Raw genomic sequence first — 72089 nt, forward strand, 5'->3', positions numbered from 1 at the left:
AGAAGGCTTAAGTGCATTGCTGGAATTCTATCCGTGTTGCTTTTTAGGAGCGCGGACCGTCTGTGTTTACTGGCTTGGTTTGCAGCGGCACGGCCCGTGGTGTCTCTTTCCTCCAGCACAAGTGTGGGCATGTTCTCGTATCAAACCTATCTGTTTCTTACCATGTGTTATCTGCAGGTCAGAAACCCCCTGAGCCCGGCCCCCCAACCCTCCTGCCACATTCCTCTATCCGCTTTCCTTTTAAATACCTAAAGAATTCCCAGGAGGCCTGTAGCGCACAGAAAAGCCTTTCTCCAACAGTCAGCAATGTCTGTGGTCAAGCGCTTGCAGTGACAAAAGAGACTGCCCAGTCTGTCTGTCATCCCGTCTGTCATCCTGTCTGGAGTGCGCCCGTCACCGACCCTCTAACCATGCCGCCACAGCTTTGGTACAATCCTGGGTTGTCAGTGTAGTGCCTGCCCGCCTATACGCCGAGGGACAAACGGATGGTAGAGGGGCGTAAGAGGATGGGGACAGAGGGACAGAGGAGGAGACAGCAGTGGGCTTCAGCCACTCCCCCCCCCGTAGTCTAAGGTTAGTTCATGCTGAGCCATAACTCCTCGCTCCCATGATGCTTTGCAGCACTCTGTTTCCTGGACTGCATAATGAATGTGCACGGCTTCCATTAGCGTTGAAAGCTCAGATTATTTCACAGGGGCCTGACTATTACTCATGCTCAGGGAATCAGGGACTCGGCGGTGGGGGGGGTCCGTGGGCATAAATTAATTGACCCCTGTTTATGCGTGATAAAGATATCTGTATGTTGTTTGAACATATGTGCATTCATATGGGATTACTATAATTAAATAAAAAAGTGTGGGAATCAGACAATAAGGTTTTGTGGTGCAGGTGTCAATGCCTGCCTGTGACCCGGAACTGGGATGTTTGCCATCTGTTCAAGGAACCCACAAAGTGATTCTCTCTTCCCAGAACGCTCCAAGTTGACTGCAGTAAACATTTAATTGAGAATACAGCCTCACAATGAATAATCCAGAGATAGCTAAACGTGTAACCCCTTACCTTTGCCAATGTCATGATCAATGCAGTCTCAAGGCTTTTAGCAATGACTGGCCACTTGCTCTTTGCTAATGAATGAGTCACTGTTACTGAATGCTGTATTACTCTCAGCGACAGAAGAAGAAGCGGGAGGTTCGGCTTATTGATTTGCTGTACTCCTCGTCTTCATCTGGTTTCCATGCGGCAGAAGTTAAAAAGAGAGTGGTGGGGGGGTGGGGGGGTGTTGATCCAGCAGAGGACCAGCCCATTGGAATGCCACACATGGGAGATCGTATGCCAGTAGGGGTGGTGGAAGGAGATGCACTGCAGAGCTACTTGATTACAGAGTCAGAGTTCAATCTCTTAGGTTCCACCCTTTGACCTGCTGCACCAAACCCCCAATGACATCGGTTAATATATGAACTCTGTTCACTTCACCTCCTGCTAACGGGCATATTGACTGAAGCCTCCTCAGGGCTCTGTGGGAATGCTTTCCTTAAAGTTGATTAAAGCCAGAGCTTAAGGACAGCTGATCCTTAATACCAAAGTCATGACGTTTAAAGCCTCGGTGTATTTTTTTTTATTCTAGATGAAATGCTCTGTTTGATATTGTTGCGTCTCTTTGTGAATGTTGCTAATGTTGCGAGTGTCGGTTTATGATGCGCATGACGCTGTATAATTGGACTAACTACACCGAAAACAAATCCCAATGACTGTCATATGGCAATAAAGCATTGCATTGAGCTGTGCTGTAAAAAATACAGCAGCCTTCCTCGGGAAGTTGGCTCGGGAGTGGAGGCTTGATCATTTACGACTCTGGCCTTGTGGAACGAGCCTCTTCAATATAGGTCTTGATGTTGAATGTATTTCACTTCCTACTGCTTCACGGGTGCCTGGAATCTCTAATGCGGCATGTAGATGCTCGCCACTTTTAGATTTGTGTCCCTCGGGATAGGTTTGTATCACTGTTGTCAGCGCATAAATTATGCCGTTTAAGCAGGAACGATCACTGCTATTAACAACAAAGCAGGCCCAATTGAATAATTGAATGACTCATTGCTGTTGAGCAAAGCGCCTGCCCTCACCCAGATCTGGGAATATAAATAACATAATGAGATCAGAGTGGTTGGTTGTGGTGCTGCTTTCCACTCCTATATTTCTGCCCGACAGATACTTGCTTTGGATATTTTTTTATTCAACTTTGAATGCTTAGAATGGCAAATCAATATGTTAACTAATGGAAGAGGGAATGATGACATGCACTTTAGGATAAATCCTAGAATGTGATGGGCAAGGGTACAGAGGGATGTGGAAGGATGAGGGGGGGGGGGCTTCAGCTTCAAAGACTTCTCATTTCTCCTTTCAAATATATTTTATGAATTTAGAGGCTCTGGCTCCCTCTAGCGAAAACACGGAGTAGAACCAGAGATTGAACAAACTAAATGGGAGCACTATACATTATACATATATTTTTTTAAATTCCTTGACTTTACAAATTTATGATTTAGTTTTCATTATTATATCTGTAAACATTCAAGCCTTCTGGAACGTTTTTAATTCGATCATCTTTATTGTAAATTTGGTTTGGACTAATTTATGAGGACCAAAAATTACTTTGGAATTAACGTGTTTTGAATCATCTGAGGAAAAGACAGGAGGCGGAGCTAGAAGTGGCCGAGATGGAGATGCTGAGGTTCTCCTTGTGAGTGACCAGGTTGGATTGGATTAGAAATGAGACAATAAGAGGGACAGTGGAGGTTAAACATTTTGGAGATAAGGTCAGAGAGACCAGACATGAGATACATGGATGTAGTTAGGGATGACATGAGAGCGGCTGGTGTTGAGGACAATGCAAAGGACAGAGTGAAGTGGAGAAGGTTGGTTTGCTGTGGCGACGCCTGACGGGACAAGCCAGAAGGAGAAGAAGAAGTAGAGCATGTTATGAGTCAAGATGGGATCTTAAAAGGAAAAGGAAAAGATAGGTGATTATGTGAGGTGTGTGTATTTCCAGATGTGGCCACAAGAGAGTGCTGTAGAGCTTCGACTTAAAGATGTGCATATTGTTGAATGGACATTTTCACTATATCTTATTACACACTTGAATTATTAGCTACAATTCAAGTGCTAATACATTCAACAGGACATCATGTGAAGCAGTGCTTTAATAAAACATACATAAGAAATAATGCCTGACTGTTTTGACAAATTGGTCTAAAAACACAATAATTTATCTCTAAGTACGTAAATACATAGACAAAAAAATATTCTTATTTCTTATAAGATATAAAATCCGTTTTGTTTGGGGGGTCGCCAATGTTGTTTACGTCGCAAGGCATTATGGGTGTGACGTAATTTGGTTGTAGCGCCCGTGCTACATTGTTTGGTATGACAGTGATCTTTCATCATCGATCAGCTCCTCCGTTCAGCCTTTTCAGTCGGAACCACAGCATCTGCAACGACGTGAGAACATTAAGGGAGAAGCAAGAGATGAAAATGGAGATTATAATCAACGGGAGAACGTTTTGTTCTCTGCGTCGCCATGCCGCCAGAGAGAGAGAGCGAGAAAGCAGCAAGCCAAGACAGACTCCGGCAACTTCCCTGAATATAAGCTATTGTAGAGTTATTAATTCAAGGGCAGATGTGAATGCCAGCCTGCATCCACTGTCACTCTGATGCATCTGGAGAAACAAACCCACTCCCCAAACTCAAACCTCATGAATGCAGACCACAGATCAATGCCTCACAGGGTGGAGCGCCATGTCCACACCCTAAAGACTGGCATGCTGCATAATGAGCTCGATTTTCATTACTGTTTTTTTTTCTGTCCATGTTAAGCTTCATTAAAAGGGGTCTGTTCTATGAAACTGTGAATTCCTTCTGTCAAGTGTTCCATTCGTTACACAAAACGTGGCGCTTACATCAACCGGAGCGTGTTGAGCTCACCGGGCTGCTGAGAGGAGAAACAAAATGAAGACAGCTCACTGAGGAAAACCCAAAGTGGTAAAGTTGAAGAGGAGCGGGATAATTGGACCCGAGGTGCTGTAAAAGGGTTTCCTGCGAATGGGCTTATTTTCTTTTGGTTGTTTTCCCCTTTAAAATAAAGTGTTTCCATTTTAGGTCTTTTACACTGACCTCACTCAGACTCCCCCACCTCCTCTAAAGCTCTCTGACAGAGTCACTTTCAACACACCATCCCTGCCTTGCTGCTCGGCTGCAAATGCTGACAAAGGAGATTAAAGATGACTAAAACAGAAACCTGGTTGCCATGGTGCCAAAACAAACTCCTCCATGTGAGACGCTCGCCGGGCACGTTGCCTGAGGATATTCTGTGGCACAAATTACACAGAAAGGACACTTGTTGCGTCATTTGTTGTTGTTTGTGATGATAAATAAAAATCAAGGGAAGGGAATGTAAGTCTCTGGTAAAGAGAAGCAGGCAGGCTGTGTCAGAGACCTGGTGGAAAGTCTCCTCAAGCCTCCTGGATATCACACTTTCCCTCTTGTGTGTCCTTTTAAGGTTTCCATTATAAGACGGACATATTTATGGTTCAGCTGTCCAAGCAGACAGCACTACCCATGATGCTGTCAGCATTCACACGAACACCAGCCCTGGTCATTATGCTCCCAACAGTTTCACTTTCAGAGCTTGGTGGTTATGTGTATAGAGACCCTGTTATAGACCTGACTCTGCCGCCTGTAGCTTCTCTATAAACATGAATAGTGTACGCACCATTTATGATCCACAGATCCATTTAAACGATTGTATAAAACAAATCCCAGTCACAGTATTGATATAAGGAGACCTTTGTAGCGCAATCAATCTCTAATTGATTTTTAGGGAGAGATAGCTTTTGTTCTTGTTCTTCTTTTTTAAGCTTTTAAATATCCATTGAACTGTTGAAGACCAAAGGAATAAGGGAATAATGTCGTCCAAATGTTGATTTTACAATGGATTTTGCTGATGATTTCCATGGAACGCCAGTTTAACTTTGATGAAGTTGGTCCTCATTAATACAAGTTATTCCTGTTAAGCATTTTTTTAATTGCTGGGATTGTATTGTCAATACAATACATACAATACATCATTGTATTGTCCTGGTAACAGTCAGGCTGAGCTAAAAAGCACCCGTGTGTCTCACCTGTGAAGCAGACGGTCCAGTTTCCATGGGGTGAGGCCATTAACCACTGGAAGTGTGTACACACTGTGCTCTCTGAAATGAAGTGAGATAAATGTGATGCCACGATGACATTCCGTCCTGTTAAAACCACATGGCGCTCCTTTTGTCTGACAGCATGAGGCCTCTGCAACCTCAGACGCAACACACACACACACACACACACACACACGACAACACCATTTATAATGAACATATTAGGCACCATCTTTGGACCTTTACTTACTTTAATAGAAATGCCTTTGCACAACAAATTGTGTGGGCAACAGTGGACGTCATTAAGTGTAATGACTACCAGGTAATTTGCTGGGGCCACTCTGCTCCTGCCTCATGTGCTGGTAGCCTGGTAGTGAGATTTTACTGTGGGCTGCAGGCAGGAGGCCCGTTGTCTCCGGCCAGTCTTTAACACTATGGTGCCAACCATGAAGCTTTAATACTGCAGCCCCCCAAATGAACATGATCAGTGTGTCCTGTTTACCTTCAGGAGAACGTTTATACAGCAAACGATGAACGATGGGACCAGCAGCGCCCTGGCACGTGGACCAAAGTGAGGCGTACTAGAATCAGGAAGGGAAAGCAGATGCTAATAAAACCAATTCATGGGCATGTTATTGTGTAACTGAGTTTTATAAATGGTGATGAAGCTACACTGTGGTGTCGCTTGTTTGTGATTATGTTTGTATCCACTGGAAACCAAAGTCTTTGCAAGTTTGATAAGTGGAATATTTCAGAAAAACTGAACATATCACAGATGTGCAACAACCAAGAGTTTGCATGAGGTCAAAGTAATAACTAAACAAATAAAATCTTAAAAACTGCAGCAGCTCTCTAAGATGCTAATAACCAGAAGAAAACTAAACCAATATGATATTAATTCTAAAAACTAGAAATCTGACACTTCTTTCTGTAATTCACACAAATGTTTTGTTTTTTTAATTACCGGTAAGTATATAACTACGAGACTTCAACATGGTGGACAGTTTCTGGCTATAACAGGAAGTGGACATAATGTGATTATGATGAATTTGAATTTGAATTGACTTGACCAGGATCCTGCCACTCTCATGCCGGAGGCATTGACACCATTCCATTAAAGTGTGTTTACATCAGTGTTATATCTCCATGGGAACGACAGACCATCTGCATCTAGAATCGGCATCAACTTATTCCCCAGCTGCTTCTCAGAAACAGACTCTGACTGGACTCCACCCTGGCTGCAGAGACCATTGGTACGAGGGTACCAATGGCCTCCATAGGCCTGTCTAAAGTACTGTCTACACCATTTACAATATATAAGAAATTTATTTTTCTTACCCCCCCCATTTTGTTATTAAATTAAAATCACAATTGAAAATTGTAACAAATTACCATTTATTATTTTCATGGAACCCTAACACCCTGGTGAACACATATGTTGGTACATTTAAAGCGTGTACATCAGCACTTTTTCACACTAAGCTACTCTGTGTTCTTCTGACAAAGCCGACTGCAGCTGAAGATACTGAACCTGTGCCCACATTAACCTGACAGTCTTGGATTGCACATTATAAACCATTAGGCATCTGGACAAACAGTACAGAGGTGGTGAAATGTGGACAGAGAGCACCGCAAGGCAGACAATATTTCCTTACCCCAGTCTACTCCATGATTATTATACTTTTTCCTGGTCTCAATTCTGATGCTTCTTTTTTCCTCACAGTCCGTTGGGTTCAGTTTGTTTTTCAATTTCCCTTTACCAAACAGACGGACAGACGCAGACTGGAAAACCCAAAACTCATGCGTTCCTTCTATGGTAATAATAAGCCTATCATTTTTGGAAACTGTTTGAGCTTCTCTTGCGTTTGACTTGTTGGTTGCTTTTTCCCTTTTATTTAATTGTTATAACAGCTTTTGTTTCTATACAGAAACTCAAAGCGCTCTTATATTATGCAATAACTCCAAACTTGGTGGTGGTAAGCTACTAGCCACAGCTGCCCTGGGGCAGACTGACAGAAGATGAATGAATAAGTCATTCATTCATTAATTTTCTAACCCTAACAGGGTCTTGGGTAGTGCAGAAGCCTATCCCAGGAGTCTACGGGCGAGAGGCGGGGTCCACCCTGGACAAGCCGCCTGTTCCTCACATGGCCACACATAGACAGACAATTATTCTGTCTATGTCAGCCTTTCCACAGGAAGGAGAGAAAAGGGTTATTGTTTGTTAAAATAACAGAAATATGTTTCACTACTGAGTTCAGTAAGAAAAGAGCAGTTGAGTTAATAAATAATTAAATTAAAATAAGGAAGAAAGAGAAAAAAAATAGAAAATAAAAAAAGGGAAAAAATACAAATAAAAATAAAGCAAAATGTCCAGGTTTATTGTGGATGTTTTGTATTCAGATAAAAATGTTTACAGCCATGCCTATTGATATGTGGGGAGGGTTTTCACTAAAGATGGGAGGTGTTGGATAAAGCGGAACTAAAATATGTGTAATCATGTTCCCACGGGGTATGCAACAGAGGAGCGGGAAATAAAAAGACAAGTTGAGCTGATACCCAGGTTATCTGTGTTTTTCCCACTACATGTTAAGCCAGCTATAGCTAACGTAACACCTTTTAATTAAAGGTCCCATATTACACCCTTTTCCCACAAGTTAATGCAGTTCCCAAACACTTATATGAAAAATCTGTGCCAGTCTTTGGTCAAAATAGCAAACAGATGCTGCAGGACAGCATCCATCATTTCTGTCTCAAACCTCTCTGCCAGAAACACTAAACCCGGAAGCAAAAGTACGTTCATAGCAAGCACGCACCCTACCATGGTAGCGTTTTTAGCAGAATAAAGCATTTTCGCCAGAACATTACCACAAAAAGTAAAGTTTATCCACTCTGCTCTTCTTCTTCGACTCATGCAGGAGACGGAGGGAGGGCATTGATGTGTGGAGCGCAATCAGGGGGAGACACACAAAACGTGTGTTTGACAACGTAATTAGGTAATTCACAAGCAGCAACTGGTCATCTGAGCGGAGCGAAGCGAATTTTAGGGAGAACACAGCAAGTGGAACTCCTTGCAAGGCTGGGCTGAAACATGAAGCCAAAGACAAGTGAGAGAGAAAAGAGAGAAAATGAGACAGGGAAAAGTGTGTGTGTATATGTGAGAGAGGGAGAGAGAGAGAGAGGGAGAATGGAGGTAGGGGGAGGGAAGACTGGAGGAGAGCGAAGGTGATGCCAGCTGAGTTCAGAAAGTAAACAGAGTTCCAGACTCCAGCATGCTGTCAGGATGGCGAATAAATTTGGGGCAAACCCACCAGGACACCCACACCATCCCTGAAACCAGCACTTTTGTCCCTGGAATGGAGGGCTGGCTCCTCTTCCTCCCTCTCTTTATCCTTATCACTTTACCCCAAGGAACAGCCTGGCCCTACGGTAAGAGTCATACCGGTAAAGACTTTGCCTCTTCGTTCTGTCTCTGTGTTTGGCACAGCCTCTTAGCTCGTGTTCTTTGTTCTCAAAAGTCCGGCATCAGCACTCTCTCCATCTCCTCCTCCCTTTTTTATTCTCTAAGAGCACAACAACAGAAGAAGCCGCTGGGAATGAGAACCACAGAGATGTATATTTCTACCCTTATTTCAGAGACGGCAAATTAGAAACAATACTTAAATTTTGAGCAGTCTTACGCCTCTCTATACAACTCTTGTTCTCGATAAAGACTTGTCATGTTCAAGTGTGTGTCTTATCCGAGCGGGGCTCTGTGATTTCCACACTTCTACTCATTGCAGTTCTTCTGTGTGAAGTAAACATTAGATGGGTTTGTGCTGTTAAATAAAAAGTAGTAACAGATGGATATGGCCACAAATTCCTTGGGGTAAAATAAAACAATTATCGTCTCAATATGGCTCGATATGGCTGTTGGATCTTGAGAACTTGTCTTTAGCTGTCTTTGATTCTCTTTCGTGCCATGCATATGTGTTCTCCCTGAGACTGACATCATCTCTGCGTGTTTACCCTCAGTATCCGCTTGAATTTGCTGCAGGAAGACATGAGTCATGTTTGAGTCAGTCACTCCGGCTGTGGTAATGAGTCTACCAAACACAATCTCCAGGACTCCGAGCCAAGCTTCTGACCTTTGCCCGATTTCTTTCAGCAAGGTTACCATAAAGTAAAATAAGTCTTTAATTTCTGTCGATGGATGAATCAAAGATTTCAGCAATTGTTTCGTGTTAAGTAAGGAGATCTACCGTAGAGACTTCTCTTATCTGATGACCTCAAGTCTTTCACGGTACAGCTTGTTATTCACACAGCGTCAGCTGATGATAGATATTGAGAAATCCAGGGCAAATTCTTTAAAAAGAAAAAAGAAAATAGCAGAGCAGACATGTCCACGTTCATATTCTGGCTTAAGAGACCTGCCTGTTTGTTAGTTACACACCCGAATCCTGAGCTGTTCTGTTCCTTTGGCCCACTTTCCCTACTTTGTTTGACGTTGGTACACAGAGATGCTGGTACAACCACTGGGTAGTGTTCTGTATGAAACAAACTTTAAGTAAGATTGCAAATGGAAATCTAGGCATGGAATATATAGTTACAAGAGGAAACTGTGGCCTGTGATTGAGCATTTGAAAAAATGTGTGTCCATGTCAAAGTTCATTCCAAGTTTACCAGCTAAAGTACGAAAACAAATGTGCTCAATGCAGATTTTAGTTAGATTTTTATGTTGGTTTGTGCACATACCACTTAACCAAACTGATTAATAGGGTAGACATAGCGTTTCATAGCGTTTATGGAAAGTTTAAAGCAACCTCGAGGATGACCACAGGGATCAGACTTGCGCTTGGACATGCAAAGCCGACAAAGCTCTCCTGGGGGGTTTCCCCTGTTCCATGACAATGAAATCACTCCAACCTTAAAATACCAGACAGTTGCTTTGGGCAGTCGTTTAAGTCATTATTCTGGTATACACACAGCACATACACTCCCAGCTGCTGTAAAAAAAAAAAGTTTTTTCCATGATACATCAGAAAGAAAGAAGCACCGTTTGTCAGGAGGAAACAATTCATTCCATCGTGGACATATACTGCAATCAGCAGTGAACATCTCTGACCAAGTCATGTGGTGCATGCTATGCAAAGTAGCATTGTCAAACAACAACAAATACAGATATATTGCTGTCTGCATTATTATATTCTGCTAGCGGTAGATGAGAATATATGCTACAATCATTTGGGTGAAATGCGGGCAAAGTTGTCATTTCAGAAGATTTGACTGCTTTTTTTTTTATATGCCTCAATTTAAAGAAGAGTCCTACTAAAAATACATGGTCAAGTTAATCGTAGTTAAATATAATCAGAGCTAATAGAACAACTGTGAACAATAGTGATCCTCTCACTCACTCAGTCTTCCTGACCTGATGCTTGGATTATACGTTTGTGTCTGGTTAATTCTGAAGTATTTGGACTTTGCCTGGTGGATAAACAGGCCCGAGTCAGCTCTGACTACTGACAGCTGCATCCAATCCTTTGATTGTTTTTCCTTGTCATATTATTTATCCCGGTTGGACCATCTTCCATCCTATTCCTAATGGGACTGTAATTTTTTTCTCTTTCTATGCTTCGCTTTGCAGTTTGTAGCTGATGATCACTGGATGATAGTAGCTTCACGTTTATCATATAGACAAGAGATCCGTCTTTCACCATGAAAGTGGGGAAAGATACATTATATCCCACATGTTGATGCGGAACAGAGATATGGTATATTTTAAAAAGATGACTCAGCGCCGATAAAGCTATTGAACTTATATTAACGTTTTCTTTGGACTCTGCTCAAGCGTTCTTTTTTTCCATTGGGCCTTTAAGCTTTTCTTGAAGTCAAAAATAGCTTAGCTGATAAGATTTCTGGCAAGTGATCAAGAAGCCTGGACAATAACTCAATAGAGCACACAGGATGCATGGCTGCGTTGATATCATTAGGATGAGTTTAATTCTTAAAGTTATCTTACATCAACAAAATAAAAAAAATGAAAAGGCCAAGGTTCTCCTCAGGTTTCATTCTGAGTGGCAGTGGGAGTCCCCCCTCAGGAGAGGATCACTTGTGATGAGGTGGGATGGGTTTACAATAGCTGAAAATAGAAAATTGAAAGCCATTTTAAACACACCACTGTATAATCATAATGCACTAAATGCATGCAGTTCATCTTACCTTTATTTGTGAAGGAAGTCCATTTGCCTTTGCTGCTCACAGTTTTCCTTCACCTTAGCATCGGCGTCGCTCTCCCAACATTTATTTTTGAAAATACCTGCGTGGTTTCCTGTGTGAGTCTTTAGGTAGAAAAGCATCAGGGACACAAAATGGTTGGGCATCTACTGCAGTCGACTGCAGGGTGGGAGGAGGACTCAGATAAAATGATGCATCTGCAGAGAGATTTGGCTCTCCTGTTTCAGTTTGGACTTCCATTGTGGCATAATTGCAACCATCGTGGTTGCTCGATGCACTGGCTTCCAGTCGAAATAAACGTCTACATTTATTGGGTAAAAACAAACAGATGTGTCATATTTACTCTGTCCTTGATTAATCATTTTCTGATTAATGATTCTTTCTCTTTTGACTGTGTTATTTGATGCACTATATGGATTAGAGACTTGTGGTCCTTTAATGAGAAGCTTGCATCCATGTTAGAGTGGAAATAACCAGAGGGTCCGTAAATATACAAACACTAAACCGTCTCAAATCCTTGAGGGCCGGCTTCTGTTGACCATAACCTACATCTGTTCTCATTTCCACACGAGGACAATTATTACAGTCGTCATATTTTCTCAACGTTTGAGTTCATTTTCCCTTTTATTTCTCCACACTATGAAATGATATTCATGCAAACACATTTCCTTACTTGCCTGCTGGCTTTTTGCTTTTTGCTGGTCTTGAATTATGTGCCTTTTTCTTTCAGATTACAGGTATTTGTACAACCACTGCCCCAGCCCAGAGTGGAGTGTAATGTGCAGAGGCTGCTGCGAGTATGATGTGATCCGCTGTAAATGCCCCCTGCAGGGAACTCCTGTTGGATACGCTGTGCCCTGCTGTCGCAATGCCATCAATGAGTGTGATCCCTGCATCATCCATCCAGGTTGAACCTTTGCAAATATTGTTGTCTATTAGCTGCACAGTGGTTTCTGTCACGGCATCGCAAACAGGGTGTGGCAGAGCGAATTTGCTTCCTGGGCCATCTTCAGTCTCTTCACTGGAAGAATCCTCTTAAATGAATTCCAGACTTTGATATGAGAACTAAATGAGTGGAAATCATTGCTCCTAAACACACAGGATGTAGGAATTGTAGGCATGTAATCACCTGGGGATGTCAGCACTCATGCTCCATGGCACACACACACACATGTAAACTGTTACATTCTTCTAGTTATTGTCCTGCATATCATCAGCTTTTAGAAGTAAGTCACATGAATGCACTTCTTTTTATGGGCAAGTAAACATCTGTCACCCAAACATGAAGTTTCACTCCTAATAGATAAAAAAAAAGAAAAGAAGAAAAGAAAAAGAAAAGTGCTGTGAGCACCGATGTGTGGAATCATAAATACCCAGGTGTACACCCCCAGCTCTTTTGTTTTTAAAATGCATACCTGTACTCATCAGATGTGGCTCTTCACTCCCCACGGACAGAGCGCGCCCCTCAAGTGAAAATCCATCTTCCGAGGAAGCAATTCCATGGGTTTTTTTCTCCTCGTGTCTATTTCAGGAAGCTGCGATATGTTTGTACTTTCTGTTGCAGAATGAAACGAGCTTTAATGAGCTTAGCAGAGTTGATTTTATGGAAACAAGGCAAAGGTTAGGTGAAGTTGAACAACACAGTTCAAGCAGTTTGGCTTCCGCAAATATAACCAATAACAGCAAACTATTCTAAAAGAGTAGAGTTTGAATCGTTTGTCATCCTGCTTTACCAGAGCTGTAGTGACATTTCTTTGTTTTCAGGTTGCAGCATATTTGAGAACTGTAAGCAATGTAACAACGGCACTTGGGCCCCCCGGGATGACTTTTTCATTCGTGGCAGATTCTGCACAGAGTGTCGACCTGGCTGGTCCGGTGGGGATTGCATGAGTAAGTATCAAGAAGATTCTACAAGGCATTGCAATCAATTATTTGAGCAGAATGAATCCTAGACTATAGGTTCTGTCCTTGTCCTATGCAAGGCTGAATGGCCGCCTCATGTCCAGGGGCATTCATGAGGCACTGAATGACCAATCAAAGAATTCCTACAGTAGCAGCTTTCACAATGTGTAAATCTTCTGTCACAGCCAAAACAAATATAACATTTCAAAGCAGAAACTGTCAAATCCACAGTGTGCGTTGTGTTTGTTCTTCTTCATGCTGTTGAGCACAGAAATTATGGTTTTCAAATGTCCTTCGGAAACTCAAATGCAGCTGCATTTTGGAAGACACATCAGCATTTATACCTAAAGTATAATTTCTGAATTTCTCACTTAATGCAAGTTGCTGCAACACATGCAAAAATGGAATTCCTTGCTACACGTGTGTTTATTCTAGAGTGTGGTGGGGTGATCCGAAAACAGCAAGGCCACCTGTTGCTGGAAAGTTACCCGAACAACGCTCGATGTGAGTGGACGATACAGGTGGACCGTCCCTTCACCGTAGAGCTGAGGTAAAAGCATATCCATATGGTTACATCAGGAAGGTCAGCACTGACCTTTACTGTTCATTTTTCCCCAATCCCAAAGCATGATGGGTAAAAATCTCACGCAAGATTGTTTGTCTTTTCCATCACCGGCAATTTCAAGCAAAGCTAAGATTGTACAACCATACAAAGGTCTGCTAAGTTGCTAGGTTACGGCTACAAATCATTGGTACTGTTAATATGAGTAAATTGTCAGTTATATCTGGCCTGAATCATGCGTTTTATTTTATGTTTCCCTTGTCCATCTGTAATAGCTATTACTGCTGGACTGCCCATGTCAAGTTTCCACTTAATGCTTCTGCAATATGTAATCGAAGTCACAGATGAAGTCAACTGCAACGTTTGGAAAGCAAAGCTTTTTTTTTTTTCCAAGAAGGCCATTCGCTTTCAGTCCAGTGATAACTCTCGACTGCTGTCATTTTCTCCATGACACATACAGTATGGCACTTTGCAGGCGAGTCTATGTGCAGGGTGTGGGAGAACGAAAGCTCCACACACTTTGATACAGGCTCAGCATTCAGTGCATATACAGTAATGGTTTACTGTGCATTTAAAAGTACTTCATGACTCCAACTATTCCACTACACACAGCATTAACGGAACTGTGATGTTTTCACAGATTGCTCAATCCATTCTGTGAGGACAAACACTAATAAATAGATGACTAACATGCACGTCATATTTGGAAGCTTTACAAAATCAATCCAACAAAATCCTTAAAAAAAACAAAACAAACCTGAGCCCACAGATACAAGATTAATGGAAGAATGCATGTCTGTGCCTGCGAGGTGGATTTACTGAATGGGCTTTCCCATATTTCTGTATCTACCGTGACTTGCAGGGAACTCGTATCACAGGCAACATATCCCAACTTGGCATTGACTGTTGACAGCTGCTGCGGTCTAACATTTAGCATGTCTGAATGTCTTTATTTTAGGCTGCCATGACCCAAGGGTCTGCGATAAAGGGTATAATTAGAAGACTCGGGTGCGAGTCAGTGTCTCGCATGAGGTTCATCAGTCCTTCGTGTCCACAGAGATTAGTTGTGAAATAGCCTCCATCCTAAGCCAACTGGCAAGTCCTCTCAATGTCACACTCTGCCTGTGACTGAACCAAACAGCTCAGAAAATGAAATGGCATGTCCAAAAAATATATATATATATCAAATTTAGAAAGGCCCTCAAGCCGCTCTGTTTGGACTGACTAAATGTATTAAAAGCCTTTTAAAATGTGCTGGTCTGAACTTGTCCTCTGCTAATGGAACTTTCTCTGGAACCTCTCCAGACTACTGTAGTTCATGACACAAACTGCGTAGGTAGGTTGTTAAAATGCTAGCTGTGGAGCAAATCATGTGACAATCTGTTGTCCAGGGCTCTGGGCATATTCTAATGTACGCCTGCTATTATTTTTTAATTTGTATTATATAAATGTGACAATGATAATAACTCCTATAAACATGAATAGCTTATTATTGATCCACATTGCTGTGGTGTTATATATATAGCCTAACAGAGCCTAATTGTCAGACGCCTGATCGTAAAAATCAAAAGGTTCACGTTCATTTACTCACTGGATGACACAGCAAACCTTTCCCTGAAGTAGAAAATCAATATTATGACCAGATTTATTTTCAACAGTGGACTAATATGTGGTTAATATAATTCCTGGCAAATGCAAAACAGTTTGTCCTGCTTTGTTTCATTTCAAACACTCAGGTCAAGACATCGTCTCAGTCGTACGTGGCCAATAAATTAAACAGGAAATATCAGGCAGCCAAATAAGATGGGATGTAATGTTTCATCACCATAACAACAACAACAGACCAGGAATAGTTCTTAACAAGGGATGCTGAATAAACTTTCAAATTGGAGGGTGTCCCATCATGCACATAAAATATTTTTGTTGCTCTCCTGTCTGGTCCACAGCAGTACATTTATAAGTCGAGCTCCAAGCCCCGCCCCCTGCTTCTGTGTAAAGATGCGTTTGATTGGCTTTATAAGACATTCAATCTTTAACCCAGTTACCGTGATACAGAGCTGATCTGAGCTCATTCTGTTCCAGCTGTAATATGATAAATAGGTAAATAATAATAATATCCAGCCTGACTGCCTCTGGTGTTCTAATGTTTGTCAAAACAACACACACACTCGCATGCACACAAACAATCTAAACTTTAAACTGTGGCATGAACTACTAGAACCTCTTTAACAAAGTAACCGGTAAAACCAGTGCTGATCATCCCGAGTAGCTGGTCACGTATTTAGTATAATTACTAAATTCATTATTTGTTTGCTGGCTTCGCATTTTAAAGCATCAGCATGATGTCAGCTGAGCGGCCCTGCCAGGGAATGCAGGTGCTCTCATAAAATCCAACAAACAGAAACCTTTATCAGGCCTAAAGTGTTTAAATATGCAGCAAGAGCAGCAAAAATCAATTCCATGGACTTCCTGATTTATTGATTTATATTCTGACAGGTTCGTGATGCTGAGCCTGGAGTTTCACCACTCTTGTCGCTATGATTACGTGGAGGTCCGAGACGGTGACAGCATCAGCTCGCGTGTCATCGCTCGATTCTGTGGGAACAGCAGCCCTGCCCCGATTCAGAGCTCCGGCAGCAGGCTGCATGTTCTCTTTGTGTCTGATGGCTACAAGAATTTTGACGGATTCTTCGCCACTTTCCAGGAGAAATCAGGCAGGTCAACTAACCAGTGTCATTAAAGTGCTGCTAACTATTTAGGAACTTGATGACATGATGATTTCCCAGCCCATAAATTCAAATCCTTTATGCCAACCATTGTCAATACGTGCACTGCACCGTCTCGTCTTGTGCCGTAATGTCATGCACGATGTTTACAGCCTGCAGCTCCTCGCCTTGCCTGCATGATGGGACTTGCATCCTGGACAGCTCTTACACTTACCACTGTGCCTGTCTGGGTGGCTACACAGGCAAGAGGTGTGAACATGGTAGGTCTGCAACTTAAGTGAATCATGATGATACTTTTAAATTGCTGTTTGTTTTCGGGAGGAAAAGGGAGCAGGTGAAGAAAAACTACTTGATCGCTCTGACTGCAGGAAAAACTAAATCAGCATTTATGACTCAGATGACCTGAGTTTTTATTTTCCTCTATCGAGGCATCTCAAATACGTATCAGAGTCTATTGACATTTATAAAATCATAGTGATCCAATCAGACACACCGAGTTGCAATGAAAGGATCATGAGCTGACTTTGCCTTGTGGAAAGCAGTGATTCACCGTCAAGAGGGAGAGCTCTGCGGTTTGGAGCAGGCTCAGGCCAGCTGTCTTCCAGCTGTCCTGCCCCATCTACAGTCTTAGCTAATCAGCTTTTTCTTGAAATGTGAAAAATTCCAGCAGATGTGCTGCTAATGCAAATTGAATGAAGCCACAGAGATTTTGAAGGATAAGGGGGGGAAAACTGACAGAGCAACGCAATGGGGAAGAATGAAAGAATCAAAGCTTGGTCATCTTTGGTAAAAAAGGTTTGGTAAAAAAAACAAATCCTGTATTTACAGGCTACTGAATGTCAAGTTAAATATATGTTACAATTTCACTCAAACACACCATCAGAACTCCATTCCATTAAGTGGGGGGTGCTCCTCGGTCGGGGTGTGGGTGGCCTTCAAGGTCGTTCAATTATGGGCGTCTGAATGCAAACCTTTGTTTTTATATCCAATATAACTCCCTTAAGATCCTGCAATAATATCAGATTTCCTGAACCCCACTTTTTCCAGGTCTAAATTTATTCCATAACGGTAATGGTGAAACAATCCGACTGTTCGACACAAACCAACTTTTCCACTGGTTGACATAGCAGTAAAAAAAAAAAAAGCAGGAGTTTCATTCCTCCATGCGTGAAGTCATCTGTATTCCCCATGAAAAATCCTCAGCTGTTAATTTCAATAGAAAAGGAGATGGAATAATGATGATCTCTGACTTTCTGTAGAGGAAAGACTTCTGGCCCAGAGTCAGATGGAGAATTTTAAGCAATGAACCTGCCATCCAGCCATATTGTAGGCCTGTTATAACCAAGCTGTCATCTGCTGTAATCCAGAGTTAAAACTCATTCTGCATTGAATTATCTTGCCACATTATTGTATAAATCAAGATAGTGGAATTCTCTCTCTTTCTTCGGGACAGTTTAATCTATTGTGTCTGTGTGTTTCATCTTAATATTCCACCCTAATATCTCAGTACTTATCCCATTAGGGATGTAGACCGATTCTGGCATGGCAGACCGCAGCAGCAGTTTCTTTCCCCACACAGACAGATGCCATATGGCAAAAAGGCCCAGATTATAGGAAGGCTCTCTGGTTTGAAACTATAAAACCTTGGTTGCTACATGTCATGGATCTGACCCAACTTAAAGTGAACACAAAAACAAACCGCCTGCGGGAGAGTGCTGTAATGGTTTTGTGGTTGGCACAGCATTTATTTGTTAGGAGAGAACCAGACTCTGCAGGGTGCTTTTAGTTTGCCTATTGATGCTACACTTCTATATGCTATACGTACTGCAAAATCCACAATGGAACATTTTACAGTTTGACAAATGCTCTTTTATTGCATCTACTATTTTATTCATTTCTAGGAGCTTTTTACTCACTGGTAAACTAATTGTACATTTACAGGCAAAACTACTCATTAGTGAGCCTCCGTTGTTGCAGGCTATGCTTTTAAACGCCTTTTTGTGAGTTTCAGCGCTGACAGTTTGGGCTTGTGAGCCACCTTGCCTGACCTGCAAACACCAGAAGGCAAAACTAACTGCCTGTTTCCACTTTGCAGGTCAAAGTGTGTGTTTCTGTTACAGCAGAAATGCTTTCTAAACACTCACTAGTGACAATCAGCCATGTGTCCATGAATAAAAACCGCCTGTATTTCCCCTCAGCGGTGGGATGTCATCGGCCTCCAGTGCCCTCTCATGGATCAACGATGGGCTTGTTCCATCACTCGGGGGCACGCATCACTTTTCGTTGCGACACCGGCTTTCAGCTGCGGGGCGTTCATTCAGCCATCTGTCTGAGTGATGGCAAATGGAGCGCGCCTGCCCCAGAGTGTGGTAAGATAATGATATGAACTGATTATTTTTCCCTGCCAAATAATTAGGAGTCACGATCTGGAAGGTTGAAATGGGCATCATTTGGAAGCCATGCGCGCAAATTCCTGAAATGATGCAGATTTCAGATTCAGACTTTCTTTTCTCTAGTGCCACTGGCAAGAGTATGTTCTTTACCACCAAAGCCAACACACGGGGACCACTTCCTGGTTTATGGACCCAACGATGTCCTTATTGCTCTGCAGTACCTGTGCTACCAGCCCTATGAACTCAGCGGGAACTCCCAGAGAACCTGCCTGCCTAACCGCACCTGGAGTGGAACTCACCCTGCATGCACCAGAGGTCAGCCGAGGCGTTATGAGCAATTGGGATACGATTAATTAGTCAGCGGAAGTAGTGCGAAAAGACATTAAGTTAATTCAACTGAATTTCTTTCAGAATAATAGATCAGAAAATTAATATATACCAAGGGCCATCCAGCCTGATGAGCTGCAATTCTCAGTCTACTGCTGACTGACGATTCAGCAATAACCTTTCATTATCTTTCATTTCATTCCACAGTGAATAATACCATCGCTGAAGCCGATATGGACAAAGGCAAGGAAAGAAGCACAGAAACAGATATATATGGATCCAAAGATACCATCAAGACCAGTGACAAAGGTCGGGAGAATACGGTTGGAGAAAAAGAAAGTGTCGGAGGGGAAGATATAAACTCTGGGCACAACAGCACCACAGCATTTGATAGCGAAGATAAATATAGTGTTGTTCCAGAGAAAACTACATCTGAGGGTGGGAATGAAGAAGAGCCAGAGGAAAGAACTACTGGGCCGGAGAGAAGCACCACAGACAGCAAAGATAACAGCCTGAATACAGTCGAAAAGAAAGAACAGCTACCCGAGAAAAGACCAGGCAGTCAAGACACCATCGTGGAGACAGGAAAGACAGATGCCACCAAAACTGTTAGGGTGAAAGACAAGGGACAAGAAGGGAAAGAAAAAAAAGAGGAACAGGTGAATGGAAAAGGAAATCCAGATAAAGTTGGCCCTAATGATACCGAGATGAGCGTGGCCATAACTGAGGGCGAAAACACACTGGAGACATTTGAACTGGAAATAGCAAAAAATCGCACAGTTATATTTGATTCTACAGAAACTAAGAAAGAAAATCTTAACGTGGGCTCTCAGGAGCCAGCGAAGATCACTCCCACAAGATCCACCGTTACACACGACACCGTCGACAGAGCAGGGGGTGGGGACAGTGGGGCATCACTTGAGAGACACACAATTAAAGGGGAAAAAACGAAGGGGGATTCCACCGCGGGAGAAAAGGAGGTGAAAGAGAATGAGGAAGAATCCAACCAAAGCTTGTCGGGTAAGAGACTCATGGAGAAGCTAGTCATAAATAGTTTCCCTGCCTCCTCAAACTTCATCCTCACCGACATTCTGTTACCCCACTTGTAGAGAAAAGCTGTCCCTCCATCCCTCGCCTCTATCACGGCTACCACCGTTTGGTGCCGGGCTTGGAGCCTGTGACGGCCGAGTTCTTCTGCAACCACTCTTATGCCCTCAGCGGCGACGCACGGCGCGCCTGTCGAGCAGACGGCGCCTGGAGTGGGAAACAGCCTTTCTGCGTCAGAGGTACCATCGTGTGCTGAAAGGTTCTGCTGTTCAACTTCTGATGGACGTGTTGGCTGGTTAGGATGTAATGGCAAAAAAAAAAAAAAAATTCTAAATGACATCACTGCAAGCTGTGATACGTAAAATCCGGATTCATTTTTGAGTGACGTGCATGTTCTTAACTTCTAATTGTTTGTGTTGTTGTTGTTGTTTTTTAGCATGTCGGGAGATCAAAGTTTCAGACCTGGTCAGACAAAGAGTCCTGCCCCCTCAGACACAGTCCAGGCATGTTCCCCTGTGCATTACCTTGTCATTGTAAAAGGGTTGGTTACTGCGCTACTTTTTTCACACTTACCTTAAAGGGCACATCTGTATACCTCTGGCCTCTCCCTCTCACCTTAGGAAGACACCTGTGCACAAGCTGTATTCCACCGGGCTCGGGCGATACCTCCAGTCCGACGGCCCCACTAAAGCCCCTTCGTCAGTGCTTTCCCACTTGCCCCAGGGCTTTCACCACCTCTACACACATATAGAATATGAGTGCGCGTCTCCGTTTTACCAGCATTTCGGCAGTTCTCGTCGCACTTGCCTGAAGACTGGGAAGTGGAGCGGGCGTCATGTGTCTTGTTCACCAGGTGAGGGCAGCAGAGGACCGCCATGATTTGTCTAACGACCGATACGCCAACCTGTCAGCAGTAGTAAAAATGTGATTCAGGATTATTACACGATCAAAGGGACACAGTGTCTTAAAGTATGGACAACATCTTTCCACCGGCTCTTCATCATTTCTCCAGCTCATCGCATCACTGCTCAGATATAGTTGCATTTAGGTTCCCACATTTCATGAGATTTGTATTTATTTATTTCAGGCTATTGAAAAAAATACAGCCCCTTTTTTATTTTGGCAATCCATCTTTGATATTGAAAGCTTGTAAAAAAACAATAAAAAAAAAAACAATCCCAAAACAAACAGCTTTGAGGGTAAATAAAAAATTAAAAGAAAACACCCAGTGTGTTGACACAATCTCAGTCTTCCATTCTCTCCCGGTCTTTTTTCTGACCCCGTTGTGTTCTCATCTTGTCACCCTCTTCTCCGGCAGTATGTGGGAAGCATCCGACCTTTGACCCTGAGAGACCGACAGAGTCTCACTGGCCTTGGCTGGCAGCCATCTACCGCCGCTCCACCAACAGCACTGAGACAAAGGTGACCAAGGCAGAGACTCTCAAAAAGGGAAATGCAAAAGGAGCTGGCGACTACAAGCAGGTCTCTGCTTGGCAGCTGGTCTGCAGCGGGGCTCTGGTCAACCAAAGAAGTGTGGTTGTTGCAGCCCACTGTGTGACCGGACTGGGAAAGGTGCATCCCTTGGATCCAGCCGAGATCAAGGTGGTGGTGGGGAAGCAGTACCGTGATGACCACAGGGAAAGTAAAGGTCTTCAACACCTGAGGGTAAGCGTTTGCAGATATCGCTTTCTCATGACCGTTTGTAAGCACACGAACAGTGGGTCCATCTTTTGTTTTGTTTTTTTCGCCATTAGGTGGCTGCTATTGCTGTTCATGCAAACTATGACCCACATATCCTCGACTCTGATGTGGCCGTGGTCAAGTTGCTGGACAAAGCCAGGATTGGGGCGAAGGTCCTGCCCCTCTGTCTTTCAGATAGTCAGGAAGAAGAGGTGATCTCTGGACAAGGGCTTGTGACAGGATGGTCTCCGTTGCCCGATTTGAGTTTAGGTCCTATTGAGAAGGCGCGGGTTGGGCTTGTTCAACTTGCTCATGTAGTCCCGTGTGAGCAGCAGTACGCTCGCAATGGCGTGCCAGTCAGCGTCACAGACAATATGCTCTGTGCCAGCCACAAACCTGACTACGGACCCTCAAACATATGTCCCTCTGACACTGGGGGGATCCTTGTGCTCCCTCCCCACTCTGAAGCCAGCAACGGCGAGACGAAGGGGCCGAGCAAAGGGCTGTGGAGACTGTTGGGATTAGTGAGCTTTGGCTACGACCACGGGGAGTGTGACCCTGAACTCTACACTGTCTATGTACATGCAGCCAATTTCAAAGGCTGGATAGAGAGCAATATGAAATAAAATTGTCTGTCTCATTTAAATGCAGTCCCCTCCCTTAACTTTTTGTTGTGGTCTTTTACGCACAAGGGTATTTTTTTTTTCTTTCTCTAAATGCAGAAGCACTGGAAACTCTGGACAGCACAGTGCTCTAACTGAAGGGGGTGCTAAAACATTAGATGTACGACCCTCCATCCGGGTACTCCAGTGTTCAGATCCCTGAAGCTGACGTTGTAGACTTGAAAATAACCATTTCAGGCCACAGGCTGCTGGCGTCTTGCATTTGTACTCATTGGTATGTATATATATTTGTGTTGTACTGTATTATTCTATTAAGATGTACATATTTGTAATGAACAAAAAATCATGACACTTTCAATTAAAGAAAACAGGATGTAAAAGCCTGTCTGAGTGCTGTTCATCATCAAAGTCTCTAAATGTCTAAATATATTCCGCTATACAAAAAACAATCTATTGAATGAATGTGAAAGCAGCATTTTATATTTGATTTATGAATCACAGAGTGTGCTTGCTTGTGCTAAAATGAATCCAGGTCAGATCTGCAGCATTTTCACAACTAGAACTGGAGCATGTTATTCACAGATAAAGTCCATCTTTTGTGCTCAAATTAAATAATTACTCACGTTCTGATCTTTTTTCATTATTCTGATATGGGTTTGCAATTTGTAGTTAAAATATTCGAAATGGGGTGGGGGTAATAAAAAAAAAAAGCATTATTACTTTATATTCCAGAGAATCTATGCATTGAGATTGATGGCAAATTAATTCCTAATGTAAAGATAATGAGAATTACATTTACTATCTGCTTGTGTGAGTAAATCAAGGGTGAACCATAGTGATGAGAATATGAGAGACTATGACCAAGAGGAATTTAGCATTATTGTAGTTCTTTAAAGACGTATGCCTCAGACAGGACGATATGTTCATCTGTTACATGCCTCTAGATATATATAAACTAGATTTTTTTTGATGGTTAAGATTTTCCTTCTTTATATCATTTCAAACATTTAACATAACACTATATAGCATTCCCATACCTTAAAGTTTGGCAGTTGTTTTGAAACCATTAAAAAAAAGATTTTCAGTAGTAGCAAATATTTCTTGCTCCCAGTTCGAACTGATCAATGCAAATTATTTAGTTTAGATAGGGCAAAAGCCCAAATCTATTTGAGAAGAGGAAAGTATCCCAGATAATGACATTAGCAGATCATCTTCGCTGTCAATTTCCTGGCTTCTTTCTTCCTCCTCTGTGCCACTGGTGAAGATATAACCTGAAGTCTCTATTACTGGACGAATAATGTGCAGTGCGATTGTTTCTGGCCCACAGGTGTGATTCTACAGGCGCCTATAGAGGTTGCCATGGAAGCTACCATGAGTTGTTTGTATGTGCAGGAGTCTGTGTATGTCTATTTAATAATACCTGCATTTGTGGGTATTGAAAAGGTGGTAATGTGCTTGAAATAACTTATCATCATCATCATCATTATACAAACACTTATTTATTGTGTGCTCTTACATTCTAATTGTAGTATTACGTATTCATATTCTCTGGGAACATCAAGGATGTAAATGTTCCTCAATATCTCAGTTGATTATTGACCAATGTTTATGGAATTTGACAGTGATGTAGGGTGGGGACCTTTATCTCACTAACAAATTTAATCAAGATCTCATCCAGAATGCAACAAATACACAAACTCTGATTCACCTTTACTTTTCATGGTTGGTGTATAAATATGCCAAGAACAATTTAGAACTTTATGATGATGATGATGATCAAAAGCTGTCGGCATCTAAATCAGCCTCCATGACTGACCCGCTCTAGGAGCTTAAAAGCTTCGGCTGGGATGAGTTCCTCTTGATTGGTGGATGAAGGCAGGAAAGGACGACACCAATCAGCAGGCTGTGATGCTGCCGGCGAAGCCCACGCCCCCTTCGGCTGGACTACTCACACCTTCTATAATTTGCACAAGTAATTTATACAAAACATAGACAGTTAAAACATAGAACGAGAGGCTCCTTAAATTACTTTCCAAAACTCTTTGTCAAAAGTTACCTGACAAGATTGTTGTTGTTATTGTTGAAAAAAGAATCCAGCAATTTATAAATACCTCATGTTATTATGATACCACTATTGCAATGAAAGACAGGACTATGCATTTTTTTCCACTGCAGAGTAAAAGCAATGTATCAAAGACTTTCTTTCTGTCTGTCATCCATTTAGTGAAGTTAAACAACAGCTTTTTTTTAATTCCCATCTTTCCCAGAGAGTCCTGTAGACTTGGACTGAGAGACAATCTGTTCACAGGCCCTGGTGAGCTCACAGGGCATCGTCCATAGAAATGTGGGCAACACTTAACCATGTCCGGACTGTTGTGGGAATTGAGATGTGACCCAGAGCAAAGTACCTGAATAACGATGAGAAAATTCTACCATGAGAACTCCATGGAAAGGTAGAGAGGGGCAAAATACTTGACATCAAGTTTACACAGAATGTTTAGGTTTTATTCAAGTCTCCAATTAGGTTGATGGACACTCTATACTTTGTTCTCAATGTGAGGAAGACAAACTGAACATAGCCCTTTTGTTAGTATAGTGGTTGATTAAGAAGTGGGATTGCCGTGATGCTGTCTGGTGTCCTAAATCATTTTCATCTAAAGGATTCACCTGATGATAGTCTATATTTACTTGTTGGTCTTGTTCATTCTGAAAAAAAAAAAAGGTCACAAAACGTTGTCATGACTTCTGTCAACACTTAAGTTTATTTTGTAATTCTATTCATTTTTAGAGTTTCCTCCACAATAGTATCTCATAATATTAGAACCTTCTTCACCTGCACTGCCTCACTCACCTGCAGCACATCTCCCAATCAGCCTCCACCCTACATGTACTCTGCTTAGCCCTTACAAAGTTATAACCAAAGAGGGAGGGAACAGAAATATGCAGTAGATGAATATTTGTTCCAATTACATTGTCTTTGTTTGGCTGTGTATTTATACATTTTTACCATTCACCAACACCAAAGCCTGTGTTGTTCACAAAGCCCATCTTTCAAATGTGCAAGTCTTGGCACACGGTTCAATACTTTCATTGACCTCCTCACAAGACGGGTGGTTTGAAAAAGCGTTAGCATATGGAGAAGGAGGTGGAGTATTTGGTGCAACATGGGTTGGTGGAGCCATCATACTCAGGCTTGGCTTCTCCATGTCTGTTGGTAGATGGATAGATCAAAGTTTGCTGCTCAGATTGTTCAGGTGTCCAGAGAAAACTACAGAATCCAAAGTAGTTTTAGCATGTGTACATATTTAACATCAATTTTTTTTGTCAATTCTGATGCTAAGAAAGGACTGACTTGAGATCAAGTAATATTCCAGATTTACTTTTATAATGATAATGTTTTGTGGGTCAGGTTGAAATTGTGACTGGTCAGATGTGGTGTGTGGACCAATCATCGTTTCGTCCTTTGACCTTTTGACTGGACAGAGGAAGTGTCATTTCCACCGGAGCAACACTGTAGATAGTATGCCCCCCCCCCCCAAAAAAAAACAAGATTATAATTATTTAGTACATTCACTCTAAGTGTGACAGTATGTTTATAAATGAATTACAATAATTCTGAAAAGGTTTAATGGAAATCTGTCTCAGTCTTTGTGTAATTTACTAACAGCGAGACAGACCAGCAGCAAATCCTTGGTGGAGATGACAATTATTTTTTTGTTTCATGAAATGAAAGTATTACTGATTCCAAATAGCCAGGAGAAACTATATTTTGAACTGCTGTGTCTTTAAGATGTCTCACAACACTTACTTATCAGAGAATAATTATTGGGCATCTTTATGAATTCAGTGTGATAGCATATTGCTCTAGGATCTATAGCATTTATTTTTCCCAAACATGTGCTTGAGTCCATACAAGTGAATCATGGTGCACATAAGCTATGACTGCCATGATTCTTTTTTTTATTTCATTATGAGTCATTGTTGAGACAAGCTGAGTAATATACCGAGTCAACAACAGAATCCAAAAATCCTCCTCAAGCCACTCTTCCCCACGGGAGTGACTCATTCCGAACATGCATTTTATTTTATTACGTTTTCTGCGGGCTAGAACTAAATGAAATATGTACTTCAGTCTATGTTATCTGACATGATTCATATACATCAGACATGCATTATAGAAAGAGCGCCCTTGGAACGGTTGGAGAAACAGCTCAATGCATTCCAATGAACAATTGATGAGGATCACTCCGGATTGCACTTGATTTTTACCCACGAAAAGTCCAACATCCATTTCCCTGCTCTATCGCTTCGGCACCATTGTTGAAGGTGCGATCCAGGGTGTGTTTGAGTGAAGAAGAAGAGCGTGTAGTACATGTGCGCCTCTTCATCCAAAGGGAGTCTGCATTCCCATGCAGAAAAACAAAGAGCTGGCCAGACCAGGTGTTATCGCGAGTTCTTTGTGCCCGAATTTCATATAACTTGGACACATCTAATAAACTGGTAAATCAGTGATACTGCATGTGTTGTCTGGACTGCGGTGCGCGCAATTCAGGCGTGCAGAACTGGGGAGAACAGCGCGCGCACGCGCGCGCGATGGGTGGGTGGGTGGGGGGAGTAAAACGCTGAGGAGAGAGGTGAGGCAGAGCTCATTCAGTGGGACCGTTGAGCTGCTGAGCTCGGATTTTACTGACAGTTAATCCCTCCGTTTGGTCTGCGAGGCGTCCCTGTCCTGGACCGCTGTGCGCTCTCCAGCTGGCTGTCGCTGACGTCTCTCTGAAGCGGATGACAAGACCCTGCAAGGGGACCCAACCAAAAACTTTTTTTTTCATTCTGGTCTCCAACAAAGGTAGGATGATGCTCTCCTCTCTCTTTCTTTAGTTATTTCTCTCTTTTTAATTTCTTTCTACCCTGCAATTAAAAGCAAAAAAACAAAAACGTGTATATGGTAAGACGCATGGCTCATCTTTACTTTGCTTAGCATCAGAACAATTCACACTTTAATTTGAAACCATTACTTTAATTGACCGTTGACTGCAGGTGCATCCGAGATTTATAGTTTTGTTGACCACACAGAAGAAGAATACAATAAACGCTTTTCATTAAAATGAACTATTTATTTTTTAAGAAGACGCAGCCGGGCCACAGTCTCGGATCGCTGACCACCGACACGCCTTTTTCACTGCACAGGTGAACCAAAGAGCTACATTTACATCATTTCACGATTTCGTACAACCCTGCAATGTATCGATTAAAAATGGAACTGAGTTGCTGCAAAGGATTGATCCTAGATGACATTTGCGCCCTGTCGGGTTGCAGGAACATCGCAGGGAGTAATTAAATGCGTGTCGGCATGTTTGATGGGGCCAGAGCCGAAAACCTGTCTATAGAACGGAAATCATAAATCACCCCTGCCCAAAGGGTAATGTGCAAGTCCATCGCAAATTCGATGTTGGGGAGGTGAGGCACACAGAAAGTCTAATTAATTACGGATCTAATTTGATATTATTTTTTGATATTTAAAAACCTAATATAGATTATCTTTTATGTGACCGAGGCAAAAATAGGAACATCAACAATTTCGATTTTTGAAAATTGGTCATACAATCATTGTTTAAGGAACAAACCTTATGATATATGGGCATTTTATGCATATCATCTTGAGTTTAATGCATATTTCCCTTCTTTATTAGATAAAATGTTGCAAGATGTAAGAAAAATAACATTTGAACTGAAAAATCATCCAACTATTATATTTGAAAGTGGTTTCTATTCAACAGAAACAACTAAGGAGTAAAAAGATTTCATAATGAGCCTGAAACATTTCTTAGCAATCTTTATCAGGACAGGCTGCAGCACATGTTGGTTAGTTAAACTGTTCTTTGGTGTAATCAATTTAATCAAGACTTCTTCAAAGATTTCCAGACCAGGTTTACAAAATGGCTAATCTGGGAGATCAGAGAGTGAAGTCCAATCTGTGCTAGCACTTGTGTTTTCAGTTGGACCAATTAGACTGCAGATGTGCAACACCACCTTACCCCTTTTTGACCTCAGAAGAAGAGGCATGTCTATTGAGCAACACTGTAGATTCCATGCCCATTGATTATGCCAAGACAGTGTGCTTCCTTTATTTGAATTTTTACTTATTCCACATATTTTTTTTAATATTGCAATGAATTGCTATAGTTAAAGGCATTCCTGATGTCCTGTCACAATGACACAATATATTTACACCAGCATGTTGAAAAGAGAGTGAACGCTTGCTTCATTGACCACCCAACTTGTTGCAGGCTTTTCCATCTTTCATATTAAAAGACATGCTCTCTCTATTTCTCACACATACAGTTTTTCTATAGCACTATCAATGTCACCATGGAAACCAGCTCTCCCGACACCCTCTGCTTATCGCCATCAGCATTAGTCTTGGTTTATAATTTGAAAGCAGGTAAGGCCTACGTTTGTGAACATTATTTCCAGCAGCATGCTGATCCACTCAAGCAGAATGGGGATCGTTCTTTTGGATCTTTAATGGCGATACTATTGTGGTCCTGATGAATTGAACTGGCAACCTGTGTCTTTTGTGGCAGGACTGAGAGGAGCTTGGCCTTCAGTGCGGTTTCTGGGAGAATCTGTAAAGGAGAGTGTCCTTATGTTTTGTCCTTTTGCCAGAGGCCACTGTGTACTATGTCATGTGCTGCCTTGAATGAGCACAATAGACAAATCACACATGCTGTGAGGTTGGATGAGTCATTTAATTTATAAATGCATGGCTTGAGACTGTGGGTGGTGTCTCTATAAGCGAGGGTCTGTGTTTTTTTTCATGTGAGAGCATAACATCCTGCATGCAGTCTTGATTCACACGAATATCAATTCACACCTAAATAAATCAGTGTTTGTGTGGACATTGTGTGCATATTTAGCATATTTGTGCATGGAGTACCATTACTGTAATGGAATTTATTGTGTGACTTACTGGGATGCTTTTGGCCTGTATACTGGTTTGTCGTGACATGTCAGAGGAAACGTATTGTGGAAATATTTTCAGGGGGGGGGGGGGGGGGGCAGTTTGAGGTCTTTCCCTTAATTTGAGCAGAGGACAAGATTAACCCTTATGGAACAAGAAAGGTGATGATTGTTCTGGCTATGCATGTTTTTTTTTGTATAGTTCACATTTATTGTATGTTACACCTATTGGCCTTTTCACCTCCATCATGTTACACGTACGCCCACACTGGGAAGGCGCCACACTGCCATTGGTAATGAAACAACGGTGACCTCCCCTGTGTAAAAATGGTTAAAACGTGTAAAGCCGCTCTCACTATCAGGAAGCGTTTCAACACCAACTCCGTCCTCCGTTGATTATTAAATAGGGGAAGCAAAGGGCTGTAGTGAGGTAATCATTAGTGTTCTGAGAATTCAATGAAAAGCAGTGAAAGCATATAAGCAGGATAGAAAAAAAACTTATTTATCACATTTAAGTATTAGATAAGGTGAAGCAACCTTTTAATTAGTTATTTTCACGAAGCGGGGGATGGTTGTATCGGTTCATAAAAATTAGATTGAAGACGTTTCGCCCTTCATCCAAGAGGCTTTTTCAGTTCTGGCTTTTGGATGAGAGGCGAAGCGTCTCCGATCGAACTTGAACAAGCCCAGTTGACTCTTCTTTTTTTGCTCATCGTGATTTAACAAGACCTGGATGACTGAGAACCTTCAGACACGCCAGAGAAACAACTGACAATGTTCTGTACCTTTAGCCTGTTTTACAGCTTTTCTCACCTTTGACTTCATATATTTAGTCCACACTCCCCCTTTGACATCGATACTCAGTCAGTAGTTTGCTACCAACATAATTATTTGCATTTAATTGCTGCTCACAGACTGATTATGTAGTAAACACTGATTAGAATTTTGTATCAGATTTTGTAAATAAAAATGTGAGGATTTGACCAAAACAAAATCAGTTACTACCATCAATAACAGTGTTTCCAGTGATATCTAATTACATTTGCAGCATTAGAAGGAGCTTCAACATCTCCAAGTGTGTTCTCCATACTCGGCTTAAGTGGGTCAATTAAAATATTTTTGCTTTATTGATGCACAAATGTGATTGTTCAGGGTTGTCTGAAGACAAAAATCCAATCTTTTCAAATCTGATAATCTTTTTCGCAGTCTTACACTGGACAATAATTGTGAGAACACCTCTAATACACTAAGTCTAATATATTAATTGAGTCTGGTCTGTATCGATATTTAGCTGCATTGCTTATAGAATCAAAATAAGATGATAACTTGTGACACATCTGAAAAAGGTTTAAGTTTAATTAATGATCCTATGTGCAACATGGAAGAATTATGAAAGCATCATGCCATCTTAGCATAAATGCATCCAAGAAGCCATGCGAGCATGAACACATACAGACATACACGATGTACAGGGGGGGGGGGGGGATTTACACCCAGAACAAACCCTGCAGCATCGCTGATCACCCTCTGGAAGAGTATTAAAATACTCTGCTGAAGACTCATAGCTAAATGGAGTAACAGTGCAGATCAACAGTCACTAGTAAAGGATAGGCATGAACTGATGGAAATAATTTTCAATGCCGAGTGAGCAAAACGCTGAATTAATGTAGATATTGTCATACTAAGCTCTATATTTCATAGTAAGTTCAATTAGATTTGTATTTCATGCCTGAATGCTTAGAAAGTATACAGACAGTGGATATTTGGGCCAATGTTCTTTGCTGCTTCTAATCTCTGAATCTGCTCCAGAACACATGGGAAGCCGACATGGAAGCGCTTGGTTCTGAACAAGTCGGTAAATGTAGGAATGAAAGAAAAGGGGAAGAGACGGGACAGTAGCAAGGGCAAAAAAAAAAAAAAAGAGAAGGTGACGCAACAGGTGAAATAGGCACAAGAATAAAGTTGCATATGTGGATGTTGCATTTCTGTTGCTGCATTCAGGAGTCTGGTCCTGCTGGCAGTCTGACATCGAGTGCTTGACTAATCCTCCTGGGAACATTTTAAAACTGCCAAAATGCCATTCAACTCCTCTCTTCTCCGTTTAACACGCTCTTGCTCATCAATCTCTGAATCTTTTTCTTCTTCTAATTTCTCCCTCCCTCAGTTGCACGATTTATTATTACTTTTATATAATGAAATTTAATTTGTTTCTGAACCAGACTCCCTCTTGACTATTAATGCGCCCCCCATGTGACTTTCGGGGCCTCCTCGTCACTGTATTCCTGCGGTGAATCTTTCTGATACGCTGGCTTCATGCGCTTCCCCCCGGTCTTTTGGGCTTGTCTATAGAATCAGTGTTATGGTTCTCAGAGAGGAAAACATAGCGAGATCTTTCCCATGGGTTGACCAGACAAAGACCACGGTTCCCTTCACTTCTGTATGACTGCACAGGAACAGAAACGCAGGCATTCACATGGAAGTCTGCTGCTGGGCGGCGATACGATGACAACGCAGCAGTGATTGAATCGCTCATGTATTTCCTATCGATGTGTAATGGAGGGAGAAGGTTGATTTGTTGTGGTGACCCCTGACGGGACAAGCCGACAGAGGAAGAAGAAGTGTAGATGCTATAGGTGCCCCCCCCCCGGGAAGGGAGCGAGTGGTGAAGCGAAGGCCTCTTTCCACCAACCACTTCCAGTGTCCTCCTCCCCCAAAACCCAACAGCCAACATGTCATTGGCACCTGCTCCATCGGTATTCAGGTCAGCGGAGGGAGTCACAAAATATCTCAGAGTGATTGGTAAAAGGGGGTACATGGGGTGGGTGTGGGGGTGGGGGGGGGGGCTCATTTTGTTTTTTCTCTTGGCACCATAGACCATGCAACCAAGAACAATCACCTCATTGTGCAGCAACAAAAGATTCATAATCAAACCGCTTTAGTGATTCATTCTAAAACAAATGGAAGACTTCATCTGAACAATCGTCACATGTTCCAGCCCGACAGATTCACTCTGCTCTCCAGGCGGAGCTACATTTGTGTACATTGTGCTTTAAAATCTGCTTCAAATACATTAATCAGATTTTTTAAAACGTCTTTGCACTTCTTTAAACTACTATATCCCGCAGTGTTAGTGAAAAAGAAGTTGTGTACCTTGTAATTCTAAACGATTGAAAAATGCCCCAAGTTTCATGAAAATTAATCGAGAACTGTGTGACAACCAAAAGTGAGAGAAAATCCAAATGTCGAGTAGAAATATTGTCATTTCCTACTTTACCCACACCCCTTGGGTCATCTCGCACCTTCTCCGCTTTTTTTTTACACAAATCCTTAATTAAGTGTGTAATGGGCCCCCGAGGCAGGTTTGTGTGACTCTTTGTTCAGGTCCGGGGAGAATTGGTGGGCATTAATGTCCTTCTTGAGTGTGCAAACAGCCTGAGCTCTGGGAGCCCAGAGCGGAGCTGCCACTTGCCTGCTTAATCGTCGCTAGCTCCATCATTTACGGACATTTTAGGGAGCCAAAACAGGACATGCATGAGAATTTCAGCACCAGAAACAATGGCCACACTCGGAGGAGTAACCTCAGCACCCGTGAGCACCTCCCACTCCTTCCGGAATAAACCCCTCAGAACCTTTTACCCGACTACCCCACATCGCCCCCCAAAGCTGCCCTCACCCCTCCTACTCTACTGAGTCCTGACCAATCCTTGCCCTGCACGTGTGCTGCACCCCAACGCTCAGCCTATCCCATCGTGACAAGGCCAGTTGACAGACCCTACGGTCTAGATTTGTTTACCTCACTCACTTGACCAATGAAACACACAACAGTCCCCTTCACTGTCCTCAAAAAGAGGGGAGAAAGAGAGAGAGAGAGGGGGGGGAGGTTATAAAAAAAGCAAAGGAAACAATTAAAATGCCCCCCACCCCCGCCCCCCCATGAACCTTATCTAGTGGTTTCCCAGCTCCAAAATCTGTGAACTAACTTGGAGGCCTGTAAAGTGGCCCATTATCCAAGTAGGGGTGGCGTGTTCCAAGAGCGGCTTCCCTCAATGGCTGATGAGCACAGAGAGGTTTTTGTTGGAGCTTGGACCATCATGCAGCAGTTAATTAGGTGCTGTATCATCTATCTATCCATCTGTCTGCCTGCAAATTATAGTTAAACACCATTAAAAAAAACTTGCTCTGTTTTCCAGTAGTAATATTAATATAGCCCTGTGATGAACTGGCGACTTGTCCAGGGTGTACCCCGCCTCTCGCCCGTTGACTGCTTGGATAGGCTCCAGCAGGACCCACAAAGCGGTCCTGAAGATTAATGAATTAATTATATTATAATTTAACATATTTGGCAGTTGTATTCAACAAGAAAGGCTTCATGAATGTTTTTTAACTGTAATCTAATTACCGGTATATGGAGTTACTGTACTGTACATACGTAGGTGAAAGAGAACACTGTATACACATCTCAAAAGGTTTTACACAGGGCATAATTTAGTTTTACACACAGGAACATCATCTGATGATGAGCATCTCATAATTAATTGCTTCAATATGCTAATTTTTTTTCTAAACTTGGGGACATTTCTAAATCCATCCAACTTTCTAGATTTGTTGTGGTATAAGCCAGTTCTTTGAAGAAATAAAATGTGCATTTGAAAAGGGGGAGGCAGAAAGCATACCAAATGTGATTTCAAAAGAAATTCGGATTTGCCTCGCATATTTAAATCACTATATTCTTTGCGCTACACAGAATCCTGTTTCCAGATGGATCCCGACACCACTGGGAATCCTCGGTGCCATTATAATATGAGGATTACAATGAGTTCAGTGACTTTTTGATGCACGCCTTAGATCTCAATTGAAGGGAGTTTACCTTTCAGTTTTGTGCTCTGGGGGATTTAGCTGCGACCGGGATCAAACAGCAGAAATGTGCGGAATTTCTGCAATTCCTTTTTCACAGAGGTTCTGATAATGATTGACTGTGACTTCCGGCAGGCTTCCGTAATTAGAACAGCGGAAAAAGCCAAAGCGAGCACATTCACTCTCTGGGCATTCCAGGTCTGTGTGTGACTGAAAAAATATTTACATAGTTTGACGAAGTACGTGGTGAAAAAATATGTGGAAAGAAAAACAATGAAGTGAGGAGCACCGTCGGAGCTCCCTCAGTGGCAGTTCATGTGTGACAGCAGGAAGTGATGGGCAGCGTTATCATTTATTGTCACAGTATTTGAGGAGTAGGAGACGCTCTCTCCCGATTAGTGTGTGTGTATAGATGTGGTTCTAAAAGAACAGTGCTGGCGAAATGCTGCTGAAAGGAAAGCAGGCTTGAGAAGCCAAAATGTTTGCAGCACTAAATGAGGTTTTGTTCTTCTAGTAGGGCCGTGCACAGTGGATATAAGAAATGCATTCTCTTTGCAGCTTTATCACATGTAACTTCATGCCATATTGAATTTGTCAATGAGACTTTCATTTGCGACACCAAACCTCACATTTACCCCAGGCTTTCATATTCCAGATTGCCAGTTTCCTTTGTGCTTTGGTCCATAAAACAACAGGTCCAGCTACGTGCCACCGCTGACAGGCATGCGCAATGAACACGAAAGATAGCTTGAGCTGTCAGCACCGAGTTGCTTTAACAGAGTATGTGAAAGAGGAGGGGGAGGAAAAGCAACACAGAAGGAGGCGAGATGGTAAAGGGTGTAATTAGAAAGAAATATGCATGCTTCCAACAAACACACACACAACAGTGTTAGAGTGACAGCTCTGTCACACTTCCTGCTTTCACAGCAGGTACACAGACAAGCAGTGTTGATTATTCGACAATGCAGAATGCATACAGGGAGAGTCAAATACATGCTTCTGGCTGTAACACGTTGATACTTCATGGGAATATGTGTACGGCAAAAACAAGACTGCATATATACACATAGCACATATTCCAAGATCTTAATGGTAAATTAAACTAAGTAGTAATTTTAGTTGTCAGGAATTACCTTTCTAATTAGAGACGAGGGCAAGCTCTGCAGCACACTATTATTTGACATTTTATTAATTGATGATCTAATAAGCCCTGAAGCTCCTCGAACATTTAGATTGATGTTGGAATGTCAGGCTTTAGGATCTGATGAGTCATGTGCTTGAAATGTGTGTGTGCGTGTGCGTGTGCGTGAGTGTGCGCCGGAATGCCCTGTCTGTTGATGAGACTGGGGCACGGTCACTCCTGCAGGCTGTGCTCAGCCCCCTGCAGACTCCAGCGTTTAATTAGTGAGAGAACATCCATTCTCCTTCGTTCTCTTATTGGCAAACCCTGAGCGAGACTGTAAACCCCCACCCCCACCCCCACCGCCACCTACTGAGACCGATGGGCACACATAGCGATGTAATGTTTTGTGTGTGTCTGCATGCATGCTTTTGTTTCCAGGATCCTCCACAGATATAAGTGGGTGGGGGGGTTAGACAGCGACCATATATGCATGTATCATATGGGCGTGTCCAGATGTCCAATGCAAATGTACGATTTATGAATCCACAGATAACCGGATAAAGCAGAAGCACTTCTATTTTTCTATATTCTCCATCTCATACTCCAATCCAGATGATGGCGTAATCTGACCCCCGCCCAGTGCGTTCTCTCCTCCCCTCCATCACCTCTTTGCCATTACATTCCTTTGTCTCCTTCCTTACCTTGCTCAGTCACATCTTCGTTTTTCCACCCTTCCCCCATACATTGTTATGGCATTCCCCCCTCCTGCCATGCTCTCTCTATGCCTCCATCTGCCTCTGCCTTTCAAAAATGTAGTTATACCATAATAGTGGTGGTGATGATGAGTGTGTGTGTGTGTGTAGGGGGGGGGGGGGGGGGGGGGGTCCTGCCTTACTGGAAATAATGAGCTCCTGTGGGGACTGGTCCAAAGCCATCAAAAGCTGCATACTGCAATATAGCCAGACCTGTTAAGTTAACGTGCTTTTCCACATGATCGAAGCGTTGCTTTATACACAGTCATTGTGGAAAACAGGAACAGCTATAGAAGGAGAGATAAGAAATACTTTGTGGGGCCCCCCGCATCTGATAAAGGACAGAAAATTTCACATAACCATGCATGATATTCATCGCCCTGCTGGTCCGGCATCTGTGCAGTTTGGAGCTGAGATATGAGCCGAGCATGAGGGAAACAGAATGTACCGTAATATAAAACATTGGATGGAGCTTCGAGAACACAGGAGCAAGACTTTAAAAAAAAGGGAGGTTCAGCGGGAATGCCGTTTTGAGGATGAGTATTTAATTAAATGTGAGCGTTAGCGGCGCCAGCTGCAAAGTGAGTTGTTGTTCGATCGCGTCCCAATCAAATGAAGTCTCTCTGCAGATATTAAATCAGATGAATGAGGATTGAGCGATTCATTCTCATAAACAGCCAGTCCGCAGCATAATAGGCAGGCTGTTAGCACATAATTACAGTGGGATTGGTCACATCTGAGAGACCTATGCAGACTACAACACTAGCCTCAGGATTCCCAGAGGCTCTCTCTAATGAATACCTCATTATGGACACAAAGCGTTGTGCCAAACAAAGGGAAACCTTAGCGGATGAAGCGGGACAGGCACATACTGTATGGTTCAATCATGCGTTGTCCAGTTGCTGATGCACCCTGGTTGTAAAACAAACCAGTAAAAAAAAGAAATGGGCGGAAACGCAAAAAAAAAAAAAAAAGAGTTTTATAGCATTTTATAAACATGCTCCATACAAAGGCGGTAACCAAGTAGGATATAGATGAATGCATATGTAGCCGATGTTTCCCCCCCTCCGTCTGCAGTATACAGTTTTACATATACGTATTACTAACGTACGAGGCTCTTGGCTGCTTCACTGCTCAACTGGAGCCGAGGTTTGAGGCTGTGTCTCTGTCCGTGGTCCTGAATGCTGGTCCTGCTATCCTGTATCGGCTCAGAGGCATTTACTACCTTCCTTACCTTACCTAGACCTGACCGTTGTCATGGTAGCCCATTAAAAATCACTCAAAAGCAGGTGAGATATTTAACCGGTCATTGTGAAAGAGAAGTACTTACAAATCTCCTTTTTTTTTTTTTTTACAAGCGTCACTCCAAGAGGTTTTTTCTCTTTTTTTGAGTTTCTGAGGAAAGATTTATAGCAACGCTGATGAAATAATCCAGATTAGCAGGACAGTCCACACATTTCTCCATCACAGAATCCATTCATCCCGACAACCATCAGGGGATACATAATTAAGAGGCGTAGCGATACAAAACTTCCCTTCTTCAGATGCTGGAATTTATCTCCCACTTCCTATGCACAGCACAACCTGAAGTGTTTGTTGAGAGTTTCATTGGTCTGGGGGGGGGGGGGGGGGGTTCACAGCTCCTAGGCAGCCAATATGTGTGAGTCCATTTCTTCCCACTGCATGGTAAGTGGCTGGGAAGTTTGGCCGAGCTCCAGTTGTCTTTACCTCACAGTATATTGTGATGAGCAGTCATGAGAACGGGCATCGGGCCCCTCCACGGACCAGTGGGAACTTGTATTCTCATTTACATCTTCTTCTTTGCTGTTGCATGAATCCAAACGACCGGAAATGAGTGAGTGTAACGATGCAACCCCTCACTCATACCAGGTTGTTAGTCGTTATGTAATCCCATGCAGTCGGCTGTAGGATGGCGGTGGCCAGTAAGGCGTGAGACAGCAGATCGTTGTGGCTCATGGACACCAAACAGTGCTCTTTAAATATGACCTCTTTGGATGTCTGATGAAGCTTTGGATGCTTCATCAGATGTTTGACTGTATGAATTTATGTATTTCTTTTGGCGCTTTAAAGTTTAAACTTGTCTGTTTAAAGACATACCTCATTTGTATGGCTTGTGTCCACAGTGTGTATGTATGCTGTTGGTGTTTGTGTGTGAGCGCGCGGGTTTCCTCTTGCCCCTTCATCCCCTTCTCCCTAAGCCATGAAGTGTTGCTAAGACAACCCCCCACAGTCTCTGCTGCATCGCAGTGGTCCTCAATACCAGCGCTCAGGGAGCCTCCTTGCACTGGGAAGGCAGCATAAAATCGGGATAATCGCTGTCGATTATGGGGCACAATGGGCTGCAGCCTCTGAAAGATTCATTCATCCCGGAGAAAGAGACTGTGGAAGGAGGAAGGGAAAAAAAGGGGTGCATTGGGCCCTCCGCTGCTCTCCCACGGTGGGCACAGGCATGACATCAGTGGCCTGAAAGAACTGGCATTCTGGACACCTCCCCCACTATACCATCGCACCCCATCCCATTTGAACCCCCCCCTCCTTCTCTGGGCCCTGCCAGCTTGGATGCGGTGCTTGGCCGGGCGAGTTGGGGACACTGCCACTGTTTGCATGTGGAACAAAGCCTCTCAGAAGGAAGAGAGAGGAAGCAGAGAGCTTCACATGGTACCAGCCAAGAGCAGGAATGGCTGCCTCAGCCTTCCCCTCACAGGCCTCTCTCCTGGCTGAGAGGTGCCAGTGTGACCCCAGTACCCCCCCCGCTTCCCTCTAATTCTCCCCCTTGTAACCCCTTCTTCTCTGTCCTAGTCTTTTTGCTCATCCTGAAGATCCACACTTTTCCCCTTTGAATGAGGATGACACGTCCAGGGATTTAGGACGAGTGATTTCTCATGACACGACCTTAGCCCAGCAGCGATGGGATTATTTTGGCTTTTGTTGTGCCGTTGGTCATTTGTTTGCAAAGGAAATAGCTTTCCGCACATTCCCCTAATTAGAATAATGTGATATTGCTCGATGTGATGTGAAGTCCCATGCTGCTGGGAGACTCGAAGGGAATCAGCGTGACAGAATCTGTGCATGAATCCCATTGGCCATTGATGTCCTGGAATTCAGTTCTTTGGGATTTTATTGAATATTGTTTGGTAAATGTTTTTTTTTTTTTAGAACAGAATAATTTAGGCTGGTGATAATGCATGCCATAATTATTTAGAGACTAGTACAAAGCATAGCTGATAATATACAGTTTGTTCCCAGACCATTATGACTTAAGAGCAACATAATATTCTATGCAGCTACAGCAAACAGCAAAAATTAACCTCTTCTCTGCTTGTCCATTAGGATGGCCTCAGTGCCACAAAACGGCAGTATTACAGATGCTAAAGCTTCCATTCCTTCATCATATCATCCTCAAAATAAATACTCAAAGCAGTACCGTCTGTGCTGTACCACTAGCATCACAGCGGCCTGCCCCTTTGCTTCCCCATCCCATGTAGCAGGGTGAGTCTCAGAGTATTCCATCAGGAGGGATTACTGATAAATTTGTCTGTAAACCTAACTTATTAGCTCCCATCTCAATTTTCTTTTCGTTTGTTAGGATGGTGTGTGTGGTTCCGTCTGTCTTGGTGTGTTACAGATTGTGGGTGGTAATGATGGTGGAGTCAGGGGGTGGGGGAAATGCAGACAACAGGAGGGGGGAAATTTGGGTTGCTCTGGCTGTTACAGGGGCTGTTGGCTGGACTATGTTAGCCTTCTCCTGTCTGAGTGCTGAGCACACTTACATTTCTGGGAAATATTCCTTTGATTCTTTTACTTTCAGTTTCTCACTGATTCAGTAACACTACAGCAATATATGTTCATGAGATGATCCCATTTAGAGCCTGTGCAAAAGAAACTGGATGTGTGTGTATGTGAATGCGCCGACTGCATTACGAGGTTGCAGTAACAGAAATCCACCTCGTAACATTGTAGTATTCACAGATTCTAAAACAATTAGATTCTGCGAATGGATTCTGAAATGCATTTATTTTGTTTATACAGGGCAGAAACAACGAATTAACATGACGGAATAGCTTAACACGAGTTTAAGTCCATCCAACATTAATGAAAAATTACATTTTGCACGGTATTGCAGAATTGTTTTTGTTCTATAGGCTACCTAAGGCTGTAAAAACATCCATCACTCGCCATGGTTAATGACCTTTTGGTCTTCATCTATCATGGAGCGTACAACCTCACTGCCATCCTTCTCTGACTTGGTGAGAGAAGTGTTAATATCTGACATTTGCTGACGTCACGCGTCTGCTTCCTCAGTCTCCGTGCTAAAAATAATGAACGCGAGAGTAAAGGGTGAAAATCATATTAGCAGCAGTCATCACTCTTCTGAAATGGGATTACACGATGATTCTCACTTTCTACACTTTATTTCTGGGGCTTGTTAATTCAGCATGCCTTTATTTTAAGAATGAAATAACAGAGGTAAATAGCGTGTACTTATGGCTGACGTTTGCCTCTTGGTTGTATGCAATGTTCCCTCTAATTTTTCGTGTGCCTGAGCAAACACACAAACTCCTTGAGCAGACCCTCGGACAAATGTGAGCATTTGGACAAAACAAAATGTATCCTGCTTTCAAAACAGGTTGGCGTCATCATTTGACCTTTAACAATGATAATTATTAAGTATTATGAACATTCCAAAATGCTGTGAGGGGGCGGCCAGCCAACTGAAGACACTCTGCTGTTGCGATGCCAATTTGCTTTGCTTATTTGCGTGATGCCGTATTTGAGATAAAAATGCTGTGAAATCCCGCATGATCCGGGACGACTGGTCACCCTCCATCAGCCTTCCTCACCAAGGCTCTGAAGCAAGGCTAAAGCCTCCATAACTTTCGTTTTATTTCTACTTGTCATTTTTGTCTCTCTTGGGTTTAGAGTGAAGCTACAACTCGGTTTTAGCTTCACAGAGCCTCAAGGACAAACAAACAATAGAGCAGGAGAACGAACAGGACAATGTAGCAAAGAGTGACGCACCCTGTAAAATGCACGCAGTCAATCTGACCGCTATGGTCATTCGAGTTAGTAATAAAACAATGTTATAATAATATATACACACATTTAGGAAAAGTCAGGATCCCATTGGTACATTTTTTTTTTTTTTACCAAGTTATAACGTTGCAAATTTTTAAAAGCAGTCAAAATGACTGCCTTGGTAGTTGTAGTGTTAAAGAATCGCATCTCCTTTTCACTCTGGCGTGCTGAGATGACGTCACCGCCCGTTCACCTTGTCATTATTATAAAGGGTCGACATCAGCAGCACGTCGCATCATAAGCGCGTATTCCCTCCACATCGGCCACGCCGCTTAGTTCGCTCAAACACCTGTGGCGGCGGACGTCGACTAGCTGCATAAAAACGCACGTGACTCATCGTTAGCTGCAGCTGCCGGTCACCGGTCACTCACTGGCTCACATTGAAAAGTAGCACAGGATGAATTTTTACGTGTTTCTTTTATTTTCAATTCAGGTTGGATTTTGTTTTTGTGCGCTGCGGAGATTTTCGCTGCGCGAAGACCGCATCAGCAGTGCGCACACGAGCAGCTTAAAGGGAACATTGGTTGTATGTATCCTACGCATTTCACACTTCACCTTAAAATGAATAAGAGGGGAGAGGACTGGCCCATCTGTGTGCCTGGAAGCTGACAGATTGGTGCACAGAGCTGGGGCAGTGTGTGCAGATGTGGGAGTCTTTGTGTGTGTTTTGAAGTGTAATCATTAGTGAGCATGTACGCAACAATAAAACCACAAAGAGTATTTGGTGGAAGGAAGTGTCATTGATTCACAGGAAAGAAAATGTGACAGCCAGCATAATTCATGTCTATGAAGTAATCTGAATTTATTAGGAGCGGTTTCAATTTGTGAGTTTAAAACTCCAGGGCAAGGGCAAAAGATCCAGATCACAATCCTTCAACGAAAGACAAAAAGAAAAAGAAAACAGCAATGAAAGGACAAAAGGTCGCCAACAAAAAGATATGTCAAACTGAGCGAAGACAATTTGATTTCAGATTGTTCAGGATTATATGATGAACATGAAACTGTGCTGCATCTTATTTTTATACATACAGAGCCACTGGCCTTTGCTTAACAGGCATGCGACAGACACAGCCGGCTTCCTTCTCACTGACGAACCCATTCATTCCTCAACAGGACAGCAGGAAACGGCTGAGCGGTCCAGAACAGGATCATTTATTACGCTGCATGTCTGAGCCCCGACTTCGGTTTTGAGCCTCGCAGTAAAAGTGCTTCTACCATGCAGTGTGTTTTCAACTTCTCTCTGCTGATCTTGATATTTCTATACAAGATTTGTTTTGTCTTTTGTCTACTCTACACATTAGACCTCAGAAGAATCACTGGCTACTTTGCTGAATTTTCATTCTAAGCTTTTTGTTTTGGCATTTGACATATTATCACATCATTCACTTTACAATGTAGGAATGCATTTAAATCCCAAATATACTATCTTAAAATATAAATACCAATGTTTTATTATTTAAACTGGCTTAACACTGAAAGGTCATGCTGAAGGACTGCAGTATTACAGGCAGCAGCCTGTCAGCTTCCATCTGTTGGCTGTTTCTAGACAAGATCCTCAACTGCTTCTCTTTTTTTTACCGCTTTTCTTGTCATGACTGCCTTATTATGGTTTTCAGATAAATTGTGCACATTTTAGCATCAGACTCAAGTTCAATTGATTTTTTTCCCCACTAGAAAAACTGACCAAACATGACCAGATTATATACAGCGCACCAAAACTGTAAATTTCAGAGTAAATAAGTGTTTATTTCCTCTGTTGCAGTGCCAACAGTATGCCTAAGCAAGTTGAGGTGAGGATGCACGAGAGTCACCTGGAGCCCATTGAGGCCAGGCCTCAGTCCAAATGTGCCAAAATCTGCTCAAAGTTGTTCAAGAACCTTCTGCTCACGCTCACCGTCCTCGGTAAGTCCCCTCGCCACTGACGTATTATGTTGACTTCTTCCTTCATTAATGATGACAGATTTCAGATGGGCACTGACCACAAATGAGATCAATATTCCGTTAACTCAGAGCTCTATTACGCAGCTTGATACTAAGTTGAGGAGGAAAATACCATCGGTGCCCACGCAGTGTTCCAGACAAATGGCAGGATAGCCTTCCCTATTTCTGCCCCACCTGTTGCAATCAAAAGGTCTCTGCAGCACTGGACAGTCCACCACTGGTGGTGCACGATGAATATTATAATTACAGCGATGGCTCACTGCCCCAGAAGGGCAAAAGCAATGATAAATTGAGACATTTGTGTCTGTTGGTTTCTTTTTGTTTAACCCTTTCATTTATAGACTGTTGAGTCCCAGTCTTTCCATTTTATGAGCCAGAACCTCTGAACTCGACTGTATAAATGCTGGCAGTTTTGCAACGTGCATTCTTTCTTTCTGCTTGCATGCATGTGTGTTTGTGTGGCCATGCACATATTACACCCCACTTGGCAGGATTCTTGCAAAGCAAGTGAGCCAGCATGATTATTGATCATCTGTTACTTGGCAGATGGGAGCCTGGAAGGGAAAATGCAAATTGAGTACAGAAAGACTCTGGAAAAGAAGCGCTACCAAAAACTACTGGTTTCACAAAATCCAGAGGATGCTAAGGGCTGGAATATACAGTGAAGCAGCAACTCTTTTGTTTCCTGTCTGTTATCAAACATCTTAGAGTTTGCGATCTTTGCCAATGCCATGGTCACGAAGGGAGTGCATCCATGTGGTGGGTGGGCGGTTAAAGACAGTGCCTCTTCCTGTTTGTCTGGTTAGAGACAGACGGGCACAGAGGCCAACTACAGGGAAGAGTTTTACGGTGGGCCAGACAGAGATCGTCCATACTGTTGGGGGCGCGGGGGGGGGGGGCACTGTGTGGCAGACCAGGGACAGACACAGACTGCAGCGTATTGTACATGCTGCGGAGAAGGTGATCGGCTGCAAGCTGCCATCCCTTCAGCACCTGCATGTCTCCAGGACTCGGAGGAGTGCAGGTCGGATCACAGCCGACCCTTCTCACCCTGGACACGGACCGTTTGGTCCTCTCCACTCAGGCAGGAGGCTACGGTCCATCCGGACCAGAACCTCCCGCGACAAGAACAGCTTCTTCCCCTCTGGCATAAGACTCATGAATCACATCTTTTTTTAAACTCTTAATTTTTTCTTCTTATAGTCTTCTATTTCGTATTTCTGATTTTTTTGAGTGGCGCAATGATGCTGACGGAATTTCCCTCTGGGATTAATAAATCCAATTCTTTTGTATCTTAGTAATTGCCTCTTTTATATTCTTTGCCACAAAGGAATCCTTAACATTTTGGTTTTGCTAGGAGGCCTCACCGGGGACTCTAACATGCTGTCACCTCCTTACTGCTTTAAACATCTTTTTTTTTTATCCCCCCCATGAGCCGAACTCTCTCTACACGTTCCCTTTTTATCTTCTCAATTCACTGTCCTCTTGAGACATGGAGTTGACAGCTTGATGCGCCACTGCAAACTGAATTAATATGACAGAGATCTGTTTTTGAGCCATATTTAAGGAGAACATTGCGTCTAATTTGTTCATTTAAACAAGTTCTTACCAGCACAGAATATGGCCATATGAATTCCTAATGTAAAATCAGATTTTAGTTTATTAGACCTCTCAATACCCGACTTCATTTCCAGTTGTACACTCCTGCAGTTTCACTTTTCTTTGCACTTTAGGTGTCATCTTGGGAGCTGTAGCAGGGATGCTACTCCGCGTTGCCTCCCCCATCCATCCAGATATTGTGATGGTGATCTCTTTTCCTGGAGATATCCTGATGAGGATGCTGAAGATGTTGATCCTGCCGCTCATCATCTCCAGTTTAATCACAGGTACAGTTCGACTCATCACTTATGGCAACTACCAGCAGCAACATGCAATCTCCTAATAATCTTTGGATTCCATCTTTATGTGTATTTAGCAGGTAAATATAGCGTTGCTTGCTTTTGCTGCAGGTCTGGCTGGTTTGGATGCCAAATCCAGTGGTCGCCTGGGTACCAGAGCTATGGTTTACTACATGACCACCACCATTATTGCTGCTATCCTGGGAGTCATCCTGGTATTAGTCATCCACCCTGGCAACCCCAAACTGAAGGAAAATCTGGGCGAGGGCGAGAAGAATGACGAGGTCTCCAGCCTAGACGCCTTTTTTGATCTGATCCGGAACCTGTTCCCCGAGAACCTGGTGCAGGCTTGTTTCCAACAGGTAATGGAAGATGTCCTTCATAAGATGATGCATGTGGCTCAGTGCTGAAGAGTCACTGTCTGTGCAGGTGCAAGATTCTTAGAAAGTATGTCTGTGATATAGGAAAATCACTGTTGGTCTAGGATATGCACGTTTATTTACAGTGGAATTCAAAAACACTCTTAGAGGAGACATGGAGACATACCACAACAGAACCAGAGCTGCAAAACAGATTCATTCAACTGTCTTGTATTGGAGAAAGTATTATAACCGTTTCCAATATCGCTCATCAAAGTCAACACGAGCAACTTTGTTTATCTTGTTCCTCAGATCCAGACAGTCACAAAGAAGGTAGAGGTGGTTGTTGAGGACAATATTAATGCCACTTCAATGGATGGCCTGCTGGCTAACATAACCAAGGAGCCTGAGTTCACCATCAAAAAGTCCCTGCAGTTCAAAAGTGGCATGAACGTTCTGGGTATGTAGCCAACGGAAGCCAATCAGCGGTAGACATGAAAGAGTCATACTGTACACCCAAGTGAACAGTTGGCCCTGCGCTCACCCACAATGCTACTTAAACCACCAAGTGGAGTCTGTCAGAGGGTTTGTGATACCTTTACTGTTTGACAGAGACTGAGATGGAAGTCTATTTGTCCTTAGCAGCAGCAAGATATGCATCTCTCCTTGGAGTCCAGACACTGATGGCAGTGGTGAAATGATGAAAGAAGAAGTCATCAAATCTATACACCGTGTGGGGGGTGGCTACAGGGGTGGAGATGGAGGACAGCAAGAAAGAACGAGAGGAATAGAAAGAGTCAAATTTAATAAGACAGCAACAAGGCGATAGGCTGACGATGGAAGTATGTCACTTTGCCATAGGATCGATGTGAGCAGCCAATGCAAGTCAAGCCCATGGCCCCAGACAGCGATAGCAAGAAAATAAGTACAAGCATGTATGAGAGGTGAAAGTGACAGAATTGCGTAATAAGAGCTTAATTTCCTAGAATAACTGAACACTTTGACCTGCATGTGATGTGAGAGGAAACGGCTTGGAATGCTTAATCATTCAGATTCACTCTCTGGGTGCCATGAATAAATCTGTGTACGCCAAGGTGATGGAGACAGTGTCATCCCTGGGGCAATGCTGTGAGCATGGCTCAATATTTATTTATTTTTTTACTGTAAATAATCTCTTCATCTGTGAAAAGCAATTTCCTAACGTTGTCGTGTCATTGGTCAATATGTTGACAACAATGATTCTCTGTCACAGGTCTGATTGGTTTCTTTATTGCATTTGGCATCTGCATGGGCAAGATGGGAGAGAAGGCCAGACTCATGATTGATTTCTTCAACATCCTCAATGAGATTGTGATGAAAATTGTCATCATGATCATGTGGTCAGTGTCATTTAAGAATCTCATCGACTCATTTAAAAAAAATCATTTTTGCATTTAAATGATGAGATTCAGAAATAACTTGCTAATGTCAAAGTTATTTCTCAAGACATTCCAGCATTTAAAAAAAGAGGTTAAAGCTCTGTGAATAGAATTCCCCAAACTTTTTTGTCTTCTGTATGCAAAGCCAATTTTCTTTTGTCTCATCAGGTATTCTCCCTTTGGCATTGCTTGTCTCATCTGTGGTAAGATCATCTCCATTAAAGACCTGGAGGTTGTGGCCAGGCAGCTTGGCATGTACATGGTGACGGTGATTGTTGGCCTCATCATCCACGGAGCGATCTTCCTGCCCAGCATTTACTTTGTTATCGTCAGGAAAAACCCCTTCACCTTCTTCCTGGGCATCTTCCAGGCTTGGATCACTGCCCTGGGGACAGCATCCAGGTCAGCCTCAAAGTGAACGGATGCTTTCAACATTTCTAACAGTCATGCAACGTGTAACCTTTTTTTTACTATTCCTCCCCAGTGCTGGAACACTGCCCGTCACCTTCCGCTGTCTGGAAGAGAACTTGGGAATTGACAAAAGAGTCACTCGTTTTGTTCTCCCAGTCGGCGCCACGATCAACATGGATGGGACGGCTTTGTATGAAGCTGTTGCCGCAATCTTCATTGCTCAAATGAATGGCATCCATCTCGACCCTGGGCAGATCATCACGGTCAGGTCAGGAGATCTATTCTATCGTTATTATTGGACACTCATTGATTGGCTTTAAAAAAAAAAGGAATAATTCGGCATAACTCAAAAATGTTTAATCGCAGCTATATAAAGAATGAGATGTACATGTAGTTAGCTGTTAATTAGCAAAACAAATCAACGGTGCAAAAGGCATTTAATAGTGAGCAGAAAAAAGGATTTAATTGTGAAGCTATGAATCCTGCCACACTGAGTCTCATGCCAACCATGACAACGCCAACATAATATTTTGGACTCTTTCCCAAATTCCCATCCGTTAATTGAGAATTAAGTATGTATGTATAACCTCCAATCTGATATTTGCATATCAATTCACAAAAAGTCAAATTAAACATCTCATTGCTCGCATTCAAAGCTTTTCCTTCATGATTGAGGACCCACGTTTGTGCTCTTCAGTTAAAAAGGTGGACTACAATGAGTCAAGCACTTGTACTCGAGTTTGCCTTTGTTGTCATTTTTTAATCCAGTCTGACAGCGACTCTGGCCAGTGTCGGAGCAGCCAGTATTCCCAGTGCTGGGCTGGTGACTATGCTTCTGATCTTGACAGCTGTAGGCCTGCCAACCCAAGACATCAGTCTGCTGGTTGCTGTCGACTGGCTGCTGTGAGTGAGACTAAATGCAGTTGTTTGCGCATCACTTCTTCCTTTGCTTAGCTATGTACGTTTTTTTGTGTGTACTTGGCTTTTCTCTCCTCAGGGATCGATTCCGAACCTCGGTGAATGTAGTGGGTGACTCCTACGGTGCAGGCATCGTGTACCACATGTCCAAGGCAGAGCTGGACGAGCTGGACGCGCACACGGCTAAATCCGACGACATGGAAATGATGACAAAGACCCAGTCTTACTACGATGACATGAAGAACCACCACGAAAACAATTCCAACCAGTGCGTCTTAACCTCTACCTCACCGACAACCGCCACTGCCACGACTAACAATACCGTCGTAGTAGATGAATGCCAGGTACCACTAATGCTTACGGACTAGAGACTTGTACAGGTGATCCTCACTTAATGGCGGAGTAACATTTCGAAGACCCCACCGCTAAATGATTTCAACTTTGAACGAAACCCTCGACCAACTCTTCGTGTAGTCAAACGAATTACACACAAATTACCCTGTGATGGGCTGGCGACGCTTCCGGGGTGTACCCTACCTGTCGCCCATAGAACAGCTGGGATAGGGTCCAACACCAGTGACCGGCGAGGCGGATAAAGCAGACACGAAAATGAATGAATGAAATATATATATATTTGATAACGTATAGGCCATTTATACTGTACCTATGTACATACTCAACACTCCGCCGCCAGTGCATTCCGCGTCGCTAAACACACACTTACATTTTGTAAAGTATTCGTAACGCCGAGTCGTCGTTAAAACGAGTGCGTTGTTAAGTGAGGACCACCTGCATGTAACACTCAGTTGCATGCTCCCCCCGCCCACACCTTTTGTCTTTGTACACCATAGTTTAAATACAGCCACTGTTTTATGATTATTGAAACCAGAGAGCAACAGATGCATGTGTTTATTTCAATCTGCTGGAATAGAAGCTTCTGGGTCAAACAAACATCTACATTGTGAGAGCTCTTGCCAAAAGGTTTTCGATAAACAGAATTATTCAAGATCAATATATGCAAAATGAAGGATTAAATTGACTCTAATCGGATGATTGTAAACTGCTGGGGATTAGCCCTAACCCTAAAGTGAGAGCCAGATAATCCTTATCATGGCTCTGGAATTATTTAGCAGCCATCCTATCTATCAATAGATCACACTGTATCCATTTCCTCAATTATCCAGGTGGGACATAATTTCCTTTAGGATTCAAATTTATAGATGAAACATTCTGCAGCTAATTAACAGTTCATGTATTCCCCATGCGCGGCTCGACCACACTTTCACTGACTCCTCCACAGGCAGGTTTTTATTCTTTACACAAGCTATTTCTGCACGGTCTGAGAATAGTGTTGTGAAAATAGAAGCTGTGACGCAGCTTCCATTATTTAACACAAAGCAATATAAATCCAGTCCTTGAATGTAGTCTAGACTCTTACAATAATACGAGTTCAGAGATCTCACTCTCACACACGAAAGATGTTGCCTGGCAACACTAGCAGCCTGTTGCACAAGTGATTTGTCCAAAAACTTCATCTGTCACTAGTTTATTGCTTGTACATATAAATGTGACACAAAGGCTTCCTATTTCCAGTCTCCACCATGATGCTATTTTTTTTTTGTCATAACTCACATCTCTAACTTTTTTCCCCCCCCAAAGATTCCACTGTAGATTGCTTGTAATAGAGCTGTAACACATTCAAGCATTTGTTCTGCAGTGTTTCTACATTGTTTTCAATGTAACCTGTCTGTTTCATTAATCATTTGCTCACTTGTGTTTTTTTTTTTTCTTACTGCCTTTGGACATTTTGTCTTCATAAACGTGTGATCTACTGGTCAGCAAGAGCCGAGCCACTCATACCATAAGCATGGTCATCAGTGGTCAAAAATCCCATCGTTCCTCCAGAGCTTTTGCATTTTGCAAATATCTTCAACACCTAAGAGAGTGTTTTATAATTTTAGAAAAGCACCACTTGTTACAGAGCTGTAAATGACATAAAAAGAATGTTGTCTGTTCTGTTCTAAAACATTCACCTCAAGGTATGACGGTTAAAGCCACGATAAAGCACATATACGGACAGGTGATTGGTTGTCACGCTCAAAACCCATGCTTTAGAAGCCTTTGACCAATCAAAGTGATTGACAAAAATAATTATTACCTCAGGTGTTGAATAATTAATGCAATGGTTTTATTTTATAATTATTTGAATGAAAGATTTTCTAAGAAATAAATGCTGCTGATTTTGGTCTGTGCCTGGGACCCACTGTTTAGATTTCCCTGCTAACTGCTCGCAGGTAACCTCAGCCACTAACGGCTCTGCAGCGGAGTGCACGATTGTTGAGGAGGGACCGTGGAAGCGTGAATAATGGCAGCACAGATATCCCCTGCTCCTGGGCTCCACAAGCTTTCCCATCCAGTGATGAGAGCCAACGAAAAGAAATTCACATGAACAGAACTACTAATTATTTTTTCATGTAGCTCAGATTACTTTTACGTTTGTCCGTTTTAAATATTTTTTTTGTAACTTGTCTGACTGATATATAATACTAATTCACTTAACTGTGAAATGATAACAGAGGTATACCTTTTTACAGCACAATTGCATCCTTTATAGCACAAAATAAGTCACGGCTTGGGGAGGACAGTTTAGATAAAAGACTTCTAGCAATACATTTAGGTTCTATATTGATGAGGTGAGTGATGAAAGGATTGCATTACTGTACACGGGATGCACCGATATCTTCCAAGTTCCACGTATGTGTACTTAATTACTCCAATTATGACAGCCAATGTTTATATTGCACCTCCACTCTTTACATCCCCAGTCAGTACAGCATGGGCACATAAGCCACCAATACTTATCCTCAGCCCAGTTTTTCCATCTAAGGACTTTCATCGATTGCATTTGCCCAAAATGACCCATCATCTCTGAGGTCCGAGCAAACCGATGAAAGGGTCGGAGGCAAGGAGGACAGCACAGTCACTGAGCTATTCTAAAACACACATTCTATGAAGGAGCACATTTTAACATTTTGTTTTGCACAGCAATGAAAAAGGGACATTTCCCTTTGTGTCACGTGTTGAGTATGTTACAGAGTGTGTGTGTGTGTGTGTGTGTGTGCTGTGGTTAAAAACATGACCAAATCAATTATAGGACCAAACAGGGAGAAAGATCAATCAGCTCAGAGGCCTTTGAACTGCCTCCTTGCCGTTGCACAGTTTCACTTACACTGATGTCCATTAATAACCGAAGGGCACAGCAGTTAACGCCGACCCTTATGACGAAGCCTCGATGCAAACCACTGCCCCGGATAGAACGATTTTACATTGAATTTGAATCCGCCTCAAAATTATTACTGTACAAGCAATCAATAAAAATCAGTTGGCCTTTCTGAAAAAGCACAAAACATACATTTTATAGAGCACAAATATAGAGAGAGCATAAATGCAGCACAAATGTCCACCAGTGTCATTTTCAGTCAGTGAAGTCATGCGCATCATCATTCCACATTGACACTGATTGTATTCCATATTCTGAAACAGCATTGAGGGAGCTGCATACTCAGGCATGTATGTTTACTCTTTCCCGGGGGGGGTAGAAATAGTGCCAATGTAATCCTGATTACTCGCTCACTGGGCCTCTCAACAGCGTAACTGCTGCATGGTCTGACTGAATGGTGACAATTTCCTCCAGACGGTAATTTTATATTCATGGCGACATTCTGGGAAGCACACAAACAAATATCTGCAACAACGTCCCAGATCTTCAACCTGAATTAGAAGTTAACGCACACAGTACTGTAGCTGCCAGAAAACCCTAAAAATCTAGAAAGCGATAGCACTGCACTTGGCTACCAGGTGGAGATTTGGGTCGCACAAACAGAGACACTTCAATGATAGAAAACATTATTGGAGACCTTCAAATATTAAAAAAAAACAAAAAAAACAAATATATTTTAGCCACCAGAGCTCAAGACTGTTTCTACAAATCCTAGATGCTGCAGTTATCTTTCCACATTGGTGCGAAGACGATGCACACGTCACAAGCATTATGCCAGACTGTAGGTCAGCTACCAAGTAATAGCATATATATTCCTCTCTCACACACACAAAGCTTGACTAATGGCTGTCAACCCTTTTTGTAGTCCGTGTGAGGAAGAGGCGAGACGTTTGTGACGAGTGCAGAATTGATTTATTTGCCAGCATTGTTTTGTCCTTTTCTGTGTTGCTTCTCTGAACATGTGCTTAATTGAAATCTTCATTTAGAATGAACGGCAATTAAAGAGCAGAGCAATCTGTGCTGTAGATCCTGCAACAAGCTCTCAGACGTCTTTCGTCACAACACAGAACACACACACACCTTTTTTGAAGATCCTCACACACACACACACTTAAAACTCACTACATTTATAAATGTGAATATAAAGCTGCGGAGTACAACACTGATCCCCGTACACCCCCTCGAGTCTGATCCTTAGACTTCAGGCTCTTCCACACACACACAAAAGTAATAAACTCTCCAGCAAAGAGAAAACACAGAGCGTCATCAGTAAGGGTTCAATGATGAACCACTGCTGCATTCAATCACATGGTTTAAGAAGCATGAATACAAAATATATATATTTGGCACCACTATATTAAAAGCATGATATTTTAAAGTGCCTCCTCGCACTTTTTGTATATAGTGTAGGTAACATATGTCTTTGTTCATTTGCTTTTTTGGGGAAGAGGGTCTCTGAAATGGTATGTAGTAATATAGTTCCATTGCTGTGACATTTTTGTGTAATCCTCTAGAACAAAGTATCATATATGTCCTGAGTAAGATTAGACAAAATGTGTAGGAGAGGAATTTGTGTAATAAATGGATTTGTTTTTTATTTTAGCAGTTATCTAGATCTACTTACCCATCACAAATCAATATATGAATAGTTTTTTTTAATCTAATGTAAGCCTTCTGAGTGTTTGTTCCATGAAGATATAAAGGAGTGTGCATTCATTTCCATTGTACATAAATGAATATATAATTGTTACGTTCAGTGCCGAGGCAGAGTTTTCCAGATATGATGGTGATCCTGAAGCTAAAAAAGGGTTTGCACAAAGATGAGAGCATTAGAGCGAGAGAGGGATGGCGATGTGAAGTTTCTGGTTTTCAAAAAAGGGCCAACGCGCGTTACTTTGATGAGAATAATAGTGTTTAGAAGGTCTCCAATTAGAGAGATGATGCAATGAAATGTCTTACTTATCTGACATGTATGATATAGTGTTGTGAAATGAAATGCAACCTAGTTGTTTCAAACAAAAGAACAAACAGTCATATGAACCATTTAGTCTTAACAGATAATACTCAAGCACCTTGAAGCTGGTGCATTTAAAGCTGCAGCACAGATTCATTGGGACATTGTCCACCTCACACTTACTCATATTTAACCTCTAATGTGCCACCACCATCCCAGAGATATAGAACTCCCCACTTGGTAAACTGCTTTTATTCCACTTTCCTTTTTTCCACCAATTTCTACACATACATTTTGCATGCATAAACTCTCCGGAACTTGCTAAAGTAAAAAAAAATATTATTGTCATCCAATTTATTAGTTAATTGGATGACAGTGTTTCAACACAGAGCCAGTATAACTTCAAGTTTGTCCTTTTTTACTGAAATATGTCTTTCCGAAGAAACTCCCAGGCAACGTTTATAACCCACTTCCTTTCAACAGCGTTCTTTCCTCATCTTACTTTTCTAGGACTTCTCATTGTAAAGCTGTTGTAATTCTGATATTAAGGCAGATTGTATGTGTTGGGGGGGGGGGGGAATACTATTAAAAAATAAAGTATTCTTTTGTGTCTATGATATACATAAATATTTGTTTCTACATATACAAGCGTTGTACCTTTGGTGTACATATACAAATATAACTAATAAAGGTTGATTCATAACTAAATATTGGCTGATGGTCTGTCTTTCAAGAGTATTGAATACATTTTAGACATGAACACAAAGATAGAAATACATTTCCCTTTTCATGTCAGAGTAATTATGAGTCTCATGTTTACTGATGTATTAGTCTAAAAGCATTGCAAACTGCAAACCATTAAATTATTCAGTGTGAAACACAAGCCATGACAATCGCATGCATCGATTACTATATTTCAAGATTATTGGCTGAAAATCTTCAGCTTACCTTGTCATTTACCCAGAGCCTCTGGGTGAATGACAAGTAAAATGATGCACATACCAAAAAAGATTATATATCTTCCTCAATTCCTTAATTAATTAAAAAAACACCTGTGCACCTCCTACATGGGTTTGCTCAGGCAATGACCACACCAAGAGTGATACAAATGATTTTTTTTTTTTTGCAGGCATCCAACCCTCAAGCAATCCTACCATTAAAATACCCAATTAAAATAAGCATTTCAATTTCCATATAATTAAAACACTTACCACTTAACACAGCAAAAGGCCTAGCCAACGCCCAACGCCCTGGCATCCCATGAAAACTGGCACACTCCCTGCTGACACAGCTGTTTCTGTTTAACCGCATGTGGCCAATCAGCCCCGCCCCGAGGTACAACCCATAACATCAGGAAATGAGGATTGGAAGTGCCAAAATAAAATAAATAAATACACCATTAAATAATTAAATAAAGGTGTAATTAATTAATTAAACGTTTTATTATGTAATTATATATGGAATTCAAAGAATCAATGTGTTATTAAATGTGTCATTAATTAATTAAATCACCAATGATTATATGAAAAAAATATATATATAATTATTTATCTATTTAATTCATAATTTCATGGTCCCATGTTGCAGTGTTTCCTGAATTTATTTTATTTGTCAAACTCGCCCACTTTTTTTAGCAGGCGGGCTCAAGCCTGGCTAACTCAAATCTTGTCTAATCCATTGCTTTGGCCTGAAGTGTTTGGAAACATGGCTGCTACGATGATGGAGGTTCTTCATGCAAGCCGAGAAAGCATTGGAAAAAATGAATATAAGCTATTGAAGAGGTATGCATTTTAGTCATTTATATTCAATGCAGGGGGCGTGCCCCTCCAGGTGACACCGGGAAGGCAGCACCCTCTGTAAGGACGCTGTCAAAAGGGCTGCCTTTATCTCAGTGTTCCCTTCCTGTATGGATGCACTCCCATCATGACTTCAGCGCCATGGAAGTCTCACTTCCTTTTTTAGTTGGGAGTCAATCATTCCCTCCTTCCAGTCGTCACACACACAAAGAGTACTCGAGTGAACAATTTATTCCTGCATGTCTCTTTTCAATACACATTTGTTCATTTTAGTGACTTTTACACATTTTTTCAGCAACATAAATCATTATTATTTTTTTACCTACACTAGAACATTTGCAACTCCTCCTCAAAATGAATCATCTAAGAGCAAAAGCTGGAAAAAACACAATAAAAACACCAGTCAGAAGCAAAGTCTGTCTTCATGTCTAATTCAGCATTACATTGAAAACGAGCTGTCACTCGTAGAATAATATTGATGATGCAATGTATGAAATACCTCACCAATGAGAAGGTCAGTAGAAAAAACTCTGGCACTTTGTGTTCTTGTGTGAATGTACAGAGAAACACAAGCTTCTTTTGTGGCGCCCCTCCCCCGACAGGAGCACACAGACAATGTTGTCGCAGCCTCTTCTTATGAAAGCACCATCACTGTCGCCGTGTGTTTACAGCCCATAATCATAGGTGCCACGTATAGTTGGGTCTGTAAAGCTAAACTGCTGCTTGTCCCGAAAAAGGGTTCAATCTTGCAAACATTCATTATCCCGTTTTCATTTATTCTCAATCAATATGGACACTGTGTATAATGTAACTGCGCATCATCTTTAACATCTCAATTATCCTCAGGATATAACTTCTTGACTTTAAATGTCCAAATCAGCACACGTGTATGGCATTTCAATTGATTTCAATAAGTGCATTAGTTGTGCCTTTTGGAATACCACACATCAATTGATTCAAGGAATAGCCCCTCTACTTTTTTGTAAAAATCGATTCACAAACGTGCCTCGGAGGGTGGTTAAATAACACTCACACATTTTTTTGTTTTCAAAGTATACAAAGCCCCCTTCCTAACAAACAACAAATAAAAGAGCACAGCTATTGCTAATGCGTCTCTAAAAACACGTACTTATACACAGGGAACAAGAAACGGGGAATAACAGCTGCATAAATAAGGAACTGACATCCTTGAAAATGGGACAAACGAAATTCAGTCCACGGACAATGAAATATACACAGGTCCACCCGCCATAAGCAACCGAAGCATGTGGAAAATATTGAGGAAGTTTTTCTGTAATATATCCGGTAAAATACCACCCAAGTCATTGTTGATGTACCTTTATTGATTTTCATCTGGGCAGAAACGCCCTGAAATTTAAAACCACCCATTCCATAAAAGACAGTAAATTAATTGAAATTTGGGTCTTTGCAAATTAGATTCTCACAAATTCCTTTCTTTAAAACCAATTTCCATCCAGACGCATCGCAAAGCAAAGCATGCAAATGAACAGCTGCGACACAGTGCACGCTCACACACACCACCTGCTATGCACCAGCGCTTTCAGCCTGAACAGCTTGGCATATGGCACAAGCAGAATTCTCCACGTGCTTTGTTGGACCTCTCACTTTGTGCCTCAGAAATACACTCTTCCTTGACAAAAAAAGCAGACACGCCCTCGCTCAGTCTCCTTCCAGTGTTGCCACCAATTTTACCCCCATCATTTGGAGCCCCCCCCCCCATCCACCTCCATCCCTCCATCCTTCCTAATCTCACCTACGCTTTACTCTCCACCTCTAAACTCCCTCACGCCAGCTGTTCTTTATCCGGCGACTCTTCCAGCGTGATGACGGTGAACTCCTCTGTGTTGCCGTTCTCTTGGATCTTTTCTTTGTTCATGAGGGTCACCATTTCCTGCTCTCTCTCCTGTGTGTGGGAGCTGGATGCTGATGCTGTTGCCCCATTTCCCTCACCGCCATCTTTGGAAGTGATCATCAGCGTCTGCTTTTTACCGCACCAGCTGCAAGGGCACATTTTTTTTTTTTTTGTCACATCTCAGTTTGAAGCAAAATATGTAAAAACAAATATTATTGACGATCAACTGCTGTCTCAGGAAGTTAACTTTGTAAGTTTAACAGCAAAAAGAACAGTCATACCTTTTTCTTTTGGCAACAGCTGCACACACAAGCAGAATAGCAGCAACTGCCACAATCACGCCGATGACTACCAGCCAGTCTGGAGGGAGAAATAACAAGCCAGCAGGATTGAAGCTGTCAGTCAAAAATAAAAAAGTGTGTGGATCCACATAGAGACTTTTCCTCAATATAATCTCACAATGTGCTCTTCAAGATGTGTGTGAATTGATTTTTGCCACTCACTTGACGAACCACCGCTCTCCTGTTGACCTGGCTCGGGCACTGCAGGACTCGGGACCTGCTCATCACCATTTGGCTGTTGCGGTTTTGGAGCTGCATGTCAGTCAAACATTTGAAGTTGGCTAAAGCTAAATATATATAAAAGAATATCACAATGTGCCTTATTTCAAAGTGTTCTGTTTGTGTTGAATATAGTAACCCAGAGAGAAAACTACTGACACACCTCTTGTCAAAAATGTGCTCCAGAGCTGCGCTCAACACTAGGGGGCGCTATGTGTTATTAATGTTCCTTTAGTGCCCCTCAAACCTGTTGTATCTAATATCACAACGTGTCGTCCTTCATTAAAACTGCTTGCAGTGCTCCTTTTTTTGTCCTGTAAACTCTTTTCTTCATTTCACTGTGTAGAAGGTATCGTATGTGTGTGTGTGTGTGTGTGTGTGTGCGTGTGTAGGCGTGTGTGTGTGTGTGTGTAGGTGTGTTTGTGTGTTTCTTACGTCCCGCCCTGCCATCACGTCCGTTGTCCTCTTTGTCCTTTTCTACTGGAGGTAGTGGATTCTCAGGCTCTCCAAAAGGGACTGTGGGAGAGACCTCCTCTTCCCCTTTAGCGAGAGGTGGGAGCATCCCAGAGCCAGCGGGCTGGTCAACCTCTCCAGGAGAGAAAGTGATCCCTGTGTGGTTCTTGCTGTGTTCAGCCAGGTCCTCTACCAGAGCAGGACCCGCTGTGAAATTCATTGCCTCCTTTGGATCCTGGGTTGGGGAGGCAGTTTTCTCAAGAGCTCCTTCTTCTTCAGGCGCCACAATGGGGTCACTGCCGTCCCAAGGTTCTGGTTTCCTAGAGGTACCCTGGCTTACTGCTGCTGGGGACTGTGTTGAGGACTCATCTGATTGGACAATGGAGAGAGCAACGCAAAGCAGTCACTTTTGATATGTTTCAGAAATATTGTCAGAATCTACTTTGAATATTCGTCTCAGTGCTGCGACATCCCTCCTGGACTGTACATGGTTTCTTACATTTCAGGCTGCCTTATCAAGTCAACATTTATGTCGGAAATAAAAGACGCATGCTCATTATCATGCATGGCTGACAGGGGCTGTATACATATTTAGATTAAAATTAGTCATATAAGAACTGTTCGAGAACGGCCCCTTCATCGAGGAAGAGTCCAACTGAGTCCTGCCTTTACAACAACAACAAAAAAGAGGCTTCATCAGTTGTGAAAAATGTATGAAAGAATTCTGAAATATTAGCTTTGTCTGTTTCATCAACGAGGCCAAATACATAAAGACCCAAATTGGTTTAGAAATGCTGTATGTTTTTGAAAAATGTTATGTATACATAATATGAACTGTATACGACTGTTTAATTTTGAATATATTGTCACAAATGTGCGTATTGTACTAACCTGATTCATCTGGGGATAAGTGGAACTCGTTTTGACAGTCCTCGCCACGTTCAGCTGTCTCATGGGAATCAAAGAAAGTAGATGTAACCAAAATGGAGATGTAAACGGACATAATATTACGGTGTAAAAGCATTATCATGTGGATAAAGTCACCCGATTCATCGTAACAATAGGCATCAAACAATTCTGCAGCATCTTCTTGTGGCTGCTCGATCAGTCCGGTCAGGTTCACGGCACAGTTCTCATGGGGCGTGTGTCTGAGGATGGCTGTGCTCATATTGTTGGTCCAGCCATACCTGAAGGCACAAAGAATATGATGTTTGCATTTTGAGTTTTTAATTTAAATAGTGGACTTTCATAACAATTTCGGGTTGATTGAACACAATCAACCTGAAACTGACACATTTCAGAACTTTGTTTTGTTTTGTTCACGATAATGAATATAGTTCAAATAATTGCTTTGTGTTTTCACCTGCACGTTTCCATTCCAATCAAAAAGGCGTCATTGACTTGTTCTGGACTTGCCATAACAGACTCCAGCTGCAAACACACCTTCTGAGCAATGTCAAAGTTCAGGGAGTGACGCTTTTCTCCCTGCACAAGAAAAACGCCGTCATAGCTGCAGCTGCGCTCGTTCACTGTAGGGACAGAAGGAAAGATGCAGGTTCAGCCGCATCATCAACAGTTGGAAATCTGTGCAGAGTTTGCACGGCTTATGTTTTTAGTGATGAGTCTAAATAATTTCTATAATAATATTTGAAAATGTTATGCAGAGAAAATGACATTTAAACCTGGGCATTTGAGACTGATTTAATTTCCTTATAAAAACATGTTGTTTAACATATCATTGGATTTTATTCCTCTTTTCATATATCTCCTAAAACAAATATATATTTACAAATATTTACAATAAACAAGTAGTTAGATAGAGAATAGGTTCTCGACATGACACCAACCGCCATCTCCGTTTTCATCCCAAACCCTGACACCTTCCTCACGTCTTTGCTGACGCTGTGGTTCAGACTGAAAAGGCTGAACATAGGAGCTGATCGCTGCTATAGATTGCTGCTATAGACCGCTACGATACTCCACAACAGCGGTGAGCTGGGTGGTGCAACCATAACTTCACACCCAGGACGCCTTGTGACGTAAACAGCATCAGCGCACCCCAAACAAAATGGATTTTACAGCTTATAAGAAATACTTATATATTTTTGTCTATGTATTTACGTAGTAGAGGTATATTCTTGTATTTTTAGGCTGATTAGTAAAAACCAGTCAGGGGTCCATTTAAATGCACATATCGTTTGATCGGGATCATCACCAAAATGTTTCTTGCTATCTTTATACACCAACTATGAAAAGTAAGTGAATCGGAGTTGTTGTGTATTTTTAACTGATTTTTGGATCCGTAAATGGAGTTTCAATGTTAAAATAAAATACAAAATCCTGACCTAATTATGGATCAGATCCACAAGGCATTTTGCATGATAGTGCATATCAGACCCTTTTATCGGTGAATGAATTGAATGCATATTTTACAAGATTAGTTTTTTTTTAAAGCCTCCATTATAAGTAAATTGAAAAATCCAGATTTGTTTTGTACCCAGATGGGTATCCGGATCGCTTTCACAGTTTAATAGGATTTAAGTTCGACCAAGACCCATCTTCAGATTTATTTTTCATCCAGCCGTTTTTCAGTAAAACTGACAAACAAACAAACAAACGAACAAATGCTGTCAAAAACACAACCTCCTTGGCGGAAGTAATAATAAGTGAAAACATACTTGCGAGTTGGATTTTGAGTCAGCGTTTAAATGGGAGTCACGAGTTCACTGGTTTGCTCAAATGAGCTCTCTGTCAGAGAAACACGGATCATGAGACCGGCAGCATTTTCATTTTCCGTGTTTAGCCCCCAGGCCTCGCCGAAGAGATGGTACTACTCCAAACAAAGTGTGCAAACAAGCACGTGTTTAACACTTAGAGAAGAGGGAAGGACCGATCAAAAGAATGTGTTGGGAGAGGCTGTGAAAGATGCCTAATTTTAACTCACAAACAAGACACCACATCTAGAACTAACCATAGGTCACACATAATAATTCCCTGGAACCATATTCCCTTTTCTAGTTTGGGAGGAAGTAAACATGAAAACATACAAGGAGTTGGTGAGAACGTTCTTCCTAAGCTGCAGTCGAGGAACCATGGAATCCTGATTCCTGTCATATCTCACAGTCTTATAATTCAAAGACAGAACAGTGTGCTTAAATATAAGCAAAACTAAACTTCAGTTCTTCATGTCTGAAGCTTCGTTCAGAGTTATTAAACAGAACTTATGGCCATTTGTTGTTGTATTTTAGCGTTTGGTAACAGACTACAGCAGTTAAAAGTGAGTCGGCAAAATGACTGTACAACTCAGCCTGCATTATGAATAGAGACGCATAAATGGCAGAAGAAAAGCAAAGCAATGTCAAAATATTACCATGAGGAGAGACAAGCCAGAATCCAAACACTTATGAGACTAAATGAGAGTCACAAAATTGTTATTTGTTAATTTCTGTCCATGTTTGGTGCGGTTCTTTTGGACAAAACCAATTTTGAAAAGAATATTATAGACATGTCATTCTCCCCTCAGGCCGTTATGAGTAAACAGAGCACTTGCAGCGTGAGCAACTTGCTGTCTTGGCAAGAAGAGTCTCTCTCTCTCTCTCTAACAAACACACACACACACACACACACACACACACACACAGAGAGAGAGAGGTCTGAAAGAACCTTAACACATGCCGCCACATTGCCAACGTGTCCCTGAAAGCAAAGGGACCTGGCCTTGCAAGCCTGCCTGCAGAGATCAAAGTGAGGGCAGCTTACCATCGCTGAGCTGAAAAGGGGTTTGACATGAATCTGAGGCGTTATCATTAGTATGCAGAGGGAACGGTCATGGGTGTCTTTAAACAGTCAAGAAGGCTAAGGCTCCATTGTCACCTAATAGAGTTGAAACCACGGTGACTGCAGCATCTGGCTTCAACAGAGCAGCTTGCCAAAACTTCCATCTGCTGTAGAAGTAATAGACGAGCGTGGCTCTCCTCTCATGCTTCACTTTCCCGTCAACTCTCTTTTTCCTCATGTTTTCTTTCATTGCGTTCCATTTGTCTATCATATACTGCACCAACCATAAAGAACAAATTACCCGGCGTGCAGCTGTGCACACACACACACAAGGCAGATAACGGCTCAGACACACACCCAAACGTTGTAAACCATAACAGCAAAAGAGCCAGTGAAGCTCAGTATTAATGTCAAAGTTGTTAACATTCTAATTTTTATTGCCTCTCTCAGATGAACCAAACTGAAAATGTTTTTCAATTTCAATGATTCCAAACAATGATCTGGATTGACGAATTTAATTATATCATATTTTTCAAGATACAAATGTAAAGATAAAGAATAATTTAGTACATTTTTTTTTTTATTAATATTTTTGGGTGTTGACCCTTGTATATAAACAGCATGGTGGAGCAGTGGTAGTGGTGTTGCATCACAGCAAGAAGATCCGTGGTTCAATGCTTTTCTGTCTGCATGTTCTCCTTGAGTCTGGGTGGGTTCTGCACAGGATCTCCAGCTTCCTCCCACCTTCAAAAACAAGCACCTTTGGGGAATTTGCCACTCTAAATTGGTGTGAATGGGTGTTTGTGTGGGCCCCTGCAATGACCTGGTGACTTATCCAGGGTGTACCCCTCCTCTTGTCCAAAGTCATGTTATGCTCCAAGTTATGCTCCAGCATAAACCTGTAACTCAGATTCTGATAAGAGGTTGAAGACAAGGTGATTTCTGATTGTCTCGTCTTCAAGAAGATGACTGACTGAATGATCATATATTTCACACTATATTTATGTTAAAGTCCATATTTTAAAACATCATTGACAGCATACCTGAAGCCAGGTATCAAACACCTCACTTGCTTTTTTTTTATAAATCCAAATATGATGAAGCATGTAAGATGACTTTGCAAACCGATGGACAACCGAATCTTTGAATCAAAGTAAACGTATAGATCAAGTGATTTGCTGTTTTGCCTGGAATAAAATCACTTACCGTGCAAAGGAGGGCATGTAACGTAGGAGTACTCAGAGTCTGCACTGGGACATACTTTGTCTTGGTCAGAACCCAGTCCCAAGTCCACAGGGCCTCTAAGCCCCCCCTCCCCTCACCTTTAAAAGCAATGCAGGTCCATAGAAAAGACTACCTGCTAGAATCACACTCAAACTGCCCTGCTGCTTAAATGAGAAACTCAAAAGTTAGGAGAGAACTGAGAGTTTTCAGTGTCGCGAAAAGCGTTTCATTCGATCATCAGATCATCACATAATTTGCCTTAGAGACATGAAATTGACAACTTATGACGTTTGGAAGGAATTACAGACAATACTTTCTTTGTAGTCCCATGAGCAGCTGGATTTATGATGTGCGGAATGAAATTTGAAATGTCTTGATTGTATTTTGTTTTTGGCAACATACAGAAGAATAGAGTTTAAAGATGCAACAGAAGAAATGTTATTAATGTAATGTACGTGTTTATGACTGGATTGGAGATGCCAGCTACAAATCACCAAGATATTTTATGTGGAAATAGATGCCATTGGTGGACCATCATGAATCCACTCTTTGTCGATCACGTGTCCAGCTCAATAATGAGCTTCAGCCAGCAAACAGCCGCAAGTCCAAATTTATCTGGACAATATCTGGCCCAAGGGCGGCTATAAGCACCATGGGGTACTCAAATTAGTTTGAATGCTCTAATACAGAGACAGATGTGCAAACGCATACAGACTCAAAAGTCCCCAGCACAGCAAGGCGCCAAACACATATTGAACCAATGGATAGGTTCCACCCTCTTCCCTCCTTCATGAAGCATGAATTGAAGATATCTGTGAAATCTCAAACTTGCCTTTAAGCACTACTCAAATCTAAGGCTCAATGATGATTGTACTTTGGTGTAGAGCCAGAAGAAGCCCCTGTGAACAACCACTTCACCACCTCCTCAAGAAGAGAGCCAAATAATGAGCCCAGACCTGTTAGAGCCAGTGCCAAGTTCACCTTAGCAAGAAAAAAAAAACATTCAAAATCTCTCGCAGAAAGGGCACAAAAGGGACAAAGAAAATAGGGGAAAACAGTGCGAGGGGAATGCTCGAGGTAATTCTGACCATGCTGTGTGTCAGAGAATCGAGTTTTAAGCATGGTAAAATAGACAAATATATATATGTATACTTTTTCTCGCTCTAATTTTGCTTTAAAAAGAAGGATTACACAGATCCTTAAAAAGCCCCATTAAATCAGGTACTTTTCCCAGCATGAATGTGTGTGAGACGGTGAAAGAGCAAGACTGCCTGTCTCCTTTGTGTCTACCAGGAGTCTCAGCCTGCCAGACATGAGCCCGTCTGCGCTGGTGTAGCACGCACTCAGCCGGCATCCACTCATCCATTACACAGCAGACCACAGCCTCGTTCATTCACTTCCACGTCTATACACAAACACGTATTTAAATTTAAATCAGGGGAAAAAAGGGGAAAAAAGAATCCAGTCCGACAATAAAATCTGAAGAGAAAGAGAAGCTGTCTGGTAACTTTGTCACGCAGAATAAGGTAAAGAATTAGAAATCCCCAAACAAAGAACCCTCTCACCTTGAAGCTGTTCTGACCCGGAGGAGGCCAGTAATCCAAATATGACCCCCAAGAGAAGGGTCCACATCCTGGACAGAGCGTCTGGCGATGCCTGGGCGAGTAGCTGGGGTGGAGTAAAGGTGTGTAACAGATCTCCTCTGGTCCTGTCTTCTCTCTGCCAGGAGTGACGTGTGGTTTGTGTGTGTTTGTGTGCGTTTGTGTGTGTGAGAGAGAGAGAGCTAGAGAGAGAGAGAGTGCAGAAACCTGTCACTGTGGATGGAGGTGAATTGAGTGTGCGGTAGCTGAGCCGACTACTTTGCTCCAACTTTTCAAATCCGAATCCAAATGTCTGTGTCTGGTGACACAGACACAGAAGAGGAAGAGTGGTTCATGTGAGAACACACCCTTCTGCCTCTCCCACACTTGCCCCACCTCTCCTCCCACTCCACCCCAGCACAGCCTCCCTTTTCCCCTCTCTGTCTCTTTAACTCCCCCATTTTCTTTACGATTTGAAGCAAAGAAAAGATGGATAAAAAAGATGACATTTCCTTCTGTCTGGCTGCTTATTCGAATTGCCCTCCCCAGCCTCCCTCTTTCTTTTTTTACGTCCACGAGTGCGACAGCTTCTGAGGACGCATCTGGTCTTTTGTTCAGTGCTCTCGCTCCACTTCTGATTCATCCAATGTTCTTGTCTCCTCTCCCCCTCCTACATTTTGCTGTGATCCTGTGCCACCAATCAAGGTCACATTTAATTCACAGAAACACACCTAGTCTTGAAGTTTTACTTGTCCAAATTGAAAACTGCTGCACAAACGCCTTATCTTTTTGTTCCTGTTGATTAGCACATGTATCTGACATTTCACTTCTCAGGGAATCCCCCCTGGCGATAACGGAATCTTGTGCTGTTTGCTTATGAAGTAAAAGTCTGTGATGCTAAGACCCAACTGACCTGTAATTCTGTGACTTCCCTAGCAACCAACTGTAATTAATATGTAATGGCTCAGCATTGGCTTGTAGCGCTGTCAGTTCAAACGAACATTCCAACCGGAGTAAAAAAATATTAAAATAACAAAAAAGATACTAGTCTTATTCTTGCCACTAGAAGATGTCCACTGCACAATTTAACTGCGGTCCATCCAAATGCTGTTGAGATATTGTTTCAGATTAGAGGCACCTGGAAGATGAAAAAAAAAATAGATAGATATTCTGACCAAGATGTTTTAATAGTTTTTAGTGACCTCCAATTTGGGAACAACCACAGAGCAGCGCAACGGACCGTGATTAACCCAATGATCATTAAAAAAAATCTAAATCAATGTTTTTTGGTTGAATTCAACCACTAAGGTTTCACAACCAGACACTAATCAGTAGCTGAGAGTGAGTCACCCCTCTTTCCATGGAGATACACACCATTTCCTGTTTTAGCTGTTGCCATGGTAGCACTGAAAAGCAGTTCTAAGGCAATAACAGAACAAAAAAAAGAAATTTGTGAAATACACGACAAATCATGTTTCTTATTGATAAAGTCTTGTTTCTTTCACATAAATCAAAATATTTCCCATTTATATAGGCATGTGTGTACATTGAATTCATGTATTCTCACCTTGCCAACAGCTTGTTAAATACTAAAGTAAATATATCTGAATTGAAAATGATGTATGATCCAATGTGACGACAAGAACCAGAAAGAAAAACAACGATATTGAAATCCAGACACATGAGATTGAGATGGAAAGAAAAAGACTTTGAAGATTATCCCAGTCTGAGTTTGTTTCCTACTCAGAACAATGACTGTCCTAGTTTCTTTCTGTGGACAAACAAACGTTGACTCAAAATGCAAATAGGACACACGCCTTTAACGAATGGTTGGATGTGATTGATGAAATGTATTTCAAACAGCTGCATATACTGTACACGCAGTCCCATGCAGACAAGAATCAGAAATGGGAACAGAGCGCCCCAGTCAACTTGAAAACACTACAGAATCCGTAAAGCACCTGGTCACAGAGTGTCTAAGCAAAATAAATGTGCTCATCTTATTTGAACTAATGTTTAAGCTTAAACATAAATGTGATCGAATGACTCATATGTTCCCTTTAAAGATGAAATTGTTCTGAAAGACAATGTAAAAAACAATAGCATTGCCAGTCAGACTGGCCTGATAATGACCAACCAGCTAACCAGGGGTTCTAAATTTGAACAGTAGACCAAAAAAAGTATGATTACTGGGAGTAAACAGTACACAGTTGTGTACAGATATGACTGAGCCCTAAATTTAACATCAGACTGCTTATTCAGTCAATAAGCATGTAAAAAAAAAAAGGGAGCAGGACTTTCCATGAAGTTCTTCAAGGAGTCCTTATGATTAGGAATCATTGCGGTACTGGCAGACTTATGTCATCCTCCTCAGCATTCCTGTCCGCCTCCATGCCTTTTTCCTTCTGACCAAGAGTGGCCACTGGAATGTGACGAGAAGATTCCAAGACGTCCTTATATGTACATTAAAGTGTGGTGAATCCACCACTCGGTTTCTGAGCAGACAAGTGTTTGCACAGATGTCGCATGACGACAAAGTCTAGGGGGCGTCCAGCGACTGGTAACAGTCATCATGCACAAGATCATAGAAAGCAATAGGCTCCCCAACATCTGGACGTGATCCAGCCGAGGTAGGAAACATGGTCTCGTAGGACTCTTTAGGCAGGTGTTTGTTTCTTCGTGTGAAAATTCAACTTCCTGTTAGTGCTTCCTGGTCAACTGACACTATTGAAATACAAACATCCTTCTAAGCTGCTGCATGCGCAGGAGGTCTCTGAGGAGGGGAGGAAGGTTGTCAGGAGGGTGTCCTTTGTTAGGTGCATTTGGATGAATGCTTCCTCACCCTACAGTGTCCTACAGGATAAATCAGTTATCCAGGCTGCATGGGAGCATAGCTGAAGCTTCAGTGTGGGTCACATGACAAGTGAGCACATTGATCGTAACCTCTCAGGTGAAACGTTTGTAGATGTCACCGGGTTTCTGGTTAGTTTACATGCACTTCCTTTATAAGAGGACATATAGGTATTCGGATGAATGACAAAGAGGTGTAAATGTAATGCTCAAACAGAAGAGGGGTGACAAATTCATGGTAAATCAAAGTCGACATCTCAATTCACAAAAAAATGCTAGCAGTAAGGGAAAATGGGGAGACCAGAGGAAATCCTGACAACAATGGTTGAACAAACTTGAGCGTGAGATAATGTGGATGACGGCAAGCCTCTGATCAAGCCTTGTGATCATTCGCAAAGCCCATTCACACAGGGAAATATGCGACTCTGTGATTGAGAGAGTCAGGAAGGGATCCCTGAGAGGCAAAACAGAAAAAAAATCATGCATTTTTCAATGATATTAACATCCATTTGACTAGGACTTAAAAACATAATGTGTTCCACACATCACTGGGAGGGTCTGGATGGAGAAAGGGTGGAGCTTGTAGACTAGTGGACTGCATAGCACCATGCCCTGTGATAATTCAAACAATTAAATTAAATTAAATTAAAAATCGGAAGTACACACACTTCTTTTGCGTCAATCCCTCAAAATGCTACAAATCAAGACATTCAAATATCAGCATAACAGAACATAACAGAAACACACACACTTTGGTAACCACAGCAACCAGTTCCGTCACCTTGCACCGTGTGTCCGTGAGTCTGACCCACACGCCAGCCAGAGCCTGCACAGAGTTCATCAAAGCATCTGTGGGATTTCCTATTCCTGAGCCAAGCCCTTCTTGAACCCTTGAATAAAAGAATATGAATTCACCATATTAGCATGCAGTACCTACCAAAGTAGAACGTAGGGAATATAGACTACTAGTCTGATAGTAGTCTGTTTCATAGGCAGGTTTCACAACATAACAATGACACAGGGAGGCTTTATCTTACTTGACTCAAATGAAAGATGGCGCAAGACCGTGTGACAGCTCAGAAACCTTTCTCGGAAATTTTGCACTTATATATCACCGGCTATGACGTTTAATTTTGTTTTCCTGTCAGTGCGTTGCTGGGGTAACAACGTCCTGTGCTTCCGTTTTTTTCTATGCATGCTAATAAACACCAAGTACCAACACATGTTCCTTCATGTCACTTTAACTTATTCCCCCCACCCCACGACATGGTTTGGTGGCAGGTTACACACATTTTCTTCCTTTGCCGAGCTGCTTCTACACACATGCAAATACTGTACACGCCACAACAGTTGGAAGTTAGTCTATACCAACTTTTCCTCAATGTCCCACTTTACATTGAGGAATAGAGCACCGTTTTTGTCTCCTGACCTTTTGAGTGGAACTTCCATCACCGTGGTAACTACACACGTGTACAAGACATTGAGCCATTCCATTTGCCTTTAATGTAAAGAAAATACACTAAAGGGCGGAGAAGAGCAGTTATTTGTGTTACAATCATTGTTTAATCCTTGCAGCCTTGGTTATTGAGGCTTTAGAATGATACGAGTCAAGTTTATTTCTATCTCTACGATCCTTAATTCCTTAAAGAAATGTAGAAAACGCACTAGAAATCACTTCATGCAGCAAAAAAAGAAAATAAATACAAAAACATGTGCATATCTAGGATGATCTGCATGACTGGTGCTGATACACACGTTAACAGCTGTTCTGCTCATGCTAAAAGCAAACGTGAACGTCTGTTAGCAGAGGCTGGCCTGTAAACTCAGCCCAGCAAATTATCCTAATTGGCCGCTATCAAATAATTATTTAATCTCCTTAGATCCTAATTAAAGAGAAAGGGACCCACACATCTGGGGTTTAGCTCTAGAGCACCATGAAGGTGGGGAGAAATCTGTTACAATGAAGCACACAGATACTTCATGGCTGAACAACGCGCTTTATTAGCATCTGAGAAAAGAAAGCAAATGAGTTGACGTGATGGCATCCGTTTAAATAAGTTAAAACATAACATGAACAATTCAGTTCTGCAATTGTGTCCGAATTTTTTAACAACACAAATGGTTTATCTATTAGAAATTATATTTTGTACAGATGTTTATAATAAATACATTTGACAAATGAACACTGCATGGGACAAGTTGTATTAACAACTGGATGTACTGGAACAGAAATATTTACAGTAACCGGACAGCAGACCGTCACCAAGGCAGCTCAGCTTCCCTATCATGCCATTGCAATTATAAACATTTGTACCATGACAGACTAAATATTTGACTCCACAACACAGAAAAATCACGCTCCTTGAATTTGTTATCACATGAGTATCACGCAGTTTGATTCCAGAAATTAAATGGTTAAACTAATAGCGATTTTTATTTAATAGGATCTAACTATCTTCCACGGCAAGCTACTTTTGCACAATTTGAATAGATATTTACTGCACCATTCCAAAATTGAATGGGTTCTTCCTTTTTACGCGTTTGACCCTCCCACGAAGTCCCATGAAAAACCAACAAACGCAAGACAGAAGAAAGCTGATGAAAACATGATCTGCTTGATGGAGGTAACCAGAATAACCAGTTTAGATATACATGACTGCTGCGATAGAGCAAACACTCCCAATACAACGTGTCTTAGCAACATTTTGAATGACCGCTCTGGCAGAATCCCTGTTTAACCCCTTCATTACAAAGCCTGGTAATTGTCTTTCAGCAAGCCACAAACGGCGGTTCACTCTATGAACAAGCCTACTTTCTTAGCTCATCAAAGGACAACACAGACTCTGTCGTGCGGGAGTTTCTTGCTTTGCTATTCCAGTCACATTCACAGAGCTATTATTCGTAGGGGGGTTTCAGGCCAGAACCATGCGTTGGGGTTCTTCCAAGTTGGCACGGAATTTATCAAGAAACCGCGAGGCTAATTCGTCATCCACCAGTCGACCGTCACTGGACAGCGTAACGGTCATCAGCTGTTGGACGTGTAGGCTCTGGTCATCCTCACACAGTCGCAGCGCGCTCCGGGAGCTCCCAATGGCAAGGATACACGCTTGTGGGGGGTTGATCACGGCACTGAAACCACTGATTCCAAACATCCCGAGGTTAGATATGCTGCCACACGGAGAAAAAGAGGGAGGGAGGAATGGGATAAGAGAAGAGGCAGCAGACATACTGCATCCTTATTCAAGCTCAGTTGGGGAAACCTTTACAGAATATGCAAAATATCCAACAAATGTCTAAAAAAACAAAACGTTACAGCAGCAATTGCCTTCAAATTTACTCCAAATAGTTATGTATAGTAGGAAAGAGTGACCTGCGGGCAGCTTGCTGTTTTGATAATGAGAAATGTAGCTCAGAGAATAGAAAAATAGAGGAAGGGCACACACACATCCTCAAGAGGACAATTCATCCCACCTGGATGTCGCAGAAACCACGTGTGTCCTAATGACATTATTAATTCTAATGAGTTGAAGGGGCTCCCTTCCACTTCTATGCAATTGACGGCACAGTAAGTGATCGAACTTGTTGCCCAAGACCACATTCAGTTCAGGCCTGCATGAAATGCCGGCTGTGCATAACTGATTGACCAGATTTCAATCATATGATGGAAATTTATGATGCCTCTTATCGACAAGCTCGAAAAGACATTGTGAAAATGAATTATATGACACAAATTAAAGGGCAAACAGTTTATCCAATTAACATTGTGTAACTTGTCAGTTACATAAAAGGCTAGAAATGAAAATATTGGAAAATAACATAATTTAATTTATATATTTATAGTATAGTTTAAATTTTATATTAAATATGCATAACATATTTAATTTCTAACGTGATGACTTTTGATGCGCCTTTTCTTTCGCCAGGAGATGGGGAGTTTGATGTTTACCTGAAGGAACCGCCCTGGTACTCCTCAGGGAGAAGTTTCCCATCACGTGCCTTCTGGGCCAGCGCCTACAGAAAAACTATACATCAGTCAAGCTTCAAGGTTTAATATGATCACATTAGCCCTAAGACAGGGAACACACAGACAATGCTAATACATACATAACACATTCTCAGGCCACCTAACTGTTTATACAATACTGAGCATCAATACAACCCATGGCTGAGATATTCCAGTCAGAACAGAAAGAACCAACCAGGTGAAAGGTGAATGACCTTCTCCTTCTGGCTTGTCCCATCAGGGGTCACCACAGCAAATCAGCCTTCTCCACTTCACCCTCTCCTTTGCATCATCCTCCTTCACTACGTCCATGCGTCTTCTCCTGGGTCGACCTCTAGCCCTATTCCCT

At 42.1% G+C, this 72089-nt stretch overlaps 4 protein-coding genes across 4 annotated transcripts in view; 2 read left to right on the forward strand and 2 right to left on the reverse strand.

Annotated features, from left to right (window-relative positions):
* Positions 1-8458: 8458 nt before the first annotated feature.
* LOC137912696 (inactive serine protease PAMR1-like) lies at positions 8459-23026 on the forward strand. Its single transcript, XM_068756829.1, has 14 exons — positions 8459-8630; positions 12130-12306; positions 13164-13289; positions 13737-13851; positions 16360-16577; positions 16742-16849; positions 18788-18958; positions 19106-19297; positions 19517-20329; positions 20419-20595; positions 20793-20859; positions 20977-21209; positions 21675-22021; positions 22111-23026. The coding sequence occupies exons 1-14, from the start codon at positions 8459-8461 to the stop codon at positions 22660-22662; spliced, it is 3468 nt and encodes a 1155-aa protein (XP_068612930.1). The 3' UTR covers positions 22663-23026.
* A 20185-nt stretch (positions 23027-43211) lies between these two features.
* Positions 43212-50756, forward strand: LOC137912701 (excitatory amino acid transporter 2-like). The gene is made up of 10 exons (XM_068756835.1): positions 43212-43347; positions 45120-45272; positions 45396-45646; positions 45956-46103; positions 46896-47022; positions 47230-47463; positions 47546-47740; positions 48241-48375; positions 48470-48734; positions 50685-50756. The coding sequence occupies exons 1-10, from the start codon at positions 43218-43220 to the stop codon at positions 50754-50756; spliced, it is 1710 nt and encodes a 569-aa protein (XP_068612936.1). The 5' UTR covers positions 43212-43217.
* Positions 50757-57120: 6364 nt separating this feature from the next.
* LOC137912700 (CD44 antigen-like) lies at positions 57121-64939 on the reverse strand. Its single transcript, XM_068756834.1, has 8 exons — positions 64873-64939; positions 59670-59835; positions 59351-59493; positions 59198-59251; positions 58283-58675; positions 57797-57859; positions 57575-57653; positions 57121-57438 (listed from the first exon to the last, which is right to left on the reverse strand). The coding sequence occupies exons 1-8, from the start codon at positions 64937-64939 to the stop codon at positions 57225-57227; spliced, it is 1179 nt and encodes a 392-aa protein (XP_068612935.1). The 3' UTR covers positions 57121-57224.
* Positions 64940-69736: 4797 nt separating this feature from the next.
* The window catches only part of LOC137912693 (pyruvate dehydrogenase protein X component-like), a 14160-nt gene continuing 11807 nt past the window's right edge, over positions 69737-72089 (reverse strand). The window contains exons 10-11 of the mRNA XM_068756827.1: positions 71684-71748; positions 69737-70905 (exon numbers count right to left, since the gene is read on the reverse strand). Coding sequence (XP_068612928.1) covers positions 70650-70905; positions 71684-71748 — 321 coding nt within the window. The 3' untranslated portion in view covers positions 69737-70649. The remainder of the gene's footprint in view (positions 70906-71683; positions 71749-72089) is intronic.

This window comes from Brachionichthys hirsutus, unplaced genomic scaffold, assembly GCF_040956055.1.
Source record: "Brachionichthys hirsutus isolate HB-005 unplaced genomic scaffold, CSIRO-AGI_Bhir_v1 contig_939, whole genome shotgun sequence".
Taxonomy (NCBI): Eukaryota; Metazoa; Chordata; class Actinopteri; order Lophiiformes; family Brachionichthyidae; genus Brachionichthys; species Brachionichthys hirsutus.

Bases quoted from the DNA above. Each gene is read 5' to 3' on its own strand.
- LOC137912696 (XM_068756829.1), top strand. From the start codon at position 8,459: ATGCTGTCAGGATGGCGAATAAATTTGGGGCAAACCCACCAGGACACC. The intron at 18,959-19,105 runs GTAAGATAATGA...TCTTTTCTCTAG, and splicing joins CGCGCCTGCCCCAGAGTGTG to TGCCACTGGCAAGAGTATGT. The intron at 20,330-20,418 runs GTAAGAGACTCA...CCCCACTTGTAG, and splicing joins ATCCAACCAAAGCTTGTCGG to AGAAAAGCTGTCCCTCCATC.
- LOC137912701 (XM_068756835.1), top strand. From the start codon at position 43,218: ATGCCTAAGCAAGTTGAGGTGAGGATGCACGAGAGTCACCTGGAGCCC. The intron at 45,273-45,395 runs GTACAGTTCGAC...CTTTTGCTGCAG, and splicing joins CATCTCCAGTTTAATCACAG to GTCTGGCTGGTTTGGATGCC. The intron at 47,741-48,240 runs GTCAGGAGATCT...TTTTTAATCCAG, and splicing joins GGGCAGATCATCACGGTCAG to TCTGACAGCGACTCTGGCCA.
- LOC137912700 (XM_068756834.1), bottom strand. From the start codon at position 64,939: ATGTGGACCCTTCTCTTGGGGGTCATATTTGGATTACTGGCCTCCTCC. The intron at 59,494-59,669 runs GTGAAAACACAA...TTGTGCCTTCAG, and splicing joins ATTGGAATGGAAACGTGCAG to GTATGGCTGGACCAACAATA. The intron at 57,654-57,796 runs GTGAGTGGCAAA...TTCTCCCTCCAG, and splicing joins GGAGAGCGGTGGTTCGTCAA to ACTGGCTGGTAGTCATCGGC.